At 42.5% G+C, this 72089-nt stretch overlaps 2 protein-coding genes and 1 long non-coding RNA gene across 3 annotated transcripts; 2 read left to right on the forward strand and 1 right to left on the reverse strand.

Moving 5' to 3' along the window:
- The first annotated feature begins 13134 nt into the window (after positions 1-13134).
- LOC135761079 (uncharacterized) lies at positions 13135-14730 on the forward strand. Its single transcript, XM_065275166.1, has 4 exons — positions 13135-13456; positions 13531-13711; positions 14291-14415; positions 14587-14730. Exons 1-4 carry the CDS (start codon positions 13169-13171, stop codon positions 14728-14730), a joined length of 738 nt encoding a protein of 245 aa, XP_065131238.1. The 5' UTR covers positions 13135-13168.
- Positions 14731-15285: 555 nt separating this feature from the next.
- Positions 15286-20670, forward strand: LOC141281945 (uncharacterized). The gene is made up of 2 exons (XR_012336408.1): positions 15286-15410; positions 15582-20670. It is a non-coding gene; the product is annotated as an uncharacterized lncRNA (long non-coding RNA).
- LOC135761084 (galectin-3-binding protein A-like) lies at positions 20418-44295 on the reverse strand. The gene is made up of 5 exons (XM_065275170.2): positions 44136-44295; positions 43272-43478; positions 43036-43167; positions 24555-24813; positions 20418-21758 (listed from the first exon to the last, which is right to left on the reverse strand). Exons 1-5 carry the CDS (start codon positions 44194-44196, stop codon positions 20717-20719), a joined length of 1701 nt encoding a protein of 566 aa, XP_065131242.1. The 5' UTR covers positions 44197-44295; the 3' UTR covers positions 20418-20716.
- Between the last annotated feature and the right edge of the window lie 27794 nt (positions 44296-72089).

Here is a 72089-nt window from a genome sequence, read left to right on the forward strand (position 1 = left end):
GGCAGGTGCAAATATCAAATCACTATTTTCGCTGAGAAAGCCAGGCATCAGTGCCCTGGCCGGTATCAGCAGTGGAACAGCAAACTGTGGCGACGGGACGTGACGTTTCCAGTCCCTTCCTCCAGGGAACGAGGGTTACATATGTAACCGAGACAATCCCTTTCAGTCGGTCAATACGACGTCACGTTGTGACCGACGAATTGGGAATCCCTACCAAAGCGCCACTGAAGCTGACCCTTCCAGTGCCTGCGTAAACCCTCTGACCCTCCTTTTTTAGGGAGACAGAAATGGGTTGGAGCAGAGGCTGGTCACTACTTGTTCCTTAACACACGATAGTGAACTAGGCGAACTGGGAAGCGATCTCATCAGGCGGGACTAAGATCCCTGCAGAAAGAGTACCCTCTAGAGGTCAACCACTAAGATGATGGTTTAAAGACTCAAGGTCATAACATGAACTCCCTTAGTAATATCTCGTACTAGAGAAGGGCGGAGCGAGCTCCGCTAAGGGAAACGTGATAAAAAAAGAACTTTCCATGGAAATACTCACATAGGAACCCTCAAGGGGGACGCAATGTGGACGCTAGCCTCACCCAGGTTCTCAATGATACATCTAGTGAGAGGCTGGCAGCCGATGCTCCGCAACATCGGCCACCAAGTGGTAGAGGAGACAAAAAAACAGTTTTTGTAACGTTTTTGCCTTAAAGGCCTTCCATAGTGGTGCGATTGTGCAGCACCAAAAAGGAAGGCTGCAAGCCGACACAGGAGCCATTCCTAGATGTTCTCACTGATCTGAAGAGAGAACTCGAGAGGATACCGGCTCAATAAGAACACTGTAAAATCTAGTGAATTGTGTTAGGTGTCGCCCAGCCAGCAGCTCTACAAATGTCTGAAAGCGAGGAACCACGAGCCAATGCCCAAGATGATGCCACACTTCTCGTAGAATGTGCATGCAGATTAAACGGGCAAGGAATACCCTGCTATTCATACACTAGGGTAATAGTGTCCACAATCCAATGGGACATCCTCTGCTTGGTGACAGCATTCCCCTTCTGCTGACCACCGTAACACACAAAGATCTGTTCTGAGGTTCTAAAGCTTTGAGTCCGTGTTACATGCACACATAGCACGCACCGGACATAATGAAGTCATGGCTGGGTCTGCCTCCTCAAGGGGGGCAGCACTTGTAAGTTCACCACTTGGTCTCTGAAAGGAGTAGTGGGAACTTTGGGCACGTAAGCCGGGCCGGATCTCAGTGTTACGCTGGATTCAGTGGGCCCGAACTGTAGGCACGAATCTTTGACTGAAAATGCATGAAGATCTCCTATCCTTTTAACAAAAGCCAATGCGAGGAGCGTTAAAGTTTTCATAGTGAGAAACTTAATACTCACAATCCGCAGAGGCTCAAAAGGGTCGTCCTGCAGGGCTTTCAGCGCCATGGACAGGTCCCAATAAGGAATAGAGGGAGGGCGCGAAGGATTCAGCCTTCAAGGACCTCTTAAAACCCTAATGACCAGATTGTGCTGACCTACGGACCTACCATCTATCAGCTGTGATATCTACTTTTATAGTAGATGGTGACAGTCTCTTCTCCAACCGGTGCTGGAGATATAAAAGCACAATTCTGATCGAGCATTCCCAGGGGTCTTCTCATTGAGAAGTGAGCATCGTCTCGTAGAGGGTGCTCACGCTGCAGCGATGGTGTTAGATACCGCCTGGGGTAAATCACCTAGAACCTACGTGCCCCGTCCAGAGACCACACATGGAGGTCCCACAGATCGGGTGCGGGTGCCATAATGTGCCCCCTTCTTGAGAAAGAAGATCCTTCTTCAGGGGAATCTGCCAGGGAGGGGCTGTTGCGAGGAGGGTGAGCTCCGGAAACCAACTCCTGGTGGTCCAATATGGACCAGCTAAAAGAATGTACTCCTCATCCTCCCTGACTTTGCACAAGATCTGTGCAATGAGGCTCACTGGGTGAAACGCGTATTTGCGCAGACCCCTGGGCCAGCTGTGTGCCAGTGCATCCACACAGAGTGTTCGCTCGATTAGTGAATAAAACAGGCGATAATGGGTTGTCTCTGGAGATGCAAACAGATCTATCTGTGCTATTCAGAAACGTTTCCAAATCAGCTGAACCGGCTGGGGGTGGAGTCGCCACACGCCGGGGCGTGCTGCTCGTGGAAGGCGCTGCCGCTGTGTTGAGCGACCCCGGGATGTGAATGGCACGAAGAGACCTCAGATTCTTCTGACTCCAAAGGAGGAGATGACGGCGAGATGCGAAAGGTGTCTTCTGTGTCTGTAAAGTTCCTCTTTTTCGCTCTCTTTGCCATTATTGCGATGAGGGAAAAATCACAACCACGTGACTTATAACGGGAGGTGTTGTGACCATATATGGTTCATTGGAGGCGTTTCAGAATGCAAATGACCATGAACGTGCACGAGCATGGTGCTTAAGAACAAGTGGGATTTATCATCAAGGATTACTTACTGATGTGCGTACGAACCCCGTGCGCACGTTTGATAAATCCCAATTATTTTGTACTTAGGCACATTTTAAATTTCATTCGTAGGTACAAATATAGAACATTTTCTACGCAATGTTCATAAATGAGGCCCCTGGAGAAGAGAGGAAGAATTCTGTCTGTGTGGTTTTGTGGGTGCAAGCTGAAAAACCGGCGGAACAGAAATAAAAACCAAGGAGTGGCCCTTCACCATCTCCCGAAGAGCGATCCCCTCCATCTGCAGGTCGCCCGTCTCAGGGCCGCTTAGACATCATTTTCTACATCTTGGCAGGCTGAGTGGGCGGGGCGGGCTGCTAAGGGGCGGTTCCTCAAAAGCTGGCAGTATGGAGGAACGAAAAAGGCTGTAGCAGGACGCTCTCGGCGAGGGGCAGGCTGAGGCGCTGACGTAGCAGACAGGCCAGCTGGGTTCCGACGTGGCATGATGGCCTCAGTCTGCTCTTGGGCGGCCGAAAACTTTGTATGAGGCTCTCAGCCGCGTCGCCGAAATGGCTGGTCTAAGAAAGCAGAGCAATCTCTTGGCGGGCTGAGTGGGCGGGGCGGGCTGCTTAGGGGCGGTTCCTCAAAAGCTGCCAGTATGGAGGAACGAAAAAGGCCGTAGCAGGACGCTCTCGGCGAGGGGCAGGCTGAGGCGCTGACGTAGCAGACAGACCAGCTGGGTTCCGACGTGGCATGATTGCCTCAGTCTGCTCTTGGGTCGGCCGAAAACTTTGTTTGAGGCTCTCAGCCGCGTCGCTGAAATGGCTGGTCTAAGAAAGCAGAGAAATCAGAAGACGATTCTTGTCGACCTCCTTCATGCCCGCAAGACACAGCCAGAGGTGATGTTCCTGGACCACCATGGGTGGACATCGCACGTCCGACTGCTTGTGTGGTGACCTTGGTCGCACGTGGCGCCAGGTCAGAAACCGCACAGTGTCTGAAAGACCGCCGAATCGTGACCTCTCTTGTGCAGGTCCCACAGTGCCTTAGCCTGGTGTACCTGCAGAAACGCCATGGCATGCAGGGCAGAAGCCTCCCCCGCACAAGGCTTATGGCCCATGAGGGAAAGGTTGGCTGGTCCCTTGGGATGCCAACTTAACCCTTTAGCGGCTCGACCATCAAGAGAGGTGAGAGGAGATGGCTGAACGGTCGGTTCCGGGAGGAAAACTGGTTTTCCATGACCGCGTCAACCATCATGAACCTCGGGAAAGAAAGGTACAGGTGGGGGCTGTTTTTGCGGCCCCCAGTACCAATCAGAGACGAGACGGATCGACGGGGGAGGAGCTCTCCAGTCGATCGTCTACGCAGTCTGAGCAAACATGGCCGCCATCTTGGAGTCGAACACAGGCTCCGAAACCCTACCCGCAGGAGGGAGCGGATCTGAGTCAGCATCCAAAATAGACGGTCCCCTCTCCGATGCTGAGACAGACACAGAATCCTCGTGAGGACAGATAGAGAACGAAAGCGTAGTAGAACACGCGCTACCAGTCTCCAGCGGAACCTCTGGCTATGGATCAGGGTGCTGAGAGCCACTGGACGAACCAGCAGACTGATTCGGCACTGTTATACGGAGATCGTCTATCCGGAGTTTTGCCACTGCACCTTTAACTGGGCTCCGCAACAGAAAGGGGGGGTGACTTTCCCGGAGGCACAAAACCCATCTCTGCAAATCCAAGAGGGTCATGTTCACGCATGCGGAACACTAACCCTCCCCGAACGCTGCATCAGCGTGCACAGGCACGAGAGACAACGATCGCAACCATACCGAGGAATCATATATCTGCCACATCCGGAACTGCACGGACGAAATGACGTCTTTAAAAATACGCACTCGCCATGCCACGAGAGAATGGCTGTCTTTAAAAAGACACAAATTCAACTCGTGCTGCTCTTTAAAGGAAATCACTCTTTAATGCTGTGCTGAGTTGATGAAGCGCATAGGGGAGTGCCACGCACACACTCAAGTTCAAGTTCAAAACCGAAAGAAAAGAGGTGGAAATCCGCGAGCCTTCGCTGAAGTGCTCTTTCTCCAACAACACCAGCACGCAGAGTATCAAACGAGCAGAGAGAGAGCTTCTCAATAGCAGATGATCTGCCGGCTTTCGAAGCAAAAAATTGTGATTTGATATTCACACCTGCCTCTCTTTAAATACTTGCATGGCGAGGCGGCGCCGGCAGATGCAAATACCTGCATGCCAAGTTCATTGGCGTTTTAGAAGTTTCTCGAAGTAGATTGGTCCAGCGAGACGCGTTCCCAATTCGTGACCGACTGAAAGGGAACTAAGTTTCTGTCAAGGCACAGCAAAGAAACATTTACTGAAGGCTTTTATGTTTTTTATATGTAATGCAGAACAGCATTTGTGAGACTACATCAACTCAACATCTGAGCCATTGGTGGACAAGAAGACCAACAGAGGAAGACAGGCCGCAAAAACAACCAAAAATTGTCATGACTTTTTATTTGAAATAAATGTTATTAAATGTTGACTTAAAAAGTGTTGTAAAGATGTTTTGAAATAAGTTCACAACATTGTGTATGTTTATGGTATTTACCCTATAACTACATTTATAACAAGAGGTGAACAAAGTGCCACTTTAATTTACAGCCCGCAAATATAAGAGATACCTGGTAAATACACAGAACAAAGGGGGAACAAGCATCACTTTAATTTACAGCCCGCAAATATAATAGTTACCTGGTAAATACACAGTACAAGGGGGTAACAAGTGCCACTTTAATTTACAATATCAAATCAAATTAAAGCAACTGCACTTTTGCTATTATTATACAATACCGAAATAAAAGTGATGTGCTGTTATATTTTATTTGCTGACGTGACTCGTAGACATCGACTGTATACAATACACTTTTATCAGGTAAGTAGCGAATATGAAAAAAAAAACAAGATAAAATTGTAACAAAAAAATCAATAGACCATATTACTCATATACATACCACGTAATATTACAATAGGTACCCTGTAGTTATAAAATACTTCGAGTATAAATAATTTATGATTTTCAGAGATGGGACCAAGTCACACATGTGCAAGTCTCAAGTAAGTCTCAAGTCTGAACCTTCAAGTCTCAAGTAAGTCCCAAGTATTTTTTTCTTGGGCAAGTCAAGTCAAGTCGAGTCACAGGCTATGTCAAGTCAATCAAGTCAAGTCCTGTAGCAGGGTCAAGTCAAGCCCAAGTCAAGTCACCTTATTATTGTAATTTTACCTCCAGAATCTGATCTTAATAAAGATATATAGAATATAAAGATATATATATATATATATATATATATATATATATATATATATATATATATATATATATATATATATATATATATATATATATATGAATCTATGAATCAAACAAAATTGTAATCTCTTCCGTTTGCGCACCTACATTTGGAAAAAACTAACTTGAGAGCTCAAAAGATGCGATATGTGAACCGGCCCTAACATTGTAGAATCCAGTCATTTTCTCTGTGTGTGTGTGTGTTCAGGTGGTACCGCTCAAGGGAAGTGTTTTTAAAAAATAAATCAAAATTATTTTGCCCACATTTGTCCCCAAAACGATATGATGAGGGTTAATGGCTACTTTAGCTATTATTACATAAGCTAACTACCAACTAACCTGATATTAACAAATTGACAAGCACTTATTGGGCAGAATGGCTCTTCAAATGACGGAAGAAATTGGAGGTTGTCGTCTGGCTGCCCGTGATTTCAACGTTGCATGTCTTGCAACGCACTGTTCATCATTTGCCATCTTGTTGAAGCCGAAAGCGATGACCCCCGCTACTCCTCCGGCTGACATGTTGATATCTGTTCTATGTGGGCGTGGTGTGCGTAAGGTACGAGAGGGCATGACTGATGATATTGTCGTGATTCAGTCATGACAACGCCATTCTCAGCCTGCGCTCCAGCTGGGTCAACTTTATTTTTTAAAATAGTTTATATATTTTATATTCAAACTGAAAACATGATGTGATTAACACTCAAGTCATTCAAGTCATCGTGTGTTAAGTCAAGTCAAGTCCCGAGTCTTTAACTTCCAAGTCAAGTCTCAAGTATTTAATTTTTTGTCAAGTCAAGTTACAAGTCACAAAAATAGCGACTAAAGTCGACTCAAGTCCAAGTCCCCAAGTCCCCATGTCTGATAATTTTCCATATTCTCACCTCCGTCTTACCCCAAACTTACCATATTGTGCCCTTATACCTACCAGTAAGTACTGTAGAGGTACTCTGTTGTTACAAATAGGTACGCTGTAAATTCTGTTTAATTACGCGGTACATTGCGGGTCGTAATATAAAGTGTTACCCAAATATTTTAACAGTTTACTTACTCATAGTTGTGTGATCCATTTACAGCTTTTAAATATACAAATCCACTATTATATTGTTCAACACAGCACTCTTCAGAGTAAACAAACAAACAAGTTTATCAAGGCAAATTGGTGACACCTGCACCTGTGGATGTGTGTGTGTTTGTATGCATGCACATGTATGTGTGCATATGTGTGTGTTAATGCATTAATCATTGTTTTCTGACTGAAGATGTAAACAGTTTTCAATAAGTTTTGACGTAGTGCATCATGGAGAATATAGAGGACAGTAATTTACCAGATAATATTACAGTTATTTTCCTTAATTGGTGCAAAGAGTAATTTACTGTAGTTTATTATTAGTGCAGCATAACTGCACCTCATATCACAGTAAAATACCATTCAAATACTGCCTATTTTACAGTTATTTACCAAGAAATATAGCAAGGTTTAACAATATAATCAAAATAGAAATGAAGGTCAGTAGGACAATTTCAGTTTATTTGGAAACAAACCCTATTCAAAAACTTAACCTGTATAAGAAACTGATAAACAACAGAGCTGTAAACTTCATGTGACTCATGTTACCATATAACTTTATGTCCAAAAAGTGTGAATATGTTTCTCCACTTCATAGTTTTGTACTGATGAGAGGGATGCAGACCTGTAAGAGAGTTATGAACAGCTGTAGGCATAAATTGTCCACAGAAATACCCTTACATACATAACTGATGGGTAAATGATAGCACTACATTCAGATAAACTATCATGTACATAAACTAAATTAGTATCTCAGATAAACATCTGCAATGATTAGTTTTATAAAAAGCTGTTTTCAGATGCCCATCCCTTTATCATCTAGCTTCTGTTTTAATCGCGTTTCTGTAAGCGAGTATGAACTTTAAAAACACATCGCATATGGCGTCCATGTGCGCGAGCTCGCGTCTCCGTGTAAACAACGTGGAGCTCATAATAAAACGGTGTTGCATGTAAAGCGCAATGTATGGAATGCGTTGCATGTAAACAATATCATATTACAGCAGATCCCCCAGTGCAGCATTACTCAAAGTTGCCATGAAGGATACGAAAGTGAATAACTGTGTCTAACACTGTACAGCATGTAACAATGAAATCCGCCATTACGTGATCACGCGTACTCGTTTGTAAACAATGCGAAAGTTTTTCAATCTGAAGCGTGCAGTCTGCTGAGGTTGGTTATGTAGGCTGAACTGCACAAGCCATAACATATTACATGATAGCAAATAAAAATGAAGACAAATGACTTACTGTTTCTTCAGGAATATATCCTCCTCCAGTGCGTCCTCCATTGTTCTTCTTTTTAGGTAACGTTAAAGATAAACGCTTCTCTTCCTCAATGTCCAGACATAAATGAAGATATTCCTCACGTGTGTGTATAAAGTTTATAATCCAAACATGCGGTAAAGTCTTTAAATCTGATCAAACTTTACTTCTGTAAAAGTTTGTTTGTTATTGTGTTGAGCTGCTCCTCATTACCATGTCAACAGCATGTACCGCCTGTGGGCGTGACCGAATTAAAGATTATGAAGTCAGCCAGGAAAAACAGTACTCTCTTTACTTCAATGCAGATTATATAAACAGGAAATATTTGTTTTTGATTATAATTAGCTTGTTTAAAAGTAGACATTTCAGGCTTTCTTTGGATATGTGTATCATGTTTGTGTGACGAGTATTCACGGAGTTTCGTTTCTATTCAGTTTGTAACGTGATTTGAGAGACAGCTGGCGGAGACAGAAATTGTGGGATTTTTATGTTGTTTTATCAATCTTGCTAATTGCTAAAAGTGTTAAAGTTACAAAGATGTCCAAATAAGGACTGTGGAAATTGATTTTGTTCCATGTTATATTTCTTTAATTAATCATTTTATTCTATAAACATTGTGTGTTTCATATATGCACTGAGCTATTATGTAAAAATGAGGTGTTTATGTTCGAGAGTGGAAGGTTACCAGCTTTTGTGTGTGTGCTGCAAGGAGGAATTTAGGAATTTACGCCTGGTATAGATCAAGATAAGAGAGAGGCCTGAGGGAGAAAAGCAAACAGGGAACTATGTCATTAATTAATGCTTTAATGTTCACAGGATAAAATATGCAATGTATTTCTTACTTAATCAGTATTAATCATTGAATAATTGATGTAATAAATATAAGATGTTGTCTTTGATAAATGTGTATTAACCAATGAAATAAAGGTTGCATACAGAATAACCTAATGGGGGCAGGGCAGCTCAACCTTGAAGAACAGAATCTCCTGTGTGTCTGTGTGTGTGTGTTTTCTTTCCTAACAGATGGTTTTTAATAATGATTAAAGTGTTTGCTTAGAAGTAGTATTGCAGTAAAAGATTTAATATGTGTTTATCTATCTAAAGAAGTTAATGTGTGCCTTATTCATATAACCAATTTTACAAATAATGAAATGATGTCATGATATTGAAATATGTTTTACATAATAATCACTTGCATCTTACAGCTTATGTTTTTTATAAATGAATGTTTTATTAATGATTTGTTTTTAAGAAAGCATTATAACATGCTATTCAAAGTGGAGGAGTACTGGAGAAGAACTGCAGGGCTCCCAGGGATGAGAGGAGAACAGTTTGTTTTTCTTTGTCTATGTGTGTCCATCTTTGCCTACAGGCTAAAATTGGGTGTGGTGATGGAGTCAGATGGACGAGGGGAACGGCCTTTGTGGGTGGAGATTTTCTGAAGAAAGATCGACGTCACATATTTTATAAATAAGCATGTTACTTCCTGAGCTGGTTGTTCGCTACTTGAGAGGACCCAGCGCTGTTAAACTTTTTCATATCTGATCAATAAATATTTGAACTTAGATATTTGTATCTTGTGCCTTTCCTCTAAATTATGAACATGCAAATGGACGCCTTAAAGTCCAACAAAATGTCTGAATGTGCACCCTGTTTATTTTCTTTATTTGACAAAAACATAAAGATCTCTTGTTATTGTGAATGTACACTAATTGAAGAGGACCCTTCAGAGTTTCAAATGATGTCAAACACGTAAGTGTTTGATTATTAATGATGGAGTATTTTAAGTTGATTCTGCTATGATAAGGAGAAAACACGTAAAAACGCGCCCCTGGGAGTTAACAGTGCAACAGTACCTTCAATAAGCATGTTAACTTATTTTGCCTCTGAAGGATAGGCCGTGGAAGGTTGCAGCCCCTGAATTGGGATGCACCCATTGTGTCTGCTGTCTTGTGCTGGATAATTTTGTGTCCTGTGTTTCACCATCTGGGGTGTATTCCAGAAAGCAGGTTATGTGACTTACCCGGGTAAGTTTAGGAGTAAGTAAGCGGATAACTTCTGCTTTCGGTTCCAAAAACAGAGGTAACTTTCGGGTTATGTAAGTAACTATAGCAACTGACTCTCTGAAGATAACCTGCTCCGGAGGTTAGAAACATTTTTTTTAATAACATGGATTGATATTTGTGATTGAACTAATTACTATACATTTAATTATGTTCATTATTAATAAAAATTGATTCATATTTGTGTTCGGACTAAATACTATACATTTAATTATGTTCATTATTAATATATCTCCAAATATCAGTGGATGTATGAAACACAATTCCATCAGTTAATAAATGTTAACAATAAAGTACATTTCCATATCAATTTTGTCAATTCATAAATAACCTCATCTTTCACTTACTAGATAATTTGAGATGAATCTAAGGTTCTAATAAATGTGTGTGCAAATACATTGTCATTATTAAGCCAGAAATCTTAACCTATGTTACTTAAGTGACAATGTGGCAATGTTACAGTAAATGGGTGTAACACATAGAAACACATGATGCCTATCATAATAATAATTACTGAGGGACAGAAGTTACACCTGCCTGCAGTGTCTGATAGGCATGTGCATGACCCACAGAATGACACCCATGAAGCACAGGCACGATTTAACACTGACCCACAGAGTGGCACAGGTGAAGCACAGACTTCATCAGGTGAAACACCATTGAATCACAGACATGGCATAGTGGTCAGATATTTTCTATTATCAGTTAGAATCATGTACACAATGAAATGAAATTATAAATATATTTTTCATAGTATAATATTTATTTCTTAAACATGCACTTCAGATCCTTAGCCCCCTCTCTACATTTGATCTAAAGTTGGTCTTTTTCTAAACCACCTTTTTTTCTTTAAAATTGCCTTTGGTGCTTTCCTGAGCTATCATTTTTGAGCCAAAAGGAAATTGAGATATTTGGTTATATTAGATAATACAGGACATTTTAGAACATGTTACTATGAGCACTAATGTAACATTTCTATTCTTCACTTCTGTCACAGCAGATCCTACTCGTTCAATGCAAATGAATGATAATTTTTAGTGTAGTGTACTGAAAAGCATTATTTTAATTTCGAATTATTGAAAATATTAAAAGAGGGTGCATTAATCTATCAGCTATCAGTAAATGTTAAAAATGACGATACAGTGTGGAAAGTCCAAAAACTAAACAGGGTGACCCAAAGGAGCAGAAGTGAAATAAGTACAATATAGTGAATATAATCATAGTGCATTTTATGCATACACAACACAATCATATCTAAAAAAAAAAAAACTGTAAATAAGCCTTATGACAGATTTATGACTTTATGTGCCACAACCCTTACGAAAATTAACCATGGTTTTACTGGTGTAAAGTTGTGGCAACCATGTTTTACTACACTAAACATGGTTTTACTATGGTTTTTGAAAACCATGGTTGTCAAAACCATGGTTATTTTTTGGTTACCATGGTTTTACTGTAACCATGTTTTTTTAACTGTAGTAAAACCATTGTTAAGTTTTGTAAGAGAAAAATCTAATTCGATATAATTAATATACACAGCAAAAATTGGAGAGTTGAAATTTCGGTGTTAAACATTTCTGAGTTGATTTTAACACCCAAAGAGTAATTTTAACACATTCAGAGTAAAATAGTGTTTGGTGTTGGAGTTATTTCACAGAGTTGATCATCAGTGTTAAAAAAAACTCCAAACAGACGTAATTAGACTCCACCCACGCATTTCCGATCGTCCCTGGTGAAATCGATGAAGACGCCGCCATTATCCTCGTGTGGCTTTGAAAGGTGAGTTAACTTAAATCATACTTTTACATTTATTATTGGTGCTCATTCAGTAGCAGAATGTACAATATAACGTGGAGCACTGCGCAAAAACATTATTTGTGGAAATGAACGCAAACACACAGCCTAAGGCCGTTTCACACGGTACGCGGCAAAACCGCCGAGCGGCTTCAGCTTTTCTCTTCAATTAGAAGCGTTTTGTGCAGCATTTAGTGCAAATGTCAGTATCTTCAACGGCGCCTGCCATGAAGTGCCGTGTCCTTAAAAGGAATAGGATTTTGGGTGCAGGAGCAAGGCGTGTGGACCAACTCCGCTTCACTTCTGTAACCGCCCCCGTTTTCCCGCTTTCCGCATGTCTCCTATTGAAAAAGAACTAAACACTTGCGGTTCCCGCGTACCGTGTGAAACGGCATTCAGTTATACGTTACATTAACGTACATCGTGGTGCCAATAGTTTACTGCGCTCGTGCGTTTCGATTTAACTAAAACAAGGAATCACATTATTACAGAGTGGCCTCGAATTAATTAAAATGATTTACCGAATTTATTAAAACGGTCTTTCACAAAGCCTATAATATACTGTATACATCGCGTCGTTTTAAAACATATATACGGTGCAGTCTACGGTCACGTCTGCAACGTGATCCTCCACATCTGTAAATTGTGATATTACAACGTGCATCCATCCATACAGCTGTTTTTTTTACAACGATTTACAATGGCAAATGATTTTGCATGTTCCAGGTGAAATGTTGGTCCAGATCAAGTACAAGCAACAGCAGAAGTATGTGAAGCTGGATTCCATTGAAGGGAGATTTGACTTTATGCAATTTCACGCTAAAGGTTGGTTTTTTACTCATTTAAAATAATTAAGAATTTGATTAATATCTGATAAATTCAGTGTATTGTGTTATTGCCTCATTTCTGTATTTGCCTTTATCATATAATGCTCTGTAGAAGGGGATACATTGGGGGGAAAAGAAAAATAATTAATATTTACATTTTGCTTGCATCATAAAGATATATGAATTCAAATCAGTCATTTGTTGTGAAGCAAGGAAGGGTGTCAACCTAAAAATATTTTTTTTCCTGACCCTTGACCCTTTCACATTATAATTGCAATGTTATGATATCTGTGACATAGAAAATTTGATTCTTTAAAGGAACACTTTTTTGATGCTGCAAGCAACACAGGATACATTGCTTGGCGTATGAAAACAGTCCACAGGAAGATTAGACGAGGATCTTTGCCACTAGACAACCTTCATGATGTTTCTCCAGGAGGCCCAAAATGCCAAAGGGCTACTAATTGTGAAGGGCAACTTGATGGGGATGCTTGCAAAGAGGCAATTTCTTTGCTCAGCCATACCACAGAGAAGTCCCTAATATTCCAAAAGATGAGAGAGACATTTCAGTATCGCCAAAAGCTTGTTAAAGATTCAGGCTCTAGTGTTGATATCCTCTCCACCTTCTCAAGATTCCTAGATACAAAGGGCCTGGTAAGTTTGGAATAACATTTTTTCAAAAGCATGCAATTTAAGAATATTGTTTATAGTTTAATATCATCTTAAAGGTTGATCAAGACTTCACTCTCCTGTTTGACACGGAGACATCCTCCAGGCTACTTCAGAAGTGGGACACGTTCTTCAGGCCAAATGTCATTAAAGAAGCCAAGCAACTTACTTCAACAGCAGACCTGAGTCAGTTGTTGCTCTCAGCAGAATGTCCTAACAGTAGTGACCTTCATGAAACAAGTAAGTTGTATTTGATTTGCATGTTTTTACACATCTGCTATATTTGCAGTTACAGTTAAAATTTATTTTGTTTTGATGACAAAAATATTAAAATTATCAAACTTAGAACCTATGAGATTGGATGATTCCGGATTAATAACAAATAAATAACTTGCACTACATAAAACCTTTAAAAAGACTACATTAACCAGGTGAATGTTTAAAATGCTGTCTACATTTCTTTGTTCTGATGAACACAGAGGAAGATATTTTGAGAAATGTTTGTAACTAAACCGTTCGCAGACCCCATTCACTTCCATGGTAGGAAAAAATACTATAGTTATAAGTTATTGGGCTCCACGAACGGTTTGGTTACAAACATTTCTCAAAATATCTTCCTTTGTGTTCATCAGAACAAATGTATACAGGATTGTAACAACATGAGAGTATGTAAATGATGACAGAATTTTCATTTTTGGGTGAACTATCCTTCAAACTTAAGGATAGTATTTCATTTGAAGTTTTAGATTAATTAATTTATTTGTGTGTGTGTGTGTGTGTGTGTGTGTGTGTGTGTGTGTGTGTGAATTTTGTGTCTAGTCTACGATCAGGAAATGGCATCCCTTCTTCTACTGATTCATCTCCTTCCACCATCACCAGGAGGACTGAAGTCTCCAAGAATCAGTGCATGTGATGCTGCTAAAAAACTTGTAGTCTTTCATAAGGTATTGATCTCGTTTCATATTTTGATATTGTGTTTTGTGTTGCTCTAAACATGGAGATTTAAAATCATTTGTTTGCATATTGAGTTGTTTGATAAGTCACTTTTATATTGTTGTTTTCTATGACTGGACATTATGTTATAGTCTAATATACTATGTTCCTTTCCACTTTAGTCATGCTGCAGTTTGGAGGAGCACCTCAACAACAACCAGCGTCAGCATCCGTACCTCCTTGCTGTTGGACGTCAGAAAAGCAAGATTGAGTGCTTCTACATCGTCTTGGATAAGCATCTCATCCCATGCCAGGCAAACCACTGATTCCGGATTAATAACAAATAAATAACTTGCACTACATAAAACCTTTAAAAAGACTACATTAACCAGGTGAATGTTTAAAATGCTGTCTATTCTTAAAGGGATAGTTCACCCAAAAATGAAAATTCTGTAATTATTTACTCGCCTCCATGTTGTTACAAACCTGTATACATTTCTTTGTTCTGATGAACACAGAGGAAGATATTTTGAGAAATGTTTGTAACTAAACCGTTCGCAGACCCCATTCACTTCCATGGTAGGAAAAAATACTATAGTTATAAGTTATTGGGCTCCACGAACGGTTTGGTTACAAACATTTCTCAAAATATCTTCCTTTGTGTTCATCAGAACAAATGTATACAGGATTGTAACAACATGAGAGTATGTAAATGATGACAGAATTTTCATTTTTGGGTGAACTATCCTTCAAACTTAAGGATAGTATTTCATTTGAAGTTTTAGATTAATTAATTTATTGTGTGTGTGTGTGTGTGTGTGTGTGTGTGTGTGTGTGTGTGTGTGTGTGTGTGTGTGTGTGTGTGTGAATTTTGTGTCTAGTCTACGATCAGGAAATGGCATCCCTTCTTCTACTGATTCATCTCCTTCCACCATCACCAGGAGGACTGAAGTCTCCAAGAATCAGTGCATGTGATGCTGCTAAAAGACTTGTAGTCTTTCATAAGGTATTGATCTCGTTTCATATTTTGATATTGTGTTTTGTGTTGCTCTAAACATGGAGATTTAAAATCATTTGTTTGCATATTGAGTTGTTTGATAAGTCACTTTTATATTGTTGTTTTCTATGACTGGACATTATGTTATAGTCTAATATACTATGTTCCTTTCCACTTTAGTCATGCTGCAGTTTGGAGGAGCACCTCAACAACAACCAGCGTCAGCATCCGTACCTCCTTGCTGTTGGACGTCAGAAAAGCAAGATTGAGTGCTTCTACATCGTCTTGGATAAGCATCTCATCCCATGCCAGGCAAACCGCTCCCTTGGAGCTTTTGATGAACTTTTCAAGGCACATTTTGTGTTCAATTTGTGCTATGATAGTGCACTTATGAACTTTTACACATTCCTGCAGACAACAGTGTATAACATTGATATAGGTCAGATGAAGGAGTCTCCCAGGGTTAGAGATTTGAGAGCCAGACTGCTTAACCAGACAGTTACCTTAACTTAAAGCCGTGCAGTATGATGTTGACATAATGCTGATCTGTTTTATTTGTCAAAAAGAGCACCCAGACAGTCAACGGTTGATTTCACATTTGAGAGGTGAACATAGTTATTATCCTGGATATAAGTTCAAATTAATTTGTTCTCAGCAAGGTTGTAGGCATCAGTTCCAAACATATGCAGGTTTTCGTAAGCACCTCAATAGTGTTCATAGCAGTGTTCAGCTGATTGCTCCAACTTCAACTGTTGGATGTTCCGCAAATGAGCCAGTTGCAAGCTCATCTTATGCTTTGGAGGACGTTATGAATCCCCAGCATCTATCTCCTTGTTCCAGTGCTTTATCTGATAACAATGATTCAGGGCTTACTAAGAATTCAGCTAAAGGATTGTGTGAATCCATTGTGGCCAAAATACAAGCAAGTGGGATTCCAAACAGTTTGGTGTCCTCAATTGTGGGAGATTTAGAGGAACTAACAGATGAGCTTAACTCGCAGGCAAAGCATAACATACTTTCTGCTTTGCCTGCAAATGACCCCTACAAAACTGTAATAAATGAATCTTTTGAAAAATTTGAAAACCCATTCACAAATCTGAATACAGAATGGAAACGGAATAAATACTTTAAAGAAAAATGGGGAGTTGTAGAGCCTGTTGAGATAACACTAGGTGTGCGGTATGACAACAAATTGAATAAGAAATCTGGTACTTATGACCAAGTACCAGTGAAGGATACTTTTATATATGTGCCAATTTTAGAAACATTGAAATTCATGTGTAGAAATCCAGACATTTGTGATCTCCTAAGGAAAGATTGTAGATCAGAGCCTGACACTTTTACAGATTTTAGCGATGGAAGTTATTTTAAATCCCACCCTTTATTTACAACAAAAAGACATGCATTACAAATTCAAATATACTATGATGATTTTGAAACAGCTAACCCCCTTGGCTCCAAACGTACTATCCACAAAATTGGCTGCCTTTATTTTATTGTAAGAAACTTGCCCCCAAAATTTAACTCCGTTCTGATGAACATTCATTTGTTAGCACTTTTTCACACACAAGATGTAAGCAAGTATGGTTTTGATGTTATACTGGAACCGTTGATAAATGATATTAAGATACTTGAAAGCCAAGGATTAAGTCTTCCATTCTCAGATGAGCAGATATACGGCACCATCGCACAAATCACTGGTGATAATCTAGGGATGCATTCAATTCTTGGTTTTAATGAGTCATTTAGTAGCCATCATTTCTGTCGCCTTTGTTTAATTGAAAAGAATGATTCTCAAACAGTATACAGTGAGGATGATGCTAAGGTGGTTCTTCGTGGAGAAGAAATTTTTGAAATACATTGCAAGTCTCTCAAGGAAAACCCACAATTGAGATCACTATATGGTTTGAAAAGAAATTCCACAATTAATACACTTAAGTACTTTCATGTTAGCAATAACTACTCATTTGATATAATGCATGACCTTCTTGAGGGTGTGGCTCAATATGAAATTAAATTGCTTTTTGGACATCTCACACAAAACTTTATATCTGAAGATGATTTACTATCAAGGATTTATTCTTTTGACTATGGATTTTTAGAAAGAAAAAACCGTCCCACAAAGGTTATTTTGGATAGTGCTGGAAATGGAATTGGTTTAAATTCCATTCAGACATTATGTCTTGTGAAAAATCTACCACTTTTGTTAGGAGACATTGTTCCTCCCGGACACAAACACTGGAGTTTGTTGCTAATGTTACTTCAAATAATGAACATTGTGTTTTCACCTTGTCTCACTTCAGGTTTGACCGTGTATTTGAAGCACTTGATTGCTGACCATCACAAACTATTCAAGTACTTGTATCCACATAAAAATTTGATTCCTAAACATCATTTCATGATCCATTACCCTTCTTCTATAAGGAAAATTGGCCCCTTATTATATATGTGGTCAATGAGGTTCGAAGCCAAACATAAGATGTTCAAAGATTTTTTTAAAAATTTCAAAAACATAACAAAATCGTTAGCTAAAAAGCATCAGATGGCCATTGCGTACCATTGGGAAACCTTCACCCTGAAACATAATGAGTTTGGGCCAATTAAATCATTTTCCATAGGGAATGAGGTCGGCAATCAAATGCTTGAAATGTTCATATCAAAAGATGTTTTCTCAACCAGTTGGGTTAAGGTTGATGGTGTAGAATACAGAGCTGGACTTGTGGTGTGCAGTGCAATAGAAAGTGAAATGCCAGTCTTCTGTCAAATAAGTGATGTACTTTTGGTTGGAAATGACATTTATCTGTTGGTAAACAAACTGTTCACTGAGAATTTTGATGAACATCTTCATGCATTCAGAGTACTACGAAGTGAGGAAAGGTGTATTATCAAATTGTCAGAGATTAAATTTTATAAACCATTTGATATTCAAAGTTCTTACAGTGTTGCGGATGAAAGTTTGTATATCATACCTTCTTTTGTAATGTTTTAAAAACTTCAAAATGGACTACACAGTGAGAATTTCAAATAAACAAGTCAATGGCAAATATTTTTTGTGCTGTTGTTTATTTAACATTATTTTACAGATCTTTTGAGGCTGTACAGATTTAAACTAATTCTAACCACCTTAAACATGCAACTCTGAAGAGTGTTGTTTTTCTGTATCCCTTTAGTGTTATTTTAACACATTTTTGGAGTCAAATTAAGAACTCTGGAATGGTGTTAAATATTTAACTATTTTGAGTGTTATTTTAACACATTTTTGGAGTCAAATTAGGAACTCTGGAATAGTGTTAAATATTTAACTATTTTGAAAGTGTTATTTTAACTCCGGAGAGTGTGGAGCTATATAAACTCTGAAAAAGTGTTGAAATCAACTCTGTGGGAGTTAATTTAACACTGGACTTTTTGCTGTGTATTTAAATAATATTTAAATAATGTGTATTTTCGTTGAGACACATATAATATTGGACTTAAATGGGGTAAAATAGGTCCGTATTAATTAATTAATTAATTAATTTGACATGTTTTGTAATCACGCACTTATATAACGTTATAAAACGTTGATTTTGTCAGAAAGTATTGGTTTATAATGTTATTTCTCATTTAAAAACTTTTAAGTTATCTGACGTTTCCATGGTGACTCGTGAAATCTGTGATCCATTGACAATGCCTTTATGTTGTTACCGTGAGTGCGCGTTAACTCTGGGTTACTTTCAGCGGGTTGATTGAACTACCTTTTAAACTATGTTTTGGAACCAACATACCCAGAGTAAGCAAGTTTGGGGTTGATCAACCCAGAGTTCAGGGTTTATCTGATGGTAAGTTAACCCTGCTTTCTGGAATACACCCCAGGAGTCTTTGTCTTGTTTTTTGCCCTGTCTGTTATTATTTAATTCTTGGCTTGTTTACACCATAGATATGTATATAAAGGCTAGATGGCTCGTCCGCGCTGATGGCCAATTGAGTGGAACGTCCGCATTTCGGCGGCCATCTTAGGACAGGGCGCTCGCTCACTCGTAGCATTGAGTTTTAATGATGTAGGTACTTTTAAATGACCATAACTTGCTTAATTTTTTACCGATTTTCAAACGGATTGGTTTGTTATAAACGTCAAAGATGTACCTATGACACTGAATACGTACACTAAAAATAAATAAAAAATTCATGAAACATGTTAAAGCATCCAGAATTATAGCCACGTTAATAACGTTTGTAAAAAACCAAACCGTTTGTAAATCCGTCAAGAATTCAGCAAGTTACGAGCATTTTAGTTGGCGTATGTCACTCACCTTCCGTCCACAGCAGCAGGGAGCAGCACTATGGCAGCACTGACCTAAGATGGCCGCCAAGTGACGACACAGCTGACTCCGCCTTGAGCCATCTAGCCTTTATATACATATCTATGGTTTACACCCTAGAGGGAGTTTTTGTTACATAATAAAAGTCTTTTAGTTAAAGAGCTGTCTGTATTTGGGTTCTGTCCTCCCCATTCCTGAGTATAGCTTTGTAATAGTGTGTGCACTTCATAGTCTTGTCTGTTATTGTTATCTGTTTATGCTACATCATTTTCCCCCATGTGGGCTTCTGTTTTAAATAAACCCCTTCTGAGTTTAACATTACCTGCACTGGGGTCCCGTTCCTCATAAATCATGACAGAACATCCTCTAATTGTCATGTGGATACAGTGAACTTTATCTTTATGTTGTATGTCAAGATTAAATATAAAATTTAGACTGATAATGTGGTAATGGTAAATGGACTGCATTTATATAGCGCTTTTAACAGACTATGGCCATCCAAAGCGCTTTGCAATTAGCCTCACATTCACCCATTCACTCACACATTCATACACCGACGGCGTTGTCAGCCATGCAAGGATGTGGATATAATGTGGATTTTTATTCACAAGCAACTTTCAAATCAAACATTCTGATTATTAGTATTATCAATTCAAAATGACTAAAAATGATTAATTCAAAATTAATTCATTCAAAATTATAAAAGATCAGCCTGATCTCACAAGAATTCATACGTATTTTATGAGTTAGCTAATCTGTATGAAATCGTACAAAGTGAATCATACAACAACACATGATTATCATAAAAACAATAGCAATCATCAGAGGGGCAAAAGCAAATCGTATAAAAATGTTGAATTTGGTCGTACAAATACAAATTAACCACCTTGTAAAGTACGTGCAAATGAGATATAAGATAGCCTTGAAAAGATTACACACTGTGACACATGATGATTAAACATGACATTAAACACTATTGGAATACATTGAAAGACATTAAAAGTTACTGGTATGCAGTCAGATATACTCAGGACGCACTACAAACCCGAAACTGTAGTCATCAGGACATGGATAAGTTAAACCCATGCTGCTGTTAGCTGGAATCACTGCCATGTCATTTTTAAAATCTTGCACATGAAAGACATTGTGTCCTTTCTTACAGGTAAGAAGCAACCTGTTGTTAAAGCGAACAGTGCTGACATAATTATATGGATTGCTGTATATTTGGAATCTTACAACAGGAAAAGAATCACAACTGATGCCATAGTTAGAGCATTCCTGACGGCTAAGGAAAACTTGTGCTTGCCATTGGACAGTTTTGTCTTTGAAACTAGCACTAGTGTGTACAGGAGTGGAGAGAGTTTGGATTCTGTTATTTTGGCCATAGCGGTAGTTATAATGATTGTATGGGTTATAGTTGCTGGTGTCATTGATGAACAAACTCCACGTATCTGCAGTATAGATCCTGGGTAGATACTCATTACTGATGTTCTCCATGTTATTCCTGATCTTAGAGAAGGGCAGAACATTGAACTGAAAGCCTCTGAGCAGGCCATTAAAGTAGAGTTTCTCGTGAGTTTTTTGGAGAATGTTTGAGGTAAATTGTATTTCATAGAGTTTATCTACAGGGATCATCAGGAAGCGGATGTGGTTTAAGAGGCCGGCCTGTTGCTCTAGACTAACTGCATCCCCTTTATCTTGGATCCAGCTCTCCAGCGCTTTCAGAAGAAAAGCTTCATCCTTCACAACCAGATCTGAGCGCAACAGCAGAGCATCCATCATCTGAAAAGAGAGGCTGCTCCACACTGGAGAGTCTATGAGAAACTCACAGTTCCAGGAAAGGTACTGAAGGACATTCTCCTGCAAAACAAGATCACCTGTGTGGACACCATACTCATACATTGACACCTGGGTCTGGAAGGTATTGTCTTCAGGAATGAGTAAGGTAAAGACCCTGCCAACGTCCTCCATAAGCTTCTTTACACCAAACATATGAGCAAGCTGATGGAGACATTGGGCTGATGTGATGGAAACATCAATCTGGCGTGTGTACAAATACCTGAGTGAAAACAGTTGAGATACTGTAAGTGTCTAAAACTACTGTGTCCTTCTGTAGTTAGAAAGCATAATAGAGCCATATATGCCAATGTAGAAGACCTGTAACTACCATCAATAATAATAGCTTAATAAGAAACAGTGGCGGCTGGTCACTAGGGGGCGCTGGGGCGCCGCCCCCTTAAAGCTGGCCTGAGAGGGAAGCTACTTTAACATGTTACCAAAAAGTTAAATGTATAGTGCAAATTAATACAAAATAAAATCATTTAGGTGTACTATTTCACTGTTAGTCATGTTATAATTTATTTAAAACAATTAAAAATCAAAACTGAGTTAGTTGTGTGTGTGTCATGTTTGTGTGTCTGGGGCGCACCCCTAGTGAGTCTATGTAGGTCTGGAAAAAGGGTAAAAACATGTGACCTGAGGCTTAGCTCTAAGTGGCTGGTTTCGGATCCGCCCTGGGGCGCAGGACTGTGCGCCCCAAACACTCCCACTTATGTTGTAACCAAATCAATATTGCTTTTAATGTTTTTTACCTCCTGTGATTGGATCGTTCTCAGAGTCTCATAACCGCGTTGGAGATTGCTGTGTTAACTGATAGCTACAGTACAGATCAGTGAAAGCAAGTGAAATATCTTGAGATGAAGGAAGATATGCTTTTATCCTTACAAAGTCTGTGTGCTCCACCACTTCTAATGGCAAACGGAGTTGGCTAGATGGATATAGCATGTAAGTCTTGAGTTTTATTTTTTTCCCTGTTTGCTGTTTTAAAGTCTGAATCCGTGATAGACGTGCAGGACATGAACTTTTGTGGCGCGTTTGAGCTTATGTTGCGTGGACATAATGAGAGCGAGAGCTCATATAATCCAGTATATTCCGTGGCTTGGTCAACTTTGTTATTAGTTTTGTTGTTGTACAGTGTTGTAGAGTTTAAAAAAGCACCCACGAGAAAACCACTGTTTTTAAAGGGGCAATCAGTAGGATCTACCCCCATCTAGTGGTGGAATTGTATTTTGCATTCAAACGAACAGTGCTTACTAGCGCCTCCCCTTTCCAAATGCGTGCTGCAACTACGGTAGCGGTTATGTAATCGCTGATCTCCTTGTCCGTTGCAGCTGGTTCACGTGTTCTGAATGAAAACGCGTTGTGGAAACGCGTTGGTAGGCAAGTGCATTTTGTCCCTCTCTGCTATTATAGTTTATCAATACGGCAGAACGATATGGATGCCTCCTTGGACTTACCCGTTCAATGTAAGTAAAGAGAAGAAATTCTAAGCTTACAAAGAAAAGTCAGATCACTGGCAGAGGTCATTTGACACCAACAAGGACATATTTATGAATAAATACATTGATTTTGATTAATAAAACACTTAAAATCCTACTTATTGCCCCTTTAAGGAAACTTCACGAACCGTGCATATTGAGCTAATGGACTGTATGAACTCCCTGTTGTGAGGGAAAAATGTGCTTGTGCTATTGCTATAAAAGCAAAAAGAAACCGTACGAGTCTTTGATTAGGAAACTTTAATGTCTCTTTTTGTGTGTGTTCGGTCGCGTTAAACGAAAAGCCTTTGACGGAGAAAATTGAAGCAGTATAAAGAACAATCTGAATGCCATTTTGGCAGATTGCCCATACAACTTAACTTGAGAATGTAATTCCTATGTATGTCCAGTTGGTGGCAGTGTGTTGCACAAATGACGCCCTGGTTTCTAAACATTCTTGCGATATTTTGATGTCATACACTGATTGGTCTGCGCATGGCTGCTGAAGTTAAACACTACAGGAGTGCTGCAACAAGACGCCTGTGTAAGGTAAAGATACAAAATCTAATGACAAAGTCTGCATTAATCTGCCTTCGTGCGTTTATTACTCAAAATGGTTTCAGATGAGTTTAGTTCCATTCAGATTTTTACATGTTTATTGATATTTTAATCGCAGTAGTATTTTGTTATTTGATTTGTTCATATTTGCCTGTTCAGCATAAAGCTTGCGTGTTTTATTGCCTCCGCTGTCACTGTGAGAAAAAAACAATTCATCTGCTTCATGTGATGGTAAAGTGATGCACGGTCTCCGTTTATCTGTTCTCTAAACAAATGAATAAACACATTTGACTTGTATGCTCGTCTTGTAAGTTAGAAATGGACATGTGAAAATAATACCATTGAAAATAATTAAAACATGAAATTACGGATAATAACTGACTGTGAAGGACTCTTTCAACGCTGTTTATCAAAAAAATGACGGAGATTGAAAAAGTCTATCGCAACCTCTGTGTGTGTGTATGTGTATGTGCGTGTGTGTGTGTGCGTGCGTGTGTGAATGATTACCTTGATATTAGTTAATTACAGATTCATAGTACATTTATTTTGTGCGTTTGATTTCAACTGTAACATTTTTAGCATTTTAGCTAAGTAGTAGCCTAATGATACTCATCACCTGATAAATGACTTTTAAGAGTACTGCATTACTACAGTAAAAGTTGGTTTTTAGTGTGTTTGCGCCCCCCAAAATTTTTTTAGCACCAGCCGCCACTGATAAGAAATAAGATTTTATTAAAAACCATGTGTAAATTGTTACGGCCAATTGTAAATCTATTATTACAGTCAGAACTGTGTTTCACAGGATATGAAATTCAAAATTATTAGACTGCATGATAGAAAACATGCATTCATATTTTTTTATATATCAGTAGTCTTTAGGACACCTTTCTCCTGAGAACAACAGTTGCATTATTGAAAAAGAAAACATTCTTTATAAAGTTTGGTTGTTTAAAGGTGAAAGATGAACCGTTGACCTTTACCTGAGAAAAGCAGAGATGTGTGAATGGCATGTCTGACTGAGCTCAATGGGGTTTCTGGAGAGGTGTGTTATGTTGAACTCTGGATACATCATGAGGATCACACTGTGCACACAAAACATCAATTCTACTTCTTCACTAAGGTCATGTATAGTAATGCTGACATCACAACCATCTCCACTGTCAAACAGAGCACCCAGATCATCAGATAAACCCAGACTGTTATCCAGAGAGAACTGGCCACTGCTAGTCAAGTTTTTACCTGCAAAGAGAATGAACAAGATATTGTCTCAATTCAGACAAAATAATAAATCATGAGTCAATGAGTCTTTTAAAATGTAGGCACCGCATATAAAACACTTTACAGATGTGGCCATTGAGACTGTGCATGGCTACACATTCAAAAATGACTGACCTCAAGGTAATTCTGTCCGAGAAGGCAAATTTGTGCCTCATCCCTTTGATCAATACGTGCAAAACAATGCATAGACCCTTTCACTGTAAAAATATTCCGTAGAAATTTGCAGCTGGGTTGCCGGTAACTTACCGTAGATTTAAATTTATGTTATTACTGGAAACATTTTGTTCAAAGTTAAATGAACATTAAACATTTACAAGTCTTTGTCTTTACAGAATAAAACTAGAAAAACAGCATCAAGCAAAACATGGGAAACAAAATCTGAAGCAAAAAACTGAAAAAGTTTGATGATGATTTCTGGTTCCCAGAATGCTTTGCATGAGGCTGTTATTGTATAGTTTTATTCTGTAAAGATAAAGACTTGTTAATATTTAAAATTTATTTAACTTAAACAAACTCTTGCCAGTAAATAACATTAATTTAAATCTACGGTAATTTACCAGCAACCCAGCTGCAGTACCATTGTAATTTCTACGGATTTTTTTTTGCAGTGAGTAAATTATGGAAAGATTTCTGGTTAAATAACGAAGAGGAAATCTATTCTTCTACTCTTACTTTTTTCTACTTTTTTCAAATTGACTATCTATCTGTCTGTCTGTCTGTCTATCTATCTATAATAATTTCAATATTTTTCTTGTTATAAATTAACGTTTAAGGAATTGTATATAAAGTTTAGTTTTTGTCATTTACAGTAACAATCACAAATTATGTGTCATTTGTCGTTTTTTTTTATACTTTGACGCGCTAAATCTCAAAATTAAATAAGATCACTGAACTTAGCCGGGACTTCCTGTAAAGTACAAGGAAAACTACAAGGAGAAGAAATTTCTTGTTGCATTATATTACTTTATTTACTACTAATTTTCAATGTAAGGTTTGTGCGGGAAAGGGGATGGAGAACAAAGACAGCATGGAGTCTCTATTGTGCACGTTCGCGCGGCTTGTCAGTCCTTCCTTTATACAGGGGAATCCCAATGAAACACGCCCACTTCAGCGGGTTTGATCCATATATGGGCATGTTCATCACAGGGGACGTCACCATTGATAAAGGCTGCAACGACAATCATTAATAATATGCAATATAGTCACAACACACTCCGGCCCGATGAACTTGTCAATCAATGTTCATCCACTTCCAGCGGATAGAGTAATTGTACAGGTCTCTTTAATACAAATCCAGACGGCAATCGGACAGCACATGATCGAATTTTTCCATCTCTTCCCATGAATGTTTCATCAATTCGTCCCATTTTCCACATATGCTTGGGTTGCTTATAATCATGAATTAATACAACATCTCCAATTTTAAATGGTATAGATTGATTAAATGTGTTACTCACATGATGTGCAGAACGAAGTTCCATCAAATACTCTTTCTTCCATCGATTCCAAAAATGAGTACTCAATCTCTGCCGATACTGTAGTCTCTTATTAATCTGAATAGCATTCGTTTTCTCCGAACTGAAATCATGTAACGGATAGGATGGAAGGGTAGTAATCCTCTGTCCAGTTAAAAAATGAGCAGGTGTAAGGGGTGAAGGTTCAGTGATGTCGGTGTGCAAATAGGAAAGAGGTCGGGAATTAATCACAGCCTCCACTTCACAAATCAGGGTTTGTAGTTCTTCAAACTCAAGATAGGATTTTCCCAATACTTTCCGTAAGCACGTCTTAACTGATCTTACCAAGCGCTCCCACATGCCACCCCACCAAGCGGCGCGCTCAACGATATACTTCCATGTAATCCTTTTGTCTGTAAACAATTCTTGCAAAGGTTTTCCGTTCATAAATGTCCACAGTAATTTCAAATCCTTTTCAGCTTTCTTAAAAGTCTTTGCGTTATCAGAATAAATGACACTGCAAATGCCACGTCTGGCGATAAACCTCTTAAAGGCAAGCAGGAATGCATCAGTAGTCAAATCAGAAACAAGTTCTAAATGCACAGCTCGAGTTACAGCGCATGTAAATAAAGCAATGTATGCTTTCTTGTTTTCCGGTTTTACATAAATTGGACCAGCAAAGTCAACTCCAGTAATTTCAAATGCTTGTGCTTCGTTGATGCGTTCCTTTGGTAATGGTGCGCTGACCTGTTGGCCTGCTTTAACGCGTGCGCGTCTGCAGATCAAACAACATTTTACACAATTCTTGGTCATTTGTCTGGATTTCAATATCCAGTACCTTTCTCTCAGTTGATTCAGAGTGGCTTGTAAACCTGAATGCATCACATCCTCATGTGCCTTTCTAATCAGTAGTTCTGAAAATACTTAATTACCTGGCAAGATGTACGGATGCTTCTGTGTAAAGGACCAGTTCGTTTCTTGCAATCTCCCTCCTACACGCAGAAGTCCATATTCATCCAGGAATGGTTTCAATGAAATGATTTTCGAATGTCTGTCCATATTTGTATTTTTCATCAGACTGTCCATTTCCTTTGGAAAGCTATTACTTTGAGTGTGCTTGATCCAGTATTGTTCTGCTTGTTGGATCTCCTCTGTGCACAATTGTCCATTACGTTTTTTCTGCGTCCGTGCGTTATATACAAACCGCTGTATCCATGCTGTAATTCTCAAAGCTTTGTTGAGTCCGCTGTATTTGTGCAAGTCAAACAACGGTAAAACTATACAGTTTTGATCAATAGTTGTATTCTGAACGACATACTCCAGAACGTCATCATTTTCGTTAATCACTTGAGGCTCGATTTCATATGTCTGCGCACCGGTTTTCAGCCACTCCGGCCCGTGCCACCAGAGCACTTCCTCTTGGAGCGCTTGGGCGCTTAATCCACGCGTCCCACAGTCAGCTGGATTCTCCTTTCCAGAGCAGTGTTTCCAGTTTTCCGGTGATGTCAAGCTCTGAATTTCACTTACTCGATTCTCCACAAACGGTTTCCACTGTTTGGAACTACTCCTTATCCAATGAAAAGTTATCATCGATTCAGTCCAGAAATACATTTTATCACTCACATGCAGCTTGTTCGATATGAATTTTCCAAGTCTTGCTCCAATAAGCGCTCCCATTAACTCTAATCTGGGAATTGTCATTTTCTTTAGTGGAGCGACTTTAGTTTTGGACGCAATCAAACTTGTTGTGTATTCTCCGTTCCCTTTCAGTCGGTCACTACGACGTCACGTCGTGACCGACGAATTGGGAACTCGCTTAGAGAGACCAATCTGCTTCGTATACTACTAAAACGCCAATGAACTTGGCATTGAGATATTTGCATAATGCTGGCGCCGCCCCGCCAGGTGCGTATATAAGCAGCAGGTGCAAATAGGGAAATTAGCTTTTTCGCTTCGAAAGCCGGCTTTATCTGCTACTGAGAAGCTACTTTACTCTGTTGGGATTTGATTGCTGAAGTTGGTTGAACTAGCAGTATCACAGCGGACGCTTCGCTTATTCCACGGCTCTACATCTGTTTATTGTTTTGAGTTTAGTGTGTGCGTTGCCTTCCTGTGCGCTCATCAACTAAGCATCTGAGTGAATTTCCCTAAAAGAGTGATACGAGAGAGCTTTGTGCCTTGTTAAAGGCAGCCACTCTCTCGTATATGCGGAGATCAGCGTCCTTTTCAGGATAGCTTTTCGCCCGTGCGATCTTGGATGCGAGAAGTATAAGGGTTCCAGTGACGGTCACGAGCGCTGTCTTCGTGCTCAGGCATCGAGCACTCCGGGGCTGCGTTCGTGGAGAGTTTCTGTTCTCTCTGTGAGAGCATAACCCTCTTGGATTGCGGAGACGACTGTCGTTTCTACGGGAACGCTGTCCGCGCCTTTGCAGTGCTGACGCCGCCATGGTGCGGCTGTCAAGCGCTCGCAGGGCGCCCTTCGCGTCACTACGCTGAGTAGGACGGAGGATGCGTCCTCCACCTACCGGCCTTCTCATCCTCAGCCGGTTGAGGCTCCGGTGGAGACTGCAGAGTCGTGTTCTACGATGTCTGCCGAATCCATTGGACCTCCTTCTGGTCCCGTCACTTCTGCAGCATCAGAGGGGTGTCCATTTTTCCTCCGAGGCAGAGTCGTTCCGGAGATGGCGGCCGTGCCCGCTCGAGCGGCGGAGACAGTAGAGTTGGAAAGGTTAACCCCTCTCCGCCCGAACCGTCCCGCCCACAGGATTGGTATTTCGGAGCTGCTCGGGCCTCTCGGTCCTCTCCTCCTGTGCCTTTCTTTCCCGACGGCACGAAGAGCTGACGTGATTTGCGGCCATCCGGCCGTTCAGCTTTCACCCCTCACCTCCCTCACCAGCGGAGCCGCTAAGGCGGGGACCCCTTCAGTGGAGCGGGATATGTTCCTGGAGGGACCACCCAACCCTTCCCTCCCGTGTTTGTAGACAGTCGTCCGGTTACGGACGCTGCCCATCAGGCATGCCGGAGAGGCGGCTTCGGCCCTGCACGCAATAACGTTGCTGCAGGCTCACCAAGGATTTACGAGGGAGGCCGCGACCTTCAGTCGTGCGATGTCCACCACAGTGGTTCAAGATCGCCACCTTTGGCTGTGTCTGGCTGACATGACGGACGCAGACGAGAACAACTTGAATGCTCCTGTCTCACAGACCGGCCTCTTCGGCGAGCCAGGGGAGTCGTACAGCTCCGCTGCGCAGACTGAGGCGATCTCCTAGGTCATGCCCCGGCGGAAAAGAGCTGCCCTTGGTCCACCACGCCGGCTCCTCAGTCTGCCTCTCGCCGTCGGCGTCCTGCGGCGACCACCTCCGTTCCCCTCCTCGGACCCCATCTCGACAGCGCAGGGGAACCGGTCGTCAGCAGCTCGCCCCGCCCGCTTAGCCGCTTCCCGTGAAATTCGGGAGTTTAAGTGGCCAGTGAAGGGCGACCCGGATTGGCAGAGGATCACTCTTCAGGAGATGGAGCTCCTTCCCCCGATAGAGGGTCGGGTGGAAAATCCTTGGTTTGCATATGTTCCACCGGCTGTTCGGCCGGTACCCACTTAACCACACATAAGAGTGCATTCCTCTTCCCTCTCTAGGTCTCCGGAGGATCGAGAGAGCCGTGAGCGGGTTCACACCAGCTCCCCTACCTCTCCTCTATCGCCAGCGGGTGACCTGAGGAGTCCGAGCTCTCCGCTGAGGAGACCGGACCACCAGCACCCTCATCGGAGTCTGCGCTCTCCGTAGAGGAGACCAGACGACCGTTACCCTCAGCGGGCTCAGGTCAGTGTCACACACACATACTGTAGATGTTTATGCTGTCACAGCAGACGCACCGGCAGTCCCACCTGTCTCGCTTCGCTGCCCCACCGCGGGTACTTCGATAGTGTCGTTATTTCTCCTCGTACGGTGCCTGGGTGCTTGGCTTCAGTTCCCAGCCCGTTTCGTTGGGTTTTACGCACGATCCGCCTCGGTTACGAATCCGGCACACCCCAAAATTCGGGCTTTCGTTTCACTGTAGTGAAAGCGTCCAATGCACATGTACTGCGTGCAAAAGTCGATATCCTGTTGGCGAAGGATGTTCGAGCCGGTCCCTCTTACCGAGATGATGATGATAGGGTTTTTCCAGCCTTTATCTCATAGTACCCAAAATACGCGGCGGGTTACGATCGATTTGATTTACGCACCGGCTCTACGAAGGTGTTCCTTTTGGATGATAACGCCGAGGCTCGTATTTCAATATTCAGATCGGTTTGCAGCCTTAGACCTGTAAGACATGTACTTATGTGTCCATCTCCCCTCGCTTTAGACCGTTTTTTCGCTCTGCGTCGTGGGGTGGGCATATTAATACTAAGTACACCATTCGAGCTGTCTCTCTCTCTCTCCGTGTCTCCATGTGTAGTCACGGCATTAAAATGTCAGAGAGAGAGCGTTGTTCGCATTCTGCTTTTTTCTACGTCGACTTATAATAGCCCGTTCTTGGCAGACGTGCGCGAACACAGAGAGTTAATGCTTCGGCATCTCGCTCGTTTAAGTCTTCAGGTCGACTGGGAAAGAGCAACTTTGCCCCGTGCAGAGGATCCTTTTTCTCAGTATGGAAATAAGACTCGATCGACTAATTGGCGTGTTTAACAAGAGCGCGCAACCAGTCAGTTCTGACTTGCCTCGGTTTAATTCGAGGGAAGTACGCGGTCCCTCTGAAACAATTTCAGAAGCTCCTGGACATATGACAGCATGCTGCGGCTGTGACGCCGCCCGAGCTGCTTCATATGAGACCGCTTCAGCATTGGCTTACGATCGAGTCTCGAGGAGAGCGTGGCACACCGACATACACCGTGTAAACATTGCACCTGCGTGTCATTTAAATTTTTCCCTGTGGTAGACCCGGCATTTCCGATAGAAGAGATGCCCCTGAGGGGTCTCCTGGCATTCTGTATATTGCAATGCCCTCAGCACGGGATGATCAGCCACGTATGACGGGCTTGCAGTCTCAGGGGTGTGCATAGCACCCCAACTGCCGCGAGCGGTGCGCTGTATATCTGGGACTTGTACGCTCCGCTATGGAGATGCGAGGGAAGGATGTATTAGCCGACACCAATAACTTTGCGACTGTTGCGTTATTTACCGTTAAGGCGGTTTTGCGCTCTCGTCACCTGTCGCATCTCGCTCGTCATCTCCTCCTTTGGAGTCAGAAGCATCTGAGGTCCCTTCGTGCCATTTACATTCCGGGTTCGCTCAGTACAGCGGCAGACGCGCTTCCCGAGCTGCGCCCCCGGCGAATGGCGACTCCACCTCCAGACGGTCCAGCTAATTTGGAAGAAGTTCGGTTGTGCGTAGATAGATCTGTTTGCGTCGCCGGACGATACCCACTGTCGCCTATTTTATTCACTAACCTAGGGCAGCCTCGGCGTGGATGCGTTGGCACACAGCTGGCCGCGGGGGGTGCGTAAATACGCATTCCTTCCAGTGAGCTTTATTGCGCAGACACTGTGCAAAGTCAGGCAGGACGAGGAGAGCCTTTTATTAGTCGCCCCGTACTGGATTGGTTTTCAGAGTTAATGCTCCTCGCGACAGCCCCTCCCTGACGATTTCCCCTGAGGAAAGACTTTCTTTCTCAAGGAAGGGGCACATTATGGCACCCGCGCCCCGACCTGTGGGATTTCCATGTATGGTCGTTGAGCGCGCGCAAGGTTTAGGTGATTTATCGCAAGCGGTATCTAACACCATCGACGCGGTTCGAGCACCGTCCACAAGACGGGCTTACGCGCTTAAAGAAACCTTTTTCGTCACCCGGTGCTCTTCGCAACGCGAGGACCCCAGAGAATGCCCATTAACATTGTGCTTTTATATCTTTAACATAGGTTAGATGGTAGGCTGTCCCTCCGCCATTAAAGTTGATATCGCCGCTATTTCTGCTCATCACTCTCTTATCAACGGCAGATCAGTTGGCCAGCATGATTTAATTATTTCATTTTAAGAGGCGCTCGCAGGCTAAACCCCTCGCGCCCTCCCTCTTTCCTCCTGAGACCTGTCCATGGTGCTGAAGCCTTCAGGTCTCCCTTTTGAGCCTTTGCAGTCTAGGAGTCTGATGTTTTTATCAATGAAAACTCTGACCCTGATAGCATTGGCCTCCATGAAGAGAGTAGGGGATTTACATGCATTCTCTGTTGACGATTCGTGCTTTTAGTTTGGTCCTGCTGTCTCACTGAGACCCAGACCAGGCTACGTGCCCAAAGTTCCCACCACTCCCTTCAGAGATAAGGTGGTGAGCTTGCAAGCGCTGCCCCCGGAGGACGCAGACCCAACCATGGCTTTGTTGTGCCCCGTACGCGCACTGCGACTCTACGTGGATCGCACGCAAAGCCTCAGGACCTCAGACCAGCTCTTTGTTTGTTATGGTGGCCAGCAGAAAGGGAAAGCTGTCACTAAGCAGAGGATGTCTCATTGGATAGTTGATACTATCGCCCTGGCTTATAATCTTCAGGGTATTCCTTGCCCCTTTAATTTGAGAGCGCACTCCACACGGAGTGTTGCCTCATCTTGGGCTTTAGCTCGTGGTTCCTCGCTAACAGACATCTGTAGAGCTGCTGGTTGGGCGACACCTAATACGTTCACTAGATTTTACAGTGTTCGTATCGAGCCTGTCTCCTCTCGTGTTCTTTCCTCACCAGGGGGAGCACGGAGAGCAGTCTCGCAGGTCGGCTTGCAGCCTCCAACTGATGCTTCATAACTGTGTCAGTATGGAAGGCCTTCAGAACAAAAATGCGTAATGGTTTGAATTGTTCTTCCTCCGCTGCCTTGGCAGCCTTTGTTGCGGAGCATTGGCTGTCAGCCTTTCACTAGCTGTATCCTCGCGAACCTACGTGTCTGGCTCGGGCTCCACATTGTGTCCCACCGGGTTCCTTTGTGAGTATTTTTCCGTGGGGTTAATCCTACCAGCCCACGTTTTCCCTTAGCAGAGCACTGCTTTGCTTACACAGCCACGGCTGTCTTTATTCCTCAACTACGGTTGACTTCGCCCACCATTAGCCCTTAAGACGGGCGGTGGCTTCCGCAGCGTTCCTATCCCGCTCAGGTAGGGCGCTTCCCAGTCGCTGGCACTTCTGTGGGGTTAAAGGAACATCTAGTGCCCGGCCTTCTGCCTTAAAACCTATCTCCTCCTCCTTAAGTGGAACCGGAGGGCTTTACGCAGACACTGGAAGAGGTCAGCCCCTAGTGGCGTTTTGGTAGGGATTCCCAATTCGTCGGTCACGACGTGACGTCGTAGTGACCGACTGAAAGGGAACGTCTCGGTTACGGATGTAACCCTCGTTCCCTGAAGGAGGGAACGGAGACGTCCCGTCGCCACAGGTGCTGCCACCTGCTGTTTATCGGCCGGTCTCATTTTCCCGGCTTTCTCAGCGAAAAGAAGCTAATTTCCCTATTTGCACCTGCTGCTTATATACGCACCTGGCGGGGCGGTGCCAGCATTATGCAAATATCTCAATGCCAAGTTCATTGGCGTTTTAGTAGTATACGAAGCAGATTGGTCTCTCTAAGCGAGTTCCCAATTCGTCGGTCACGACGTGACGTCTCCGTTCCCTCCTTCAGGGAACGAGGGTTACATCCGTAACCGAGACGTTTCCTTTTATGCACCTCAGATAGGCTGCGGCACAGTATGCCTTCTCACTGGCATCTGTAAATACATGCATTTCACGTTCAACTGTTGCCTTTGCGCTCGTTTCATCACATTTAATTTTGATATCATTATCCTCATCATAACGACGTGGAATAGTTATCCTTTTCAAATGGGATATCTCTGAGCACCATTGATGCCAGGTCTTTGCGAGATCCAAGGGAATATTTTCATCCCATAATATTCCTCTCCCCCACATTTCCTGAAATAGACATTTGACTCGGATAGTAAACGGAGACAAAAATCCAATTGGATCAAAAATGCGCGCAGCTGTCTGTAGGACTCCTCTTTTCGTGTCTCTTTTGTTCTGCAGAAATTCAATCAGTTCGTTAGTGTCAAACGCAAACTCATCAGTGTCTCTATTCCATGTAAGACCAAGTACTTTGAGAGGATTTGGGCCTTTGATTTCCACAACTTCGTCATTATTTCGTTGTTTCCATTCGTTTTGCAACTCAGATGAATTTGTGTTCCATTTGCATAGTTTCATGTTTGCACTTGACATTATTTCTTTGGCTCTCTGAGACAATTTGAGTGCAGTTTTCACATCATCTGCTCCTGTTATTAAATCATCCACATAAAGACATTCATCCAAAACTTTGACTTCTTCTGGATATTTCTCTTGATATTTCTTAAGATGGTGTCTGATAGTTGCAGCCAATAGAAAGGGGCTTGCTGTTGCACCAAATGGCACGCGCGTCATTCTCATAATCGCCACTTTAATTTTCTCATGAGAGGCAGGTCTCTCCTTAAACCACAAGAATCAATCTTCTCCCTTTATTCTTCTTGGATTAAATCCTTATCCCGGGTTTCGGCACCAGTTTGTAAAGTACAAGGAAAACTACAAGGAGAAGAAATTTCTTGTTGCATTATATTACTTTATTTACTACTAATTTTCAATGTAAGGTTTGTGCGGGAAAGGGGATTGAGAACAAAGACAGCATGGAGTCTCTATTGTGCGCGTTCGTTTGTTGTCAGTCCTTCCTTTATACAGGGGAATCCCAATGAAACACGCCCACTTCAGCGGGTTTGATCCATATATGGGCATGTTCATCACAGGGGACGTCACCATTAATAAAGGCTGCAACGACAATCATTAATAATATGCAATATAGTCACAACACTTCCCAGGCAGAAACACATTTGTTATTTTTTAGGTTTAGTTCTCAAAAATGCTTTTTTGTTAAATTTTTTGTGTGGTGTTCTGAAAATCGTGGCTTTAAAATGTTATGATGAATAATTTAATGCATTAAAAATGCATAGACTGCATCTGTTCCAGCAAAGCTAAATAAGAAAAAAACTGGCCAACTTAAACTTTAAAAATAGAGAATAATAATTTTTCGCTCAGCATGGGAAAGAGAATGTTTTTAATGACATTTTTAAGTAAGGGATAATGTAGAGGCAGTCGGTAGTTATCGCAAAATAAGCCCAGACAGTGTGATCAGGACCCGACGCGAAGCGGAGGGTCTTGTATCACACTGAAGGGGCTTATTTTGCGATAACTACTGCCTGTACATTATCCCGCTTATTACACGGCTACTTGCCACATAAGGAAAAAAACTGGACATGAATAAGAATTTGAAACATTTTATTGGCATATTTGTTTTAAATAAACATTCTTATCTTTCAGCGAAACGTTATAGTACCACCATTGTTAATTGTGGTTGTCCAGTGTTTGTCACAAGATGGCGCCAAACGGTAATCTTTATTGGCGCGGAGAGATTTTAAACATACAGTACAAGTAGTACCGGCTATGCGTTATTACTTTGGAGCGGTTATTATTTGAAAAGAACGAACCTGCAAATGTCTCAACTGACCAATCAGAATTAAGCATTTCAGAGAGCCGTGTAATAAAAGGGTAATAATGTAATTGTACTGTAGCCTATTTATCAACTTAATGTCTGGGTTTGGCATTTATTACCAACATAAATTATACGCATTTAGGTTTACTTTTTCTTTAATCAATTCATAATTATTGTCAGTGGTGTCACTAGGTCCTTTTTAAATTTCTGTCCAGTCCACCTAAAAAAAATCACATTTATTCCATAATAGGTTGGTTTCACGTGATGTCACATTGCTGCTTCGCGAAAGCGCAAAACTCAGATGGAGGGCAGGAAGTGAAGTAGCTGGATCTGCCGTATGTTAAAATGCCTAAGTTTTGTGTAATTTACGGCTGTTCCAATCATTCTAACCGAGAAAAAGGAAAGGGGGTTTATAGAGTTCCAAAGATTGTCGTTCATAAAGGTGAAAAATGTAAAAATCTCACAAAACAACGACGGAAAAAGTGGATTTTAAGCGTACGTCTGCCGTCGGGAGGAGCAAACTCTGCAAATGCCCGCAGCGATCACTTCGTCGGAGGTATGTTGATATATAACTTGGTTTTTGTGGCTGTGTTTATATAACATTAGGTTGACGTTAAATGCTCATTTACATAGTAATGATTATTAAGTAACCGGTAGTCTCATGGACTTCTTTCTACTTTATAGGCTGCCCTATTGCTTTGTGTGACGCTAAGTCGGAATGTGCTCTGACATTCAACCTCGGTTAACTTACCAAAAACTAAACTCAAATCATAGGCATCTCTGCCACGAGAGCAGATGACGAAGTTTAAGGAACGTCAACAAAGACGGTCGGAATGTACAGAGGCTATTGGATCTCCAATAGACAGCTGAGAGCCCGGATCTGACGCAGACAGCCGAGCGCTCCAAACCGAAGCAGCCAGCTGAGAACTACTCACAATCAGAGGGCATCAGTGGGAATGGGATAAAATGATCAAGGTTAAATATTGTACTAAGATGTGTAACTAACATTATTATTAAATGTTACAAATGTGATTGTCAGAAAATCACCCTGTGTAATTGGACCAGAGAACTTGAATGTTTGTAAAAAGGTTGTCAACCAACTCCACAACAATTCACATAATTCATATTCATGAATTTCAGGTGAAACTCGAAAATTTTGAATAATGCAAAATTTTATTTCAGTAATTCAACTTAAAAGGTGAAACTAATATATTATATAGACTCATTACATGCAAAGTCAGATTTTCAAGCCTTTATTTGTTATAATTTTGATGATTATGGCTTACAGCTTATGAAACTCAGAATGAAAAATTAGAATATTGTAAAAAGGTTTCACCTATAAGTTGAATTACTGAAATAAATGAACTTTTGCACAATATTCTAATTTCTCAAGTTTCACCTGTAACTAATTATGCTCCCCACTGTTATATTGCAGGCTATGCAGATGCCGGATGCCAGACTGAGCTGATGATGGATGACATTGAGAAGATGAAGGATGTTCTGAGACATAACACAACAGAGCTGGGAGATCTTTGGACCAAACCACGAAGATGACAAAGTTCTACACAGGGCTCCCCAACTTCTTAGTTTTAATTCAGATTTTTTAGCTGTGCGAACGCTACATCACATGTGGTCCTATGTCTGTGCTGTCTAAATTTGAACAGTTCATTTTAGTTTGCTAAATAAATGTAAGAGCTGTCCAAATTGAAAACGACCTTCACTGACATCTTAAAACACATCAGTGCCCTTTGTTTTGCTTCAAAATGCACACAAGTAATGTTTTTAGTAAGGCATGTTTGTTTAAAACTAGTTATATTTCATAATTAAACGAAGGCCTAGTCCTGGCTGAAAGATTTAGCTTGAAGATTTATAAATGCCTGTTATTTGCTGTGTCTTGTCTAATCTTTGGGAGTCTGTCATCCCATTAGAGTAAAGAGGAGGGAGGGTCATCAGTCACATCATGTGTTTTCAAATGTAATATTTTTTATCCACTAATCTAATTGTACTAGCAATATGTATTATATGAAATGAAATGGATTCCAATGTATTATTGCACACCATGTTCTTGTAGTTATTATAACAATTGTTTAAAAAATCTTGTAAATAAACCAATGGCATTTAATCACAACAATATTCAAAATGTCATCTTGTCTCATACGACACTATTGATATAACAGAAATATATCACACAGCTTTCAAGAGTGCTTGGAGTTAATATCCTTTCATCACATTACACATGTAAGTTTGTAACTTGCTGTCGCAGTATTTCTGGAAGTATACAGTTTCTAAAAAAAAACATTCAACTTTAGGAATCACACCATCCCAAAGTTCAAGATCAGGCAAAAAAATCCTTTCAACAAAAATTCCATTACAGTAGTAGTCAAGACTTTGGTCCAGCGTGACATTATACGATGTCTGAAGGACCAGATAGTCGGTGATGTCAACCGCCTTGACTGTCGGTAAATCCAGAGCCGGCCCTAGACCTTTGGGGGCCCTAAGCAAAATTTGGTCGGGGCCCCTTTGACCGTTTTAAGTAAGGCCTAAAGAAAAGCAATGACTACCTTATGACTAAACTGCACATATTATATCTACTATGTTACTTTTTTTAAATGTGTCTATTAAATGATGTTTTAATTATTCTATGTATACTGTATGTTAATGATCTTTTTTACATTGCTGGTCCTGAGTACGTATTTCGTTCTTATGTGGCAACATGTAGCCTACAGAATGACAATAAAAGACCTTGGGGTGGTCCCGGACAGGGAATATCTTAAGACAGGACTCGGCCTTAGTTTAATTAGAAAACATAACTAATTTTAACAAAAATGCCTTACTAAAAACATTATTTGTGTGGATTTTGAGGCAAAACAAAGGGCACTGGTGTATTTTAATATATGTCAGTGCAAGCTTTTTTCAGTTTGGACAGCTCTTAGCCTACTTTTATTTTAGTCTAGGACTAGTTTAATTCCTTTCAGGGAAACTGCCCCCTTGAGTTCTTGATTTGAGTTCCATGTTTGATGTCTAACAGAAAAATATGATACCACTGACTGAACTGAAAGGCAGTGCAGTGCAATAAACACACACTGATGAACTTGCTGAATAAAAAGACTCATAAAGTGATTTTCACTGACCATCAAAGAAACATTTTTTAATTGACACCAGAGATTAAGAGGCACAAACAACAGCCTATATATAATTTAAATGAAATAGAGTAAATAGAATAACACTTAAATAAAATATTATATAAAATAATAAATATAACACTTAAATGTTTAAATTTTTCAAATAAACAAAATTAACAATAATATCTAAAACACCACAAACAAGGTTAATAGTAGCTAACATTCGCTATAACAACCGCCTCACTATATATTATCCCTTACGTAAATAGCATAACAAAAGTTAATAGGCTTGTTTGAGATGAGCTAAATCTGACACAAACATAGGCTTGTGGATAATAACAATTAACTTGCAAATAATATTAATTATTGAAGATTAACAATTAACATTGCACTCATAACATTAATCTAACAAAGCTGACTACTGTATGTCATATGCATTGCTATAGTTTAAATATTAAACACTGAACCGTGACATTATACACTTGTGCAAATGCTAGCAGGTGGTTCAAAAACGGTTCGCTGTCTGTGCATGTACCACGCATATGCGCATGAGTTTGTTTACTCTTACACATAAAACACTTTAAATTCAATATACGTTTAACAATATAATTACACTAATGACATAAATATGTAGAAATGACAATGGCATACGTGAAATATAAGCGTAACAGAATTAATTTACCATGTTAAACCGTTTAAATATTAATTATTAAGCTTAATAAACCAATTCACGTTATGATGGCAAATATAAGAAAGAGAAGTCAAACAGAACACAGGTTTGGTCATTACCGAAGTCAAATAAGATCCACTTACTTCGCATTTACGCACAAACACACATAACATTAAAGAAATTGTCCTTAAAGCAACAGCAAAAGTTCGCGTCTGTATCAGCGATCCGGCTCAACTCAACTTTGCGTTCTGTGGGCGGGATTCTCGCCTGCACATAGATCGCGGGCACTGATTGGCTGCTGCGCTGGATGCTGTGTGTCAATCAATCTCGGCAAGAAAGAGATCTTATTAGCGAACTTTCATAATAACTATAATAACAAGTAACAGCCTTTTTAACATTGCCATAATAATAAATAATGAATATTTATATTTATTTTATGTTACTTTTGATGAATGATTTTTTTCAACCACTAGCTAAGTGACTTTAGGGGGCCCTCTGCTGGCCACGAGGCCCTTTGCAATTGCAAGTGTCGTTTAGTGGCTGGGCCGGCTCTGGGTAAATCTTTCAGTTCTACCAAAAACTCACTCATCTTCATGAGGTACAGGTCACGTCTAACATATGTTAATAAACTCCTCTATGTCTATGTCTTGAAACTGGATCTAAATCTGTACAATACGGACTCTCTGCAACGGTTCCCTCCATAGACGTATTCAGATTTTTACTTCCTGCCCGCCATCTGCCCTTAGTCCCGCCCCCGCGCGTCATCAAAATCAAGTGACTGAAATGTCAGAATCCTGCCGGATCCTGTTGGTATTTAGATCTAGTTTAGCATGGCAGGGTTCTGACAGTACATATGTTCTATGTGGGAAATGTGTGGTTGTAGTATTGGGTTATTCCGACCACGCATTTCCCGGGTCTCGTCACTTTTTCCCCGATCCCTTACTTGTAATTATTTCCAGCTGTATGTAATTTACTTTCTCCCTATTTAAGAGTCCTTGGGCCCTATCTTGCACCCAGCGCAATTGACTTTGTCAGTAACGCATGTATCATTCGTATTTTGCGCCGGCGCACAGCGGTGTTTTTCCCTCCACAGATGCACGTCAGCAAACTAGGGAATGAACTTGCGCTCCCTGGGCGGTTCAGCGCAAAAAGGAGGCGTGTTGCGGCGCAAACCATCTCTTATGCTATTTTGCAGTTTCAAAAAACAATTGCTCTACTAACCAAAAAAAACTAGTCTAAAGTCAGTGGCGCGTTGCGCGTGGTTCATTATGCTATTTTAAGGGCGCATGCTTGACCATAATGTATAGCGTGCACAACGCGCATACACTTTGCTTATCTAATCTACACAGATGCAACAGTTATTTTTGCAAATCATAAATTGTTACACTTAAAAATATTAATACACGAGATAAGGGGAATCATAGTGGTGAGCATTGTGGTGATAGTTTTTATTTATTCTCATGCAAATAACGATTAAAATATTTTCATAACTTTGTTGTGTGGCTGTATTACGTTTATTTTATGTAAATAATAGTTAAAATGTTTTCATAAGAAACCTTAATGTATATGAACTTGATTTGTAAGAGTACTTTGGGGTTGGACCTTGCTTGCGTTTCTTGGGTCCGATTTCAAAGCCCCCAAACCCTTTCAGCGGTGAGGGTGGACGCAGCGATGTCCTCTGCTGGCGTCAAGTCCTGAGGCAGATCCACCTCCCGTTACACGGCGTGCCCGATTTATGCTGGCAAGCGTGGGATTCCCCCGTACAAGGACGTCGGTCTCCTCGGCTGTGAACCGCTCCTGGCGTGCGCCTGGTAAATCCGTCATAATAATAGCAACCCGCCATGGAACTTGCGCCCTTGCGTTTAAAGGGAATGTTGGCTAGCGTTCTGATTGGTTTATTTGACGTTACGCCCAAACCACACCTATGAATAATGAGCCTACTTCAGACCAACCCCTTATTGATTTGCGCCCGGCGCAAGAGATATTTCTCACGCCGGGAAAATAGCAACAGCGCCCAAGATCCGCCCACAAACTCACTTGCGCGTTGCGCTTCGCACTTGCGTTTCAGATCGTTAAAATAGAGCCCCTTGTGTTTGTTGTCCAGTGCACGTTCGTCTTGTTTCCTGCCTTGTTTGATGCCTTGTCTCATGCCCTGTCGGTTCCTGTAAGTTTGTATTATATCCTAGTTTAGATCTGTTTTGTGTTTGATAAGTTTAATGTTAGTTTTGTCAAGCTTAGTGTTAGTTAGCGTCGTGTTTTCCCTGTCTTGTTTTGCCCCCTCGTGGGTTTTGTTTTCCTGTTTCCCCTCATGTTTAATAAATTCCTTTTGTTGTAAACGTCCGCATCTGGGTTCGTGTTCTGTGTTCCCCAAATTCCTGACATGAAACCCTGCTATTGGTACACAAATTCGTGGTCACTTTTAAGTCCTATTTAAATCTCATATGAAAACGTCAGCAGTCGTCGGCTCTGCTCCGTCATTCAGCCAATTTTTCATTTTTTTTTTGGGTCCTGCAGCCTGGATCAAAGCAAACATCAAAGTACAAGGTGTGTAGTGTACATTAACTGATGACATCTGCATCTGTGTAGTTCTTTAATCAAAAAACAGTACACAACGTAATGTCGGAGCATTATAGTATTCAGACATTTTTTTTAATATATATTTTAAAATCACATCCTAATTGGAGGCTGAATCACACTAATATAAAAAACCTAGATTCGCCCCTAATTATTGCAAAGTACTTTCAAACTTTATAACTTTTACAAAAATATTTTGGGAAGTATTACATAAATCACACATTTGTGTTTAAAGGTAGCAATGTGTTGCCATTTTGGGTTTGCTGCTATGTCAAGGTGGGGACCCCTCATAAGACTTGATTCAATTTGAGCACTGTTCAGAACTACAAAAGCTGTTGTAGTTTTTATAGTGCCATGCCATCTAGTGCAATATAAATGTACTAAATACTGCAGAGATCATTTCTCATTTCACTAACTCTGGTGTCTTTTTTATTTGACACATTATCACATCCAAACACATCAAACACGGTGGAAACATTATAATAATGGCATAATCTAAACAACAGAGGCAACAGTGCTCCATCTCTAGTGCTTAGACCCCTAAAAATAAAGTTACAATTCACAAGTTTGCATTAGCACACCAGATAAGATAATAAAGCATATTTGGCATGCTGTCCGAGGGGGGCGTCCAGGCTCAGAATTTTTATTGAACCCAAAGTACTCCCTTCCTTCTTAACTGGGATAGATATACCAGTTGAAAGCAAGGCAATGGAGGAGGGGGAAGGGATGCTGCTAAACAGAGGTGAAGGACGGCTAAATATACAGACCTCTTCTTGCTCTGATTGGTTTGAAAACATGACCATGCTCCTCCCAAACTTAGTTAAATAAATTGAATGCAGATACAGTAGATGGCATACCAGTGAGACAGACAACTCCTGCATCCTCTTTATGTGTGCAGTCAGTAATAGCCCAGCCTTTAAACCCGCAGTCAGCCAATGAGCTCTCAGAACCTTTACACTTCATATCATCCAACCAGATGGGACCAGATCCTAAAACCAGATTTACAAATAAAACACAATTGTTGTACAAATTTAGCTGTCATTAAACACAGCCATCATATTCTCTTACTTGCATGCTTTGCTGTGGGTCTTACCTTCACCATAACGTCCTCCAGAAGTGGCCGATGTTGCTCCAGAGAAACCCAACTGACGACACACCACCTGTGCTTCAGCCAATTCCCATCCATCATCACAGACTGTACCCCACTGTCCATCATGATACACCTCAACCCGACCAGATGAAGACTGACCACCCACCAATCTCACGCTGCCCTCACGCCTCAAAGCCTTTGACTTTTCACCTGACGCACATACACAAACTCTTCACTTACTATTGTTACATTTACATACACTATAAATATCTGCAAGTATTTTATACATTTCATAGTGTATCAATAGTACTTTATATAAGTAGATATGCAATAATAGACTTTCACTTTTTTTTAATTAGAGCTGGGCATAGATTAATTTAGATTAATCTCATGCAAAATTAAAGTATTTTTTGCATAATATATGAGTTTGTGCTGTGTGTAATAATTATGTATTTATAAATACACACACATTCATGTATGTATTTAAGAAACATTTACACGTGTAAATATATTTATTTATATTTTTATATATTCTATATAAATAAAAAATGATATAAATAAAATGTGCATGTGTGTGTGTGTTTACATATATATAATCTTTACACACAGCACAAACTCATATATTATGCAAAAAATAAATTTTATTTTGTATGAGATTACCCTAGATTAATCTATGCCCAGCTCTAAAAAAAATAGTTACAAATCTTTATGTGGAGCAAATATATGTGAGACATGTTTAAAACAAAGTAAAAGTAAAAAAGTGCAGTCAAAACTACTCAACATGTAAAAATGCATTAAGTAAAAAAATACAGCACTTAATTATTAGTTTTTCAGTCTGAAAACACTGGTCTATATTAATATACTAACCAAACAGAGTCCAACGCTGTGCTGAAACATGAAGAAACAGCATAGACAATAAAAGGTACATTATTCTTTTACAGTTGTCCACTTAAGTACTGCAGAATCAACACAACAGAATATCCTTACTGAAGGAGTAACACAACCTCTTTGGCTTCCCTCTACACTAACCAACACATGTCAACTATTGTAAGATTTCGCTGTCCAATCAGATTTGAGGGGCTACCTTAAGTTTCATTTCCTGAAAAAGGAAACTGTGGGAAGAAGGTTTGTTCCAAGAAAACGTGCCTGGGCAGAAGTGCTGTTGAGTTTACCCCCCATACTGTGAAAAAACATTCATTCACACAGCGCAAACACAAGGCTTTCAAGTTATTTTATGAGTTATTGTAACCTTGCATTCATAATATTTATAAGGACTCTCTTAAGTTGGCCTTTCCTGATAGTTGTGTAATAATAACTGAATTTGAAGGGGACCTGAAACAAACACATTTCCTGATAAAAAAAAATTCAGAATCTGTTGTTGTTGTTGTCACATAGAGGTGAAAAGAGAGCTAGATGTTACATCTAAATTATTCATATCTTTATAAAATAAAACTTTACTTAAAAACTAGCATAGTCATAAAAAGATTACAGAGATCTAGATGTTATTTTCCTACGATAGAAACACACGCTGTTGAGGAAGTCTCTATTATGTGCTGCAACAACATGAAGCTGCAGAAGCATGATCTAATAGTTTGAATAAAGTGTTTAATAAATCCAAAAAAAGTAACACACAAATCACACTGTCAGAAAAAATATGGTAGAAAATGATCTCAAGCTGTCACTGAGACAGCATCCTTTATTAAGGTGCTAATACTTACATACATATTTTTGTATGCCATTGGGATGTACCTCTATGGAAAACATGACAAAACAATTTGAATTGAAATCCATAAATAAAATTATAGACAAGTGTAATTTAATAAAACTTAATAATTTGAATATATGTATTTTCAATGAGTGAATTTACAGTTTTGAAAAATACAGCTTCAGGTTTTTAAGAAAAAGAGGAAATTCAAAACACCAAATTCAATTTCAAATTCAAAGCACAGAAATTCAGATCCTCAGAAAGTGGATCATAGGTCAAACTTAGTAGATCTCGGAAAAGTCCAAAAGACAGCTACATGCAGACAAAGAATTTAGAGGATTTGTAGCATTTAACTCTTTTTCCACCATTGATGAGTTATCTCATTAATTAAGAGAAATCGCTTCCCTGCCTATTATCCACCAGCTGGTGCTCTTACCCAGTAAAACACTGTTCAATTAATTTCAGTAAAAAACAGGGTAACGCTTTAGATTACAGAATTTACAGCATACCAATTCCAGAAATGCGCTGATGGGAGTGGTAATATCTGCAGTTTATTTATAAAAAAAACCCGCAAATTAAATAACACAGGCGCAACAGCTGAATTTCATAATGACCAACGCAATCTACTAAAGGGCAGCGCAAATTAGTTCAGGGTCACAAATATGCAGAGCTGATAATTTAACACATTATGGGCTTGAGTTCAGCACCACGGATCAGCTAACGAAGCCTTTCACACTAAAAAGTGATGGTGTACAAGACATTTAGAAACGTCTGGTATTGTGTGACTTCTCATAGAGACTCCTCTTTTATTTACTTTTTAAATAGCATGGCTTGGCAAACAATATTTTTTATTAAAATGTTCCCCTGGCCTTTCAAATTCACGTGTTAAATAATCCTCTGCATTGTATCACACGTTATCTGCTCTCTGTAAAATAATGCGCAATATCTGAATGTATTTGAGTAAACAATAAACAAGAATCTGAATTCATTGAAATAAACAAGACATTTTGAAGTAGAAAGACAAAATAGTATTTCTTTGTAAAACATACTAACTTTATTTAAAAAATCCCAAAAATATTTTTCTAGTGTAGCCCAGCTAACACCATGCACTATTATTATTTTTGCTTGCTTGTTTTCTCGTGATCACAACTTAATTCTAGTTATCTCGAGATGATGAAAGTGGTTTTCTCATGATCTCGACATAACAAAAGTTGTATTCTTGAGATGTAATTAAAGCTTAAGTGTACTCGATAGAACGTGTTGTTTTGTTTGTAAACAGCAAAAGCATAATTTGCTAAATTAGCATGGATGAACAAATGAGATTTTACTTGGATCAGAGATTCGCTCAAGCTGAAATGGATTGGTCAATATTTACAATTTTACAGTGGTGAATTTAGGGACCGTCTTTACACTAGGGCTGTTTTCGACGAAGGATTTTCATAGTCGAATCTGATTCGTTAAGATTTTGCCGTTGTCAACTGATAGTCGAACCTTTTTTTTTTAGATAGCAGCTAGGGCTGTCCTGGTGAAGGAATTGGCTACATGTCTTTCCCCTTATGAGAAAAAGATTAGCAAGCTATATTACAGCTAAATATATATCTTTTTTAAACACAAAGAAATTAAAGAACAATTTCTTAACAAGAAGTCTTTTTAAGTGCAAATTTACAGAGCTTGGGTAAATACAGAACAAAGCAGAAATTAAAGAAATTAAAATTAAGACATTATTTATGCACCTGTACAGAAGGCAATGAATATTTATTTATTTATGGCATTTCAATATTATATTAGTAGATAAATTAATGTGTATCTATAAAGTATGAAAACTAATAAATCATTATTTTGGCTGAATTAAGCTGGATAGAGAAATATAGCCTGTGCTAGTAAAAAATTACAGGACAAAATTTTTTAGCTCACGCGGACTGATCGAAAAGCCGTTAATTAAGCGGACTCTCTGCAACATAGTGGACGTGCTAACAGTCGAGTCGCAGGTGATTTTCAATGTTTATAATTTTTCACGCAAATACTGTTGATGAAAAACTTTCATATCTAAATGTCCAGGTAAGATTCAAGTGTTCAGTCAGTTAATAATAAAGCCACCGGCGTTTTTGGCTGCAGCTCTCTTATTCATGGAGCGGACGCTGTATACAAAGACAAAAACCTATAAATGTTCTTATTTTGAGTGGTTTTAATGCTGGTAAGCAATCAGTTATATTATGGCGCTTTGTATTTGTGTTGATCAATCAAATTAAAGTAATCTTAATCTTTAAAACTTTTAATCTTTAAAAACTCTACTCTAGATGCAAACAACGTTACAGTTATTCTGTCATCTTAGTTAAACTTTTGCAAAGTATTACATTTTGAATAGAAATGCACTAAAAACAAGTTACTCTCTTAAAGGAGACATATCATGCTAAATCCACTTTCTTAGCTCTTAAATGCATTTTGTTGTATATGTGTAGTGTTTATAAGTACATAAAAGTTGAAATTAGTCTCTTCAGGTGCTTTGTTGATATCTTTATATTCTTTTTTGGTCATATTTTCCAACCTGTTCTGATTTTTCTATTATCTATTTTGTTTTTTGAACAATTACATCACAGTATTTGCAGCCGAACTGCCAAATAAGGACATCAACTCCCAGCCCAACACTTCGAGCAATCCGCCATTTTTTATTTCTCGCTGCGATATTGTAGTCCAAGCTCAAGGATGCAGAAGTTATGAGAGAGTAAGAAATGTACCCATATCTGTGGGTAAAGTCATTTTTGTGTGCCCGAAGCACTTCAAGGATAACTAATCACCAATCTCCGCCAGTATAAAGAAGGATTTGCCGATAGACTTTGTCTGATTGAGGGGTCAATTACTTCTATCTTTGGAGACGTCGAGCAGAGCACTTCGGTAAGCTGTAAATAACTTTAAAAAAGTAAAGTAAACGGTGGTCATGTTTTAGCAGTGCCGCCTGTGGTTGTTTTTTTGTCATCAAGCCTGGTTTATTTAAGTTAACTGAGCACTTACATTTGCAAGTCATGAGCACATTACAACAACTTACGATTAACTAAGAATAATAGTCAACTTTATAATTGTTACTATTCTGAAATAAGACCGTCTTGATGACCTATGCAGCCTAGAAATGCAACCTCCGGAGGCTGCAGCCTTCGGATTGACAAACGGGATTAACACACCATTGCGATACCTCCATATGAAGACGTTGTTCTGCAGGTTCATCGTCTTCATTTTCATCTCGCTTCGTTTCCGACTCTGGCTCGAACATGTACGGCTGGATGGACAAGTCTTCAGTAAGTTGTTGACATTTTGTGAATAACGAGTGAATAAAACGTTTCTGTGCCGCTAGATAATCGTATCTCTGCTATAAAACTACAAAAATGGCAGAACGGGGTGGAGTTTAACCGAGTGTCACCTCTGCAACCTGGAGAGGGGGCAGGGTATGACGTGTATTTAAAAAAAGAGCACCAAAATGAGTTGCTCTCAGATGCACATCAGAAAAGGGGTAAAAAGGGGGCCTGTGGAGCTATAATAATGAGGAATTCAGACCCAAGCATTGCAGTTCCGCTTTATGTAGACCTCAAATAGATGATTTATATATAAAAAGGACAGACTTAAAGCATGATATGTCTGCTTTAACTCTTGACAATCTATTTTGCCTTTATTATAAATATGATGTGAAATAGGGCTGACTTCTTATAGTTGAGGATTCGGCGATGCGATTCGGAGAGGTCTGATTCGACTATGAACCTCATAGTCGAATAGTAGGGAAGTGTTATCCCGGATTTCCACCGACTGCGGAACGGCTGCGGATCCGTTGCGGAACGGCGGCGGAGTCAATCGGTTTCCATTCAAGTCAATGTGTGTATTTCCATTGACTGTGCTCCGAATCCGTCACAGCTCCGGCCATCCGCAGCCCTCCGGCACAAATACGCAGAGCTTCTATTTTTGACGGATGCCGGACAGCTCCGCAGGGCGGAGCCATGACTTTATCGCGTGATCATACCTGCATACGCGAGAACTCGTGTTTTTTTAAATTAAATATTTGCAATACAAACATTACAAACACACAAAAATAAAGTCATTAATACAGAAACAACAAATAATAGAATAGAAAAGAGCCAGTGGGAGTTTCAAATAAATACATTAAAGATAGAGCATAAATAAATGTTTTAGCAGCCTTCTTATTTTTTGAATTTTGGATGGATATGATGTACTGCTCTGTCTACGTGAGTTCTCGTGTTGTGATCTGGGCTGGTTTGTAAAAACGTCATAATTCAACGGAATAATGGGCAGAGACAGAACTAGGTATCGCGCGATCTTCACGTGAATTTGCGAGACCTCATGGGTCCTCGTCACTTCAGCACGCAGCCGCTCTGCAACAAATATGGATCTGGTGGGTATTGACGGACGGTGGAGTGCGGAGCCGTAACGCAGCGGAGCTGATCTGCAGCCGCTCCGCAGTCGGTGGAAATCCGGGGTTATATAACCAATGAGCAGCAGCACTGAGAAGCTTAACCGCATGGATGACAAGTAACCGCAACAACCACGCTTTTCACGTTAAATTGATATACAGCTATGCCTATTTGCCTATAATACCTTCTTGTTTTTCACATCATATTTATAATAAAGGCAAAATAGATTGTCAAGAGTTAAGAGAGTAACTTGTTTTTTTTACATTTCTATTCAAAATGTAATACTATGCAAAAGTTTAAAGGAGTCATATTGCCAGATTGCATGTTTTCAGAGTGTTAAATGATGTCTGTGCACATAAAAGATCTGTAAAGTTGCAAAAATTAAAGTTTCAAATCCAAAGAGATATTCTTTTTAAACGTGAAGCCTCATCCACACCCACCTAAAACGGCTCGTTTAACACGCCCATGCAGTTTGACGTCGTACTGGTTTGAACATTTTCATAACACCGCCCTCATATATACGCAAAGATAGAGGGTGTAACTTTCAATCATGCTGTAGTATTGTTGTTTCCGCCATGTTGAGCAGACGCTGGGTTTCGTTGCAAAACTACTTTAGTTGGCATTCCAACAGAGTAAATATTAAGAAACCAGTGGTTAGGTTTTATTTAACACTGTTTCAGAATGTCTCGGTTACGGATGTAACCCTCGTTCCCTGAAGGAAGGGAATGGAGACGTCACGTCGTGACCGACGAATTGGGAACTCGCTTAGAGAGACCAATCTGCTTCGTACTCTACTAAAACGCCAATGAACTTGGCATTGAGATATTTGCATAATGCTGGCGCCGCCCCGCCAGGTGCGTATATAAGCCACAGGTGCAAATATGGAAATTAGCTTCATTTTGCTGAGAAAGCCGGAAAGTGTGACCGGCCGATAAACAGCAGGGAGCAGCCCTGTGGCGACGGGACGTGACGTCTCTGTTCCCTTCCTTCAGGGAACGAGGGTTACATCCGTAACCGAGACGTTCCCTTTCAGTCGGTCACTACAGCGTCACGTCGTGACCGACGAATTGGGAATCCCTACCAAAACGCCACTGAGGGCTGACCTCTTCCAGTGTCTGTGTAAAGCCCTCCGGTTCCACTTAAGGATAAGGAGAATTAGGTTTTAAGGCAGAAGGCCGGGCACTAGATGTTCCTTTAACCCCACAGTAGTGCCAGCGACTGGGAAGCGCCCTATCTGAGCGGTATAGGGACGCTGCGGAAGCCACCGCCCCGTTAAGGGCTATTGGTGGGCGAAAGTCAACCGTAGTTGAGGTATAAATGACAGCCGTGGCTGTGTAAGCAAAGCAGTGCTCTGCTGAGGGAAACGTGGGCTAGTAGGATTAACCCCACGGAAAAATACTCACAAAGGAACCCGGTGGGACGCAATGTGGATGCCCGAGCCAAACACAGGTTCGCGAGGATGCAGCTAGTGAGAGGCTGGCAGCGGATGCTCCGCAACATCAGGCTGCCAAGGCAGCGGAGGAAGGCAAAACAAATTATTACACGTTTTTTCCTTGATGGCCTTCCATACTGAGCTCAGTTTGGAGCAGCAGTCGGAGGCTGCAAGCCGACCTGCGAGCCTGATCTCTGTGCTTCCCCTAACGAGGAAAGGGCACGAGAGGAGACAGGCTCGACACGAACACTAAAATCTAATGAACGTATTAGGTGTCGCCCAACCAGCAGCTCTGCAGATGTCTGTTAGCGAGGAACCACGAGCGAGTGCCCAAAAATGATGCAACACTTCTAGTAGAGTGAGCTCTCAAATTAAATAGACACGGAATGCCCTGCAGATTATAAGCAAGGGCGATAATAACAACTATCCAATGAGACATCCTCTGCTTAGTGACAGCTTTCCCTCTCTGCTGACCACCGTAACAAACAAAGAGCTGGTCTGAGGTCCTGAGGCTTTGTGTGCGATCCACGTAGAGGCGTAGAGCTCGTACGGGACATAATAAAGCCATGGTTGGGTCTGCCTCCTCCGGGGGCAGCGCTTGCAAGCTCACCACCTGATCTCTGAAGGGAGTGGTGGGAACTTTGGTCACGTAGCCTGGTCTGGGTCTCAGTGAGACAGCGGGACCAAACTGAAGGCACGAATCGTCAACAGAGAATGCATATAAATCCCTTACTCGCCTCACGGAGGCCAATGCTAGCAGGGTCTGAGTTTTCATTGATAAAAACTTCAGACTCGCAGACTGCAAAGGACCGAACGGGGGACCTGTAGGGCTTCAGCACCATGGACAGGTCTCAGGAGGAATAGAGGGAGGGCGCGAGGGGTTTAGCCTGCGAGCGCCTCTTAAAATCTAATAATCAAATCATGCTGGCCAACTGATCTGCCGTTAATAAGCGAGTGATGAGCAGAAATAGCGGCGATATCAACTTTAATGGCGGAGGGACAGCCTACGATATAAAAGCACAATGTTAAGCATTCTCTGGGGTCCTCGCGTTGCGAAGAGCACCAGGTGACGAAAAAGGGTTTCATTTAAGCGCGTAAGCCCGTCTTGTGGACGGTGCTCGTACCGCGTCGATGGTGTTAGATACCGCTTGCGATAAATCACCTAAACCTTGCGCGCGCTCAACGACCATACATGGAAATCGCACAGGTCGGGGCGCGGGTGCCAAAATGTGCCCCTTCCTTGAGAAAGAAAGTCCTTCCTCAGGGGAATTCGCCAGGGAGGGGCTGTCGCGAGGAGCATTAACTCTGAAAACCAATTCCTGGTCGTCCAGTACGGGGCGACTAATAAAAGGCTCTCCTTGTCCTGCCTGACTTTGCACAGTGTCTGTGCGATTAAGCTCAATGGAGTGAATGCGTATTTGCGCATCCCCCGCGGCCAGCTGTGTGTCAGCGCATCCACGCAGAGGCTGCCCTCGGTTAGTGAATAAAACAGGCGACAGTGGGTATCGTCCAGTGACGCAAATAGATCTATCTGCGCACGACCGAACTTATTCCAAATTAGCTGGACCGTCTGGGGGTGGAGTCGCCATTCTCCGGGGCGCGCAGCTCGGGAAAGTGCTTCTGCCGCTGTATTGAGCGAACCCGGAATGTGAATGGCACCAAGGGTCCTCAGATGCTTCTGACTCCAAAGAAGGAGATGACGAGCGAGATGCGACAGGTGACGAGAGCGCAAAAACCGCCTTAACGGTAAATAACGCAACAGTCGCAATGTTGTCGGTGTCGGCTAATACATCCTTCCCTCGCTTCTCCATAGCGGAGCGTACAAGTCCCAGATATACAGCGCACCGCTCGCGGCAGTTGGGGTGCTATGCACACCCCTGAGACTGCAAGCCCGTCATACGTGGCTGCTCATCCCGTGCTGGGGGCATCGCATGTGCTACAGAATGCCAGGAGACCCGACTCATATTCAATTCAATTCAATTCAATTTTATTTATATAGCGCTTTTCACAATTTGTGATTGTTTCAAAGCAGCTTTACAGTAATAGAAGCAGTGGAAAGCTTAAGAAAACGACAGATAGCACAACATAATACACGATAGCAGATAAATTTGCTGCGGCTATGAATCAACATTATAAGCGTGCGTATTGCTAATGTAACGTAAAGAAGAGGGTGCTAAGTAAAGCCCAAGAAGGCTGCCTCCCCGGGTTGAAAAACCCCCTATGAGAAAAAAAACCCCAGACTCAGCAGGGGAAGTAAAAAAAAGTCTTAGGAGGAAAAAAACCCTTGGGAGATATATTTATATATACGTTGAAACGATTAAGGAGATTAGGCGGAGGTAAAGCGGGTTCTGCTGGTTGGTCATGCATCAGCTGGGCATCACGTTGACGGTCTGCCGGTGAGTCAGAGGTGTGCCAACTTTCACATTTACCGGAACTGGGTCTGTTTGTCTCAAGTGTCCTCGGAGACGAGGACGAGACATGAAGAAAGAAAAACAAAACCCAATTAGCGTAGGGGCCATTCATATGTATACACATGTACATATACACAAACATACATATATATATATATATATATATATATATATATATATATATATATATATATATATATATATACATATACTCATACATACATACATACATACATACATACATACATACATACACACATACATATACGTATTGAAGATACGTCATCCCAGTGACAGACTCTGCACAGTTCGGTTTAGGGAGAACGAGAAAAATGCACGGGACGGCGAATGTTTTTAGGAAATGGATGCAGTGACGCCCTTTTAAGGACTGAAGTCCCGCCCCCGACTAGTGGGCTTAACACCACAAATCTATACCCACCGAGCTTTATTAAAATCCGGACGAGCAAGGGAGTAAAGGGGAGACGGGGACGTGACTGCGCCAGTCATCTCCCTGATGCCTGTCTAGGCTTCACAGTACTCCCCTACTCGACTCAGAAACCTCAGGTGGAGGGCCGAACAAGTGATAACATAATTCCATACATAATTTTCAATCACTCCTCTGCGCTTGGCAATTAATGGCCCGATTCGGGGTGTTATTGGTCTAGTGTTGAAGTTTTGGCCTTGTATTGTGGTTTGTATGTGCACAAAGTAGCGTTTCTTTTCCTTATATGTAGCCTTTTCTATTTTATACGTGAAATTTGTTTTTGAAAGTTTATGCCTCGGCCCATGGTTTGCTGCAAATATGTAAACAAGTAAGGAGAGATTAAACATTTTCTTAAGTTTATTAATAGCATTTACCATGCTTTGAAATGTTGACGAAAATGAGGATTTAGTTTATTTATTTATCAGGTTGTACAAGCTATCTATTGTGAGATGAGTACCATTACTAAAACAAATTATGTGAATGCCTTGTTAAAGAGAAAAGTTTTAAGTCTAGATTTTAAGGTATCTATTGTGTCTGATTCTCGGACAACGGTTGGTAAATCATTCCAGAGCTTAGGGGCTAAGTAGGAAAAGGATCTTCCACCTTTAGACACTTTTGATATTTTAGGGATAACTAAGAGACCAGAGTTTTGCGAACGCAGTGCACGTGATGGATTGTATTCTGATAGTAATTCTCTAAGATATGAGGGTGCTAGGCCATTTAAGGCTTTGTAGGTGGTAAGTGATATTTTAAATTGTATGCGATAATTAACTGGTAGCCAGTGTAAAGATGCTAGAATTGGACTTATGTGGTCATACTTCTTAGATCTAGTAAGCACTCTTGCAGAAGCGTTTTGAATTAGCTGCAGCTTGTTTACCTGATTTGCATGGCATCCCCCAAGTAGCGAGTTACAATAGTCTATTCTAGAGGTCATAAAAGCATGGATAAGCTTCTCTGCGTCAGATGTAGACAGTATATGGCGGATTTTTGAGATATTTCTAAGATGGAAGAATGCTGTGCGGCAGACGTTGCCGATATGACTATCGAAGGATAAATTGCTGTCGAACATCACACCTAAGTTCCTAACCGAGGAAGATGGTACCACAGTGCAGCCATCTATGTGCAACTTGTAATCTGACATATTATGTTTGTAGCGATTCGGTTCAATAATAAGCATCTCTGTCTTATTGGAGTTGAGCTTAAGAAAGTTATATGCCATCCAGTCACTAACATCGCTAATGCAGTCTGTTAGCTTAGAAAACGTGTGGGTTTCGCTGGGATGTGAGGAAATGTAAAGCTGGGTATCATCCGCATAGCAGTGAAAACTTATGTTATGTTTCCTGATAATGTCACCTAGAGGTAACATATATAATGAGAACAGGATAGGACCTAAAACTGATCCCTGCGGTACACCATATTTAACCAGGGAGTGATATGACTGTTCCTCATTTACATAAACAAAGTGATAGCGATTGGTTAGATACGACCTAAACCAGGCTAACGCCTGACCACTGATATCCCACATAGTTTTCTAGTCTATTGAGTAAGATTGTGTGGTCTATTGTGTCAAAGGCTGCGCTAAGGTCTAGTAATATAAGAATTGAGATTTCACCACGATCGGATGTTAATAGGAGGTCATTTGTAACTCTAAGCAACGCTGTCTCTGTGCTATGGTGGGGCCTGAATCCTGATTGGAACTTTTCATACGTACTATTATTTGTCAAGAATGTGCGTAACTGGCTTGCCACTACTTTTTCTAATATTTTCGAAAGAAAAGGGAGATTTGAGATTGGTCTAAAGTTATTAAGCTCTCCCTGATCAAGCTGTGGTTTTTTAATCAGCGGTTTAATAACTGCTAGCTTGAAAGCTGTTGGAACGTATCCTATTTTTAACGATGAGTTAAAGATATTTAGAACCGGGGTTGACACTACAGGGAATACCTCTTTAAGTAGTTTTGTGGGAACGGGGTCTAATATACAGGACGATGATTTGGATGATGTGACTAGTTTAGAGAGCTCATCTATTGTAGTAGGTTTAAATGAATCAAAATGTTCATATGGTAATCTAGTGTTTAGTGAACTAATGGGTAGAGTGATGGCTGCTTGGGTAGTTACGATGTTTTCCCTAATAGCCGTAATTTTGTTAGAAAAGAAGTTCATGAAATCGTTACTATTGTGTTGAAGTTTACTATTGGTTTCTGTTTGTTCTTTGTTTCTTGTCAGTTTTGCAACTGTGCTAAAGAGGAAACGAGGGTTATTATGATTCTCATTTATAAGCTTGCTAAGATATGTAGATCTGGCGGTTTTAATAGCCTGTTTGTAGTGTTTAACACTCTGTTTCCATGCTGCGCGCCATACTTCTAACTTTGTGCTTCTATAATTTCTTTCCATTTTTCTAGCTGCCTTTTTAAGGGCTGCTGTGTGATGGTCATACCATGGAGCTGGCGGTTTTTCTTTTAATCTCTTTTTTCGAATGGGAGCAACGGCATCCAATGTGTTAGAACAGACATTGTTTAGGTTGTCTATTTCAATATCTAGATCGTCACAGTTATCTGCTACATGTTTCATTTGGGACAGGTCTGGAAGAGTGCTAATAAAGCTATCTTTAGTGGTGGAAATTATTGTTCTGGCTAGTCGGTAGCATGTTGTAGATTGAGTGATCCTATCTAGAAGTACAGTGTATGACACAAGGTAATGGTCAGAAACTGCATCACTCTGAGGTGATATTTCGACGTCATTAATATTGAGTCCGAGTGACAGAATTAAGTCTAATGTGTGATTACGAGTATGCGTTGGCCCTGTCACGTTTTGTCTAATATTGAGAGAATTTAGAACATCTATAAACGCACGTCCTAATGCGTCTTTTGGGTTGTCCACATGGACATTAAAATCACCAACAATAAGAGCTTTATCTACAGTGACTACAAGCTCAGATAGGAAATCTGCTATTTCATTAAGGAAATCTGCATGGTGGCCCGGTGGTCTATAGATTGTCGCTAAAGCAAAAGAAAGCTGTTTGTGGTTACGATCAGTTATTTCCATATTTAACAACATTACTTCAAATGATTTAAATTTTAGCTCAGATTTTTGGTTTACTTTAAACATTGTGTTGTATATTGTAGCTACACCACCCCCTCTCCCATTTAATCGAGGTTCGTGTTTATAATAATAGTCTTGTGGGGTGGATTCATTTAAACTAATGTAGTCGTCTGCTTTAAGCCAGGTTTCTGTTAAACAGAGTACATCTAAGTTTTGGTCTGTAATTATTTCATTGAGAATAGGTTCTTTATTGGTAAGCGATCTAATGTTAAGAAGGCCGAATTTTAAGATTCGAGATTCATCTGTTAATGTATTGTTTTCTAATTTTATTTGAATCAGATTTGTACCAGATGTAACAAGCGGTGCCCTGTATTTATATGTTCGGGGAACAGATACAGTTGAAATGTGCTGATATTTCGGTAAGATTGACTCGAAGTGCTGGGATATATGTGATCTTGACATATCACGGCAGCTAACAGATGGACGGTTAAGCCGATCCGTCTGTTTCCTGACCTGGGCCCTGGATAGTCATACTATATCAGAATTAAGACTATTGATCAGATTTTTAGTGATTATAGCACTTCCTTCCGATGACGGATGAAGGCCATCTCGGGTTAGGAGGAATGGTCTTCCCCAGAAATGCTTCCAATTGTCTATAAACCCTACGTTATGCTGAGGGCACCACTTTGACATCCATCCATTGAGAGACACTAATCTACTATGTGTTTCATCTCCCCGGTAGGCGGGGAGGGGACCAGAGCATATTACATTGTCTGACATTGTTTTTGCAATTTCACACATCTCCTTAATATTATCTTTGGTGATTTCCGACTGGCGGAGCCTAGTGTCATTCGTGCCGGCGTGAATAACAATCTTAGAAAACTTCCGCTTAGCATTAGCCAGCACTTTAAGTTTGGATCTAATGTCAGACGTTCTGGCTCCCGGTATACAGTCGACTATGGTGTTTGGTGCCTCAATGTTAGTGTTCCTGAGTATAGAATCTCCAATGACCAGGGCACTTTTAAAAGGTGTTTCAGCTGGTATACTCCTTAGGGGATCGAATCTGTTAGAAATTGTCGTTACGTTATGGGTCTTAGAAGGACGCCTTATATGACTATGCCGCCTAACAGTCACCCAGTTTGACCGCCGACTTGACTCTGATGACGGAACCGAGCCATGTGTATTTTGATAAACACTATGCGCGCTCGATACAGTATTTGTAATATTTATATTAGCATCTGATGTCGGAACCGAGCCATTAGTCTTTTCGCTCGATAGATTATTTGCGACAGTAACATTAGCGGTTTTGCTATCCTCAACTAGCGTTCGGATGCGCGATTCTAGTTCAGCAACCTTCTCAGTTAACCTTAATACTTCAATACACTTAGTGCATGTAAACCCCTCTATGCTAACAGCAGAAGCTAAACTATACATGTGGCAAGTAGTACATGTTACAATAACAAGCGGAGTCTTACCGCTTTCATGCTGGGCGATGGCGTCTTCGTTTACCCGAACGCGGTCCCCGGAGCTGCATCGCGTGGGGTGTTCGGTTGTGACATGCCTCGGTCGCCTGCGAACGTCTGGGGCCAGGGTGATGTTTGGCTTGCCGAATCTGCGAAGGCCGGGCAGCGGTTCCTCCACAGCTTCCCGATCGCTTTCATGTCGTTCACGGTCCGTGAAGCTGCATCGCGTGGAATGCATGTTTGTTGCTCGCTTGTGGACGTCGGAAGGCAGGGTGAAGTGGGCGCTGTACCTCGCCTTGGATCTGCTAAAACCGGGAAACAACTCCTCCACAGCTTCCCGCTCAGGTGAGGATAGGTCAGAAAAGCATATATCAGATGAATCCGCCATTAGATCGGAAAATGCTAGCTTCAGCCTCCACCGTGTGGATGCTAGCGGGCTATATGCTAACAACACTGGGTGTTTATTAGTGATAAATAGTTTCACGTGGTAGTACTGCTCAATAATCGTCACGGTAAAGTATTCCTATGTAAAACTAATAAGTTATATTATATAAATAGGAATAAGATGGTAAAAAAAAGCTTTTAGATGATGAACTCGACGGAGCTACGATGCACGATCTGTTCAGCGTGAAGTGTTTATTTTGTTTGTGCTATCTTGCTATCAGAAATGCTGGGTCTGACCACGGGGTAAAATAGAAATGACACGCAGGTGTAATGGTTACACGGTGTATGCCATTGCGCCACGCTCTCCTCGAGACTCGATCGTAAAACCAATGCTGAGGCGGTCTCATATGAAGCAGCTCGAGCAGTGTCACAGCTGCAGCTGCTGCCATATGTCCAGGAGCTTCTGAAATTGTTTCAGAGGGACCGCGTACTTCCCTCGAATTAAACCGAGGCAAGTCAGAACTGACTGGTTGCGCGCTTTTGTAAAACACGCCAATTAGTCGATCGAGTCTATTTCCATAATGAGAAAAGGATCCTCTGCACGGGGCAAAGTTGCTCTTTTCCCAGTTGACCTGATGACTTAACGAGCGAGATGCTGAAGCATTAAATCTCTGTGTTCGCGCACGTCTGCCAAGAACGAGCTATTATAAGTTGACGTAAACATAAGCAGAATGCGAACAACGCTCTCTCTCGGAGATTTTAATGCCGTGACTAGCACTTTCATGGAGACACGGGGAGAGAGAGACAGCTCGAATGGTGTACTTAGTATTAATATGTCCACTCCATGAACGCAGAGCGAAAAACGGTCTAAAGCGAGGGGAGATGGACACATGAAGTACACGTCTACAGGTCTATGCTGCAAACCGATCTGAATATTGAAATACGAGCCTCGGCGTATCATCCTAAAGGATCACATTAGTAGAGCCGGTGCGTAAATAAATCGGTCGTAACCCACCGCGTATTTTGGGTACTATGAGATAAAGGCTGGAAAAACCCTATCATCATACTCGGTAAGAGGGACCGGCTCGAAACGTCCTTCGCCAGCAGGACATCGACTTTTGCACGCAGTAGATGTGCATCGGACGCTTTCACTATAGTGAAACGAATGTCCGAGAATTTGGGGGAATGCCGGTAATTGTATTTCGTAACCGAGGCGGATAGTGCGTAAAACCCAACGAGACGGGCTGGGAACTGAAGCGAAGCATCCAGGGGCCGTACAAGGAGAATTAACGACATTACCGAAGTACCCGCGGTGGGGCAGCGAAGCGAGACAGGTAGGACTGCCGGTGCGTCTGCTGTGACAGCATAAACATCTACAGTATGTGTGTGTGTGTGTGTGTGTGACACTGACCTGAGCCCGCTGAGGGTGACGGTCGTCTGGTCTCCTCTGCGGAGAGCGCAGACTCCGATGAGGGTGCTGGTGGTCCGGTCTCCTCAGTGGAGAGCTCGGACTCCTCAGGACACCCGCTGGCGATAGAGGAGAGGTAGGGTGAGCAGGTGTACGCTCACGGCTCTCTCGATCCTCCGTAGACCTGGAGAGGAAAGAGGAATGTACTCTTATGTGTGGTTAAGTGGGTACCGGCTGGACAGCCGGTGGAACATATGCAAACCAAGGATTTTCCACGCGACCCTTTACCGGGGGAAGGAGCGAATCACTGTCTCCTGAAGAGTTATCCTCTGCCACTCCGGGTCGCCCGTCTCTGGCCACTTAAACTCCCGATTTTCACGGGAAGCGGCTAAGCGGGCGGGGCGAGCTGCTGACGACCGGTTCCCCTGCGCTGCCGAGATGGGGTCCGAGGAGGGGAACGGAGGTGGCCGCCGCAGGACGCCGACGGCGAGAGGCAGACTGAGGAGCCGGCGTTGGTGGACCAGGGCAGCTCTCTTCCGCCGGGGCACGACCTAGGAAATCGCCTCAGTCTGTGCAGCGGAGCTGTACGACTCCCTGGGCTCGCCGAAGAGGCCGGTCTGTGAGACAGGAGCATTCAGGAAGTTGTTCTCGTCTGCGTCCGTCATGTAAGCCAGACACAGCCAAAAGTGGCGATCCTGAACCACTGTGGTGGACATCGCACGACTAAAGGTCGCGGCCTCCCTTGTAAATCTCTAGTGTCACTGCAGCAACGTTATTGCGTGCAGGGCTGAAGCCGCGTCTCTGCATGCCTGATAGGCAGCGCCCGTAACCTGACGACTGTCTATACAAACACGAGAGGGAAGGGTTGGGTGGTCCCTCCAGGAACGCAGCTGCAACGCAACCCCCCGCTCTACTGAAGGGATCCCCGTCCTTATAGCGGCTCCGTTGGTGAGGGAGGTGAGGGGTGAAAGCTGAACGGCCGAGACGGCCGCAAATCACGTCAGCTCTTCGTGCCGTCGGTAAAGGCAGGCACAGGAGGTGAGGACCGTAGAGGCCCGGGCAGCTCCGGAGTACCAATCATGTGGGCGGGACAGTTCGGGCGGAGAGGGGTTAACCCCTCCAACTCTACCGTCTCCGCCGCTCGAGCGGGCACGGCCGCCATCTCCGGGACGACTCCCCCTCAGAGGGAAAAAAATGGGCACCCCTCTGATGCTGCAGAAGTGACGGGATCAGAAGGAGGTCCAATGGATTCGGCAGAAATCGCAGAACACGACTCTGCAGTCTCCACCGGAGCCTCAACCGGCTGAGGATGAGAAGGCCGGTAGGTGAAGGACGCATCCTCCGTCCTACTCAGCGTAGTGATGCGAAGAGCGTCCTGCGAGCGCTTGACAGCCGCACCATGGCGGCGTTCAGCACTGCAAAGGCGCGGACGTCGTTCCCGTAGAAACGACAGTCGTCTCCGCAATCCAAGAGGGTTATGCTTTCACAGTGCGCTTGTGACCGTCACTGGAATCCCTGTACTTCTCGCATCCAAGATCGCACGGAGGAAAAGCTATCCTGAAAAGGACGCTGATCTCCGAATATACGAGAGAGTGGCTGTCTTTAAAAAGACACAGAGCTCTCACGTATCACTCTTTAGGGAAATCACTCTTAGGTGCTCAGCTGATGATGCGCACAGGGAGAGGCAACGCACACACTAAACTCAAAACAAAAAAGATGCAGAGCAGTGGAATACTGCGAGCTAACCTTAATACTTCAATACACTTAGTGCATGTAAACCCCTCTATGCTAACAGCAGAAGCTAAACTATACATGTGGCAAGTAGTACATGTTACAATAACAAGCGGAGTCTTACCGCTTTCATGCTGGGCGATGGCGTCTTCGTTGTGACACGCAGGTGTAATGGTTACACAGTGTATGCCATTGCGCCACGCTCTCCTCGAGACTCGATCGTAAAACCAATGCTGAGGCGGTCTCATATGAAGCAGCTCGAGCAGTGTCACAGCTGCAGCTGCTGCCATATGTCCAGGAGCTTCTGAAATTGTTTCAGAGGGACCGCGTACTTCCCTCGAATTAAACCGAGGCAAGTCAGAACTGACTGGTTGCGCGCTTTTGTAAAACACGCCAATTAGTCGATCGAGTCTATTTCCATAATGAGAAAAGGATCCTCTGCACGGGGCAAAGTTGCTCTTTTCCCAGTTGACCTGATGACTTAACGAGCGAGATGCTGAAGCATTAAATCTCTGTGTTCGCGCACGTCTGCCAAGAACGAGCTATTATAAGTTGACGTAAACATAAGCAGAATGCGAACAACGCTCTCTCTCGGAGATTTTAATGCCGTGACTAGCACTTTCATGGAGACACGGGGAGAGAGAGACAGCTCGAATGGTGTACTTAGTATTAATATGTCCACTCCATGAACGCAGAGCGAAAAACGGTCTAAAGCGAGGGGAGATGGACACATGAAGTACACGTCTACAGGTCTATGCTGCAAACCGATCTGAATATTGAAATACGAGCCTCGGCGTATCATCCTAAAGGATCACATTAGTAGAGCCGGTGCGTAAATAAATCGGTCGTAACCCACCGCGTATTTTGGGTACTATGAGATAAAGGCTGGAAAAACCCTATCATCATACTCGGTAAGAGGGACCGGCTCGAAACGTCCTTCGCCAGCAGGACATCGACTTTTGCACGCAGTAGATGTGCATCGGACGCTTTCACTATAGTGAAACGAATGTCCGAGAATTTGGGGAAATGCCGGTAATTGTATTTCGTAACCGAGGCGGATAGTGCGTAAAACCCAACGAGACGGGCTGGGAACTGAAGCGAAGCATCCAGGGGCCGTACAAGGAGAATTAACGACATTACCGAAGTACCCGCGGTGGGGCAGCGAAGCGAGACAGGTAGGACTGCCGGTGCGTCTGCTGTGACAGCATAAACATCTACAGTATGTGTGTGTGTGTGTGTGTGTGACACTGACCTGAGCCCGCTGAGGGTGACGGTCGTCTGGTCTCCTCTGCGGAGAGCGCAGACTCCGATGAGGGTGCTGGTGGTCCGGTCTCCTCAGTGGAGAGCTCGGACTCCTCAGGACACCCGCTGGCGATAGAGGAGAGGTAGGGTGAGCAGGTGTACGCTCACGGCTCTCTCGATCCTCCGTAGACCTGGAGAGGAAAGAGGAATGTACTCTTATGTGTGGTTAAGTGGGTACCGGCTGGACAGCCGGTGGAACATATGCAAACCAAGGATTTTCCACGCGACCCTTTACCGGGGGAAGGAGCGAATCACTGTCTCCTGAAGAGTTATCCTCTGCCACTCCGGGTCGCCCGTCTCTGGCCACTTAAACTCCCGATTTTCACGGGAAGCGGCTAAGCGGGCGGGGCGAGCTGCTGACGACCGGTTCCCCTGCGCTGCCGAGATGGGGTCCGAGGAGGGGAACGGAGGTGGCCGCCGCAGGACGCCGACGGCGAGAGGCAGACTGAGGAGCCGGCGTTGGTGGACCAGGGCAGCTCTCTTCCGCCGGGGCACGACCTAGGAAATCGCCTCAGTCTGTGCAGCGGAGCTGTACGACTCCCTGGGCTCGCCGAAGAGGCCGGTCTGTGAGACAGGAGCATTCAGGAAGTTGTTCTCGTCTGCGTCCGTCATGTAAGCCAGACACAGCCAAAAGTGGCGATCCTGAACCACTGTGGTGGACATCGCACGACTAAAGGTCGCGGCCTCCCTTGTAAATCTCTAGTGTCACTGCAGCAACGTTATTGCGTGCAGGGCTGAAGCCGCGTCTCTGCATGCCTGATAGGCAGCGCCCGTAACCGGACGACTGTCTATACAAACACGAGAGGGAAGGGTTGGGTGGTCCCTCCAGGAACGCAGCTGCAACGCAACCCCCCGCTCTACTGAAGGGATCCCCGTCCTTATAGCGGCTCCGTTGGTGAGGGAGGTGAGGGGTGAAAGCTGAACGGCCGAGACGGCCGCAAATCACGTCAGCTCTTCGTGCCGTCGGTAAAGGCAGGCACAGGAGGTGAGGTCCGTAGAGGCCCGGGCAGCTCCGGAGTACCAATCATGTGGGCGGGACAGTTCGGGCGGAGAGGGGTTAACCCCTCCAACTCTACCGTCTCCGCCGCTCGAGCGGGCACGGCCGCCATCTCCGGGACGACTCCCCCTCAGAGGGAAAAAAATGGGCACCCCTCTGATGCTGCAGAAGTGACGGGATCAGAAGGAGGTCCAATGGATTCGGCAGAAATCGCAGAACACGACTCTGCAGTCTCCACCGGAGCCTCAACCGGCTGAGGATGAGAAGGCCGGTAGGTGAAGGACGCATCCTCCGTCCTACTCAGCGTAGTGATGCGAAGAGCGTCCTGCGAGCGCTTGACAGCCGCACCATGGCGGCGTTCAGCACTGCAAAGGCGCGGACGTCGTTCCCGTAGAAACGACAGTCGTCTCCGCAATCCAAGAGGGTTATGCTTTCACAGTGCGCTTGTGACCGTCACTGGAATCCCTGTACTTCTCGCATCCAAGATCGCACGGAGGAAAAGCTATCCTGAAAAGGACGCTGATCTCCGAATATACGAGAGAGTGGCTGTCTTTAAAAAGACACAGAGCTCTCACGTATCACTCTTTAGGGAAATCACTCTTAGGTGCTCAGCTGATGATGCGCACAGGGAGAGGCAACGCACACACTAAACTCAAAACAAAAAAGATGCAGAGCAGTGGAATACTGCGAGCGTCCGCTGTGTCAGTACTGCTTGTCAATCAACTTCCGCAACTGTTCCCAGAGGAGCAGAGAGTAGCTTCTCAGTAGCAGATAATGCCGGCTTTCGAAGCGAAAAAGCTAATTTCCATATTTGCACCTGTGGCTTATATACGCACCTGGCAGGGCGGCGCCAGCATTATGCAAATATATCAATGCCAAGTTCATTGCCGTTTTAGTAGAGTATGAAGCAGATTGGTCTCTCTAAGCGAGTTCCCAATTCGTCGGTCACGACGTGACGTCGTAATGACCGACTGAAAGGGAACAGTACAGCACAAATGTTCGATTGTCTGTTGCACATTTTAAGGAGGATTACTTTCTAAACATCGCGGAGTACAACAGCTGGATGTACACAAAGGCTTCGTCTAAAAAGTGGAGCAATTGTAACTTTGCAACTACACTGACATCCTGTAAGTAGCTGATGTTTTCATATTTAATAAATTTCCTCACTGACGATTTAAAAACGAGTTTTGAGCAGAGACGCGCCTGTGTTTTAATGCATTTCCTAATGATGATCCAAACGTGAGATTTGAGAAGTGCAGATTAGTGCTTGTTTGTTGTTTCTACGTTCACAAATGCAAACATGGTTTATGTTTTAGTATCCTTACCTTACCATCTGTTACGTTCTGCTCACATCGCGCTGGTAAAGTTGATTGATAAGCTTAGCCATCCGTGTTTTCTGGGTCAGATTCAGGCTCATGTTGATAAGGTAGTAGTAAATATGATAGTTTCTCGTGGCTTTTATTATTGTTTTTTATTGTTTTTGTAGTGTAGGGAGCTCATCTTCCAAAACTTGGCCAGGAGCTTCATATATCCGATTACGTTACTGAGGTATTCAGCCAATCACAACGCACTGGATAGCTGGCCAATCAGTTCACACCCGTTGACACCGTGCTTTCTCACAACGATGAGCTTTGTACCAAACGACCTGTTTCAGATGGGCGGGACTTAGAGGTGCTAAAAAATGTATGGTATGTGGAAAATAATGATTTTTTTTAACCATAAACCACACGAACACATTGTATTACACCAAATACACAAAGTAATGTGCTTTTTAGCCCTATAATATGACTCCTTTAACTAAGATGGCAGAATAACTGTAACGTCATCTGCATCTAGAGTAGAGTTTTTAAAGATTAAAAGTTTTAAAGAATCAGATTACTTTAATTTAACTGATCAACACAAATACAAAGTGCCATAATATAACTGATTGCTTACCAGCATTAAAACCATTAATAAACACAAGATCCTGAGAAAATTGAGTCGAGATCATAAGAAAACGTAGGTTACGCATGTAAATATGGATCTGTGAGACTGAGGGATGACCGTCACTACGGTGTAAAAAAGGAATGATCACCTTTGTTCTGCTTATCACCGAGACAATGTGTCAACAAAGTCATGTCCATGACCTCCGGAGGCAGAACGACCCGCGTCTATAAATAGCAGAGAATGCTCCCGGTTCAGTCTCCTACCTTGAGCACCTCAGAATGGTCCGAGCGACAAGGATAGTGACGGTCATCCCTCGGTCTCACATATCCATAGTTACATGCGTAACCTACAATCTGTTTCGACCTCACTCTGACCGTCACTACGGTCTAAAAAAGGGATGACACATACCAACAGAGTCGCGAGGAACTCAGGATCAATTAGAACCTCGCTTGGTCACAGACATGAGGGCAGCGTCGCCGACCGGAGCTGGGCGAGTCACATCCACCCTGTAAAATCTTGTAAAAGTGCATGGCGTAGACCACGAAGCCGCTGCACAGATATCGCTTGCTGCCGCACCCTTGAGGGCAGCCCAAGATGTAGCCACACTCCTAGTAAAGTTTGCCCTCGTACCTGTTGGGACCGGTATCCCCTGAGCCTTATAAGCATGGGAAATAACTTCCACCAGCCAATGAGATAGGCTCTGTTTGGAAAGCGGCAGTCCCTGCCTTGCTGCCCCATAACAGACAAACAGTTGAGAGTGCATTCCTCTTAAAGATGGGTACGGGTCAGATAGGCTTTCAAGGCCCTGAATGGGCACAATGTGATAAGCTTGTCATGCTCTGCCTGTGAGGCAGAGGAAGGCTGGAATTGGGCCAGCTCCAAAACCTTGTTCATGGACTGCTGATCAAGAACTTTTGGCAGGAAAGCTGGATTTGGCCAGAGTGACATGCCAGTGCCCCCTGCCTGCCACCTCAGACAGTCGTCACTAACGGAGAGAGCACACAGCTCCCCGACTCTTTTGGTTGAATAGAGAGCCAAGAGGAATGCCGTCTTAAGAGACAAAGACCGTAGATCTGCGTCTGAAATAGGCTCATAAGGACCTTCAGTGAGAGATGTCAGATGTAGGCAGGTCCCACGTAACCAGCGGGCTCCCTTTAAGAACTGGCTAATCAGAGGGTGCCTACCCAGGGATGTGTTATCTGCACCCTGGTGAAAAGCTGAAATTTCCGAAGCATAGACCTTTATCGTACTGGCTGCCTTGCCTAGATCAAAAAGGGACTGCAAGAAGCATAATACTTGTGGCACAGGGCAGACTGTTGGCTCAATGCCCAAGCTGGAACACCACTCTGAAAAGATCCTCCATCTGAGTGCGTAGCCAGCTCTGGTAGATGGGGCCCTGGCATTATTCAGTGTCTCTTGTACAGCCTTATCTAGCTGTCCATCGATGGGCTCTGCAGGTGTCAAACCCATAGACGCAGGGCTCCCGGGTGCCAAATCCGCCAGTCTGCTTGGTTTAAGAGATCCGCTCTGCACCGTAACTGCCATGGCTGATCCTTCAGCATCCGGAGGAGTTCTGGGAACCATGGCCTTGCTGGCCACCGTGGCAGGACTGAGTGGTGGCCCTCTCTGATCCGTCGGAGGACCTGAGCTATGAGAGGGAGTGGAGGAAAAGCGTATAACAAGCCTGTTGGCCAGTCTTGCGACAGAGCATCCAGGCCCGAACTGCCGTCCTGCCCCATGAGGAAGTACCATTCTGGGCAGTGTGTTGTCTCCGCTGATGCAAAGAGATCCATCTGGGCAGCACCGTAACGCATCCAGATCTGGACGACTACGTCGGTGTTCAATCTCCACTCTCCCGGGAGTGGCCCTGTTCTGGAGAGAATGTCGGCCGCTCTGTTCTCCACACCTGGGATGTGCACTGCCTTCAGTGAGGAAAATCGAGGCCATGCCCATGTCAGCAACTCCTCTGCCACCTGGAGGCACTGCTGGGACCTCGTGCCTCCCTGGTGATTGATATGATACACTGCCGAAGTGCTGTCTGTCCTCACCAGAACATGTAGGCCTTGCAACACTGGCAGGATTCTCTGAAGAGCAAGATGGATGGCCTTTAACTCAAGGACATTTATGTGCTCCTTCATCCACAGTGGTTGCCATGTGCCCCTCACTGCCCTTACTTCCCAGACAGCCCCCCAGCCTGTCAGGGACGCGTCTGTCAAGACGAACTGTCTCCTGTGGGGAAGGCCCCCCAGTGGGACACCTTGTAAAATGAACTCCTGGTTGCTCCAAGGGTGTAGGGCTTTGATGCAGGCTTGAGATACACGTAGTTTCATCTGCCTGTCGTCTCTTGGGTGAAGATGGAAAGCATTGAACCAGCACTGCAGGGGGCGTGCCCTCAGCAGGCCCATAGGAATCACTGCTGCTGCTGCAGCCATCAAGCCCAATAGTTTTTGAACTCTGTGAGCTGTGACAAGGCTGCCCAAGTAGAACTGCTTCGTCATGTTGATCAAGCTGTCCGCTCTTTGTGGAGTGAGAGACGCAGTCATGCTGACCGAGTCCAGAATGATGCCAAGAAACTCTGCCTGTTGGCGAGGTTGCAGGTTGCTCTTTTTGTGTTTGACAGTGAAGCCTAGAAGCTGAATGTGGGCCAGAACTGTGCTTATGTCGCGTACTACCTGCTCCCGAGAGGGGGCGCACATGAGCCAATCGTCCAGGTAGGGCAAGATCTTCAATCCTCTAGCCTGGAGGGTGGAACAGCGCAGCTGACACCACGCAAGTAAAGACCCTTGGGGCCAGAGAAAGACCAAAGGGAAGGACATGGAACTGGAATACCCAGCCTTGAAAGGCAGAGCGCAGGAAGTGCCGGTGTTCCAGGCAGATTGGGACGTGGAAATAGGCGTCTTTCAGGTCCAGGAACGTGAACCACTCTCCCTGCTGGATAGACTGCATCACCACCCTTGTGTGGACCATCTTGAAAGGAAGCACCTTGAGATATCGGTTCAAGGGCCTGAGATCGAGAACAGGCCAATGACCGCCGTCTTTTTTGGAACAATAAAATATTTGGAGTAGAACCCAGTGAGCTGTGCGCTGGGCAGTACTTCTGAGATGGCCCCTTTCAGAAGTAACTTCTGGACCTCCTTGACGAAGACGGAAATTAAAGAGGCCCTTCCACATAAAACCGTTTTTACTTGTATTTTTTGATATGTGTTAGGTCCATATGTGTTTGTGTTGTGTATGTGAAAATTAACTTCCACCTCCTCTGTCAGCTCTAGCCACTTAAAAGAAATAAGCGGAGAAATCAGGTCAGTTTGAAAAGCTTATCAGTGTGACGGGGAACTGATCGAGGTCATTACTATTCATGAGCTCTTCAACTTGAGACCGCGCTCACATATTACGTGTAGTTGAGTTTGTTTTCATAACAAGTTACAGCAAGGATGGCTAAACGTCACCCGTACCGTATTCAGGCCATTGTTTTTTTTTGAGAGCTGGGATGTCCCGATCCGATCACGTGATCGGAAATCGGCCCCGATCACGTGGTTTCAGACTCGATCGGAATCGGACGTTACCTCCCGATCAGGACTCGGATACATATGCAGGGTTTAAAATCCGGCGTTAAGGTCTCGCTCTGCTCCGCGCCAGTGTACGTGCTGCGCTGGTGCGTGTGAACTGACCAGAAGAGAATAGGCTTGTTCGACTTCATGTGGCGCCACAAGAACCGGCAGCCGGATGACGTCAGAGTTTCGCGAGAGCGATTTAAAAGCAAACTCCTTCATATGATTTCGCGGCTCACTCTCGCGGTAGTTTGACGTCACCCGGCTGTCAATCTTTGAGGCGCCGCATGAAGTCGAACAAGCCTATTGACATGTTTTCATTCATAGGCTTCAAGCTTGTGCGTGCAGGGAACCCACGACAAAAGCGGGTTTTTCCCGCTCATTTAAACGACGCGTTGATCGTTTTTGTCATCATGTGCTCAGACGCAGCTCCGCGTCTCACTCAGAACCAAGAACGGCATTCGCGCAGGGTCATTTGACATTACTGTAGAGATGAGAGATAGAGAGAGAGGTAAGAATGGTGCCCACGTCGAAAAAACTTAACAGAAGTCTAGAAACAAAGTATTAAAGTATGTATAGCCATGTCACTCATCTCATTACACTAGATAACTGGATACAACTTATTGTATAGTTTAATAAAATGATTTATACAAGTTAATTACAACCTAACTATAGGTATTTTTTAACTAACTGCTGACCAGCTTAGGGAATCTCTATTGCTATTTTATAAGACATATTGCTGAATCAGTATGTTGTTTTTCTTGTAAAATTAGTATTTTTGGGAAGCTTATCTTATGCCTAGAATTAGTCAAGGAGGTTGAGTCTTATAACTTCCTTCAAAGTTTGATCAATTGTGCATAATGACATGTGCAACAAATGCATATAGGGTGTCAGACTCATAGATTTGCATAATTTAAAGTTCAGGTTTTAAAGTTTGGGTCAACCTGTGGCACAGCTTTAAAACTGAAACTTAAAATCATATCAGAGGTACAAAATATCATTGAAACACACAAGTGGCTTTGCTGTCGTCAGGATTAAACATGTTACCCCTCGAACCCTCCCTCCTAACAGAGCATCCCCACAAAACAAATCCCAATTTAACCCTTGTACATATACTATATATATTCTCATTATTTTTTAACACATCTATAGTTATGCGCTGGCACAGAGTTAGACTCTTTTGACTCCACACAGAAACAGCCACGCGTGCGGCATGACATAAGGAACATCCTAGATCTGTTTTTCGCTCTTCTTTATTCTATTTTTATGTATAATAGAAGTATCGGATCGGGACTCGGTGTGATTTTTTTTTTTTTTATTGTTCGTACCTGTTATTTTTAAGAGCCTTGAACTTTGAGGGTGTGTGTGTGTCGAGCTAGAGAGCATGCTAGCTGATGGCAGAACTCTTTAATTAGTGCCCTTGGAGAGCGGAATGAGGTATGAAACTCAAAAATGTGTATTGTGTATTATTATCAAAAGAGATTTTGTTTGTGGAAAAAGAGAATGTCATGAAGTTCATTTGTTTATGAGTTCATCACACATGTTGTCTTGATAAACATATATATTCTTTCTGTAAACATTTGTAATATATTGTGTTTAATTTAAAGAAGCATGTGATATTTTATTTGTCATATTAGCCTAAAAACATTGTTCATTCTATAGTGGCTATTATTTAAAATGATTTACATATGGTTTAAACATGATTAATATGTGAACATGATTTATGTGCTAATTATTTGTGAAACTACATAGAAACACTTTGTATTTCTGCTGTTTTTGTTGTAGTTTTCACGGTGTTCATGGTGCTTATGGTGCATGGTGTTCGTTGAGAGGAAATAAACCGACACACGTTTGAAACTCTCTGCGTCTTTTGATTAATAAATCCAAGGGGCCGCTACATGCACTACAGGGATTGTCCACGTCTTCCAGCATGTGGGCAGCTCCAAGGCATGTGGGGCACTCCCTGTGCCCATCCCTAGAACTCATGGAGACGTTGCAGATCCTGCAGTAGTGGGAAGCCATTGCAGCAACACAGAAGCTCAATTATAATGCCTGGAGTCCTCCTCCAGCAATCCACCAAGGTAATATGGTGGGCCGCACCAGCGCACGAATGCACTTAGCGGTCGCACACTAGCCCCACCAGCTGCGAACAGGGGTATAGGGCGCAGGAAAGTGTGGTTGTAGCCGCCACAAAGGCGGAAAAGAACCTAAAGAGCAGAAAAGCACAGCACAAAATATTATGATGGCCCGCACCGGCGCACGAATGCACTTAGCAGGCACACACTAACCCCTTACCAGCTGCGAACAGGGGTATAGGGTGTGGGGAAATACTGCCACAGCCTGCACCAGCACGAAAACGCACATAGTAGACTGAAATAGTGAACAGGAAACACAATAATAACAAGGCTGTTTATAATGTACTGGGAAAAAAGTCCCCAAACTAAATAATTCAACAAAGATAGCACTAGCAGCAGACACAATATTTCCAGTTGCAACAACAGTAAATACAAACACAGGTATAATGGCGGCCCACACCAGCGTGCGAACGCACTTAGTCGGCTCGCACAAAGCCCACGGCTG

This window comes from Paramisgurnus dabryanus, chromosome 3 (genome assembly GCF_030506205.2).
Source record: "Paramisgurnus dabryanus chromosome 3, PD_genome_1.1, whole genome shotgun sequence".
Taxonomy (NCBI): domain Eukaryota; kingdom Metazoa; phylum Chordata; class Actinopteri; order Cypriniformes; family Cobitidae; genus Paramisgurnus; species Paramisgurnus dabryanus.

Excerpts from the sequence above, each read along its gene's own strand:
- LOC135761079 (XM_065275166.1), top strand. The coding sequence starts at position 13,169 with ATGAAAACAGTCCACAGGAAGATTAGACGAGGATCTTTGCCACTAGAC. Across the intron at positions 13,457-13,530 it reads TCCTAGATACAAAGGGCCTG|GTTGATCAAGACTTCACTCT; the intron begins GTAAGTTTGGAA and ends ATCATCTTAAAG. Across the intron at positions 13,712-14,290 it reads TAGTGACCTTCATGAAACAA|TCTACGATCAGGAAATGGCA; the intron begins GTAAGTTGTATT and ends TTTTGTGTCTAG.
- LOC135761084 (XM_065275170.2), bottom strand. The coding sequence starts at position 44,196 with ATGTACCTTTTATTGTCTATGCTGTTTCTTCATGTTTCAGCACAGCGT. Across the intron at positions 43,479-44,135 it reads ACAGCGTTGGACTCTGTTTG|GTGAAAAGTCAAAGGCTTTG; the intron begins GTTAGTATATTA and ends TATGTGCGTCAG. Across the intron at positions 24,814-43,035 it reads AGGAGTTGTCTGTCTCACTG|GTAAAAACTTGACTAGCAGT; the intron begins GTATGCCATCTA and ends TTCTCTTTGCAG.